Source organism: Triticum dicoccoides, chromosome 2A (assembly GCF_002162155.2).
Source record: "Triticum dicoccoides isolate Atlit2015 ecotype Zavitan chromosome 2A, WEW_v2.0, whole genome shotgun sequence".
Taxonomy (NCBI): Eukaryota; Viridiplantae; Streptophyta; class Magnoliopsida; order Poales; family Poaceae; genus Triticum; species Triticum dicoccoides.
Genome location: NC_041382.1, coordinates 98385481 through 98457569, shown reverse-complemented (window position 1 = coordinate 98457569; position 72089 = coordinate 98385481). Strand labels below are relative to the sequence as shown.

General features: G+C 43.6%; 1 protein-coding gene across 3 annotated transcripts; it reads left to right on the top strand.

The window, feature by feature from the left end:
* The first annotated feature begins 38499 nt into the window (after nucleotides 1–38499).
* LOC119353596 (stomatal closure-related actin-binding protein 1-like) lies at nucleotides 38500–44279 on the top strand. Of its 3 annotated transcripts, none has more exons than XM_037620220.1 (14): nucleotides 38500–38852; nucleotides 39753–39821; nucleotides 40113–40419; nucleotides 40509–40637; nucleotides 40840–40932; nucleotides 41479–41619; nucleotides 42274–42342; nucleotides 42454–42537; nucleotides 42627–42801; nucleotides 42887–43003; nucleotides 43095–43153; nucleotides 43476–43610; nucleotides 43692–43841; nucleotides 43922–44279. In XM_037620220.1, exons 3-14 carry the CDS (start codon nucleotides 40132–40134, stop codon nucleotides 43958–43960), a joined length of 1479 nt encoding a protein of 492 aa, XP_037476117.1. In that variant the 5' UTR covers nucleotides 38500–38852; nucleotides 39753–39821; nucleotides 40113–40131; the 3' UTR covers nucleotides 43961–44279. The 3 variants fall into 3 exon arrangements, with proteins under 3 accessions (XP_037476117.1, XP_037476115.1, XP_037476116.1); XM_037620218.1 differs by having other exon boundaries at nucleotides 39753–39857; XM_037620219.1 differs by lacking the exon at nucleotides 39753–39821.
* Nucleotides 44280–72089: the final 27810 nt, after the last annotated feature.

Genomic DNA, 72089 nt, shown 5'->3' with positions numbered 1-72089 from the left:
CTTTAGTACTTTGCTAGTGTGTACTCCTATAATGCATAGATAGTAATCTTATGATATTTTGGCTATCACTATGATGTGCTTCCTATTTTCTTCCGTTGCAAATTCTAATACATAAGGAAGCAATGTTTGATGCACAATCTTTCTATGTAAGAAGCAATCTTGCACAATGTCATGAGCAATAGTAGAGGTGGCGACATTCGCTTCGTTTAGGGCTTCTCTGCGGCCATAGAGGGTCGACATTTAGATTAGGACGATAACAACGAGGTGGATGCTAGGGTCAATAGAGGCAATGGCGAGGATGTCAGACCAACAACAAGGACAAGGGACACAATGGGAGGTGTCTTATTCATCTTCCTCAAGTAACGGTTCTCTCCTTCAACGCCCCCGCCAACGTCAGCGGCTTCTTCAACACCTTCGCCGGGTTCACCCTCCAACAACGACATCCCCCTCTCCCATCAATGACTACACCCTCAATGCTAATCCCGAACTAATGTTGTAGCAATACAATCAGGAAGCAAATAACATGAATATGTGCATATGTGTTGATCTAATATTGAAGCATGCAATGAAACTAAAGGAAACATTATTTTTGTTGATGGAGCATTGAACGATAACCTATGAAGTTTTGCAAATTTCTGTAGGAAGGAAGTAACTTTGAGCATAACATATTAAGCATGTACGAAAAAAGAAAAGGAAGCACACAATGACAATGGTTGTGACATAATTCAAAGCATGTAGGCATACGTGATAAACATTGAAATATTACTACTAGAGAATTTGAATCAATTGTGAAATATGACCTCTCTAAAACACAAAAATAAAACTATTATTAATTAAATCATGGAAATATGATTTGTTGATTTTGTTGGTACCGAAGCAGTACAATGATAAATTATGAGGATTTATTAAATTATGTATGAAATAACTGAATTGCTAGTAATACATGGAAGCATGTTAAACAAAAAAATAAAGGAAGACCACCACATGGTAGTGTGGGGAGAATTTCTTTTACTAGTACAAATTACGAGGTGGGTTGTAGCATTGGAAGCATGACTTCCTATAATGGAAATAAGGATGCATTTATGAAGCATGGTTTGCTACTCCCTCCGTCACGTTTTAGAAAACGCGCTTGGAAATTCTTTGGAACCTAGGTGGTTATCTATTGGTTGTGAGATGGGCTAAAAATAGCATTCACACTACGCATGCATATCGAAATAGTATATCGGAGTACTAATTAGCTACTAGAAATAAATGCAATGCGTCCTAAACCTTGTCTATTGTGGAAATGCACGCAAATTTAACTGTGTCTTCTAAACTGTGATGGAGGGAGTATATTGGAAGCAGAAATACCAACGGTTTATTGAGGGAAATCAATGGTATGCATCACTGGACGGAAATTGCTAAGATATGGAAGCTGGTGCATGCAAAGTACTCATCGTGGATGCTTCATGGAGCAGTTTTTTAAGCTGTTAGAGCAAGTACAATAAAGTGACATAAGCGGGCTATAATAGATGACACATCAGATCTTTGCCTAGATGAAAGAGAGGAGAGAGGAGGGAGAGGAGAAGCGGGGTACAAGCTTCCATACGGCCGTGGCACACGCTCCAATAATCATTGTGACAGAACAAGATATGTTATATTAATACCATAACATACTAGTATGACTAACTATTATATATTAGGTGAGCTATTAAGTTGACTATAAGTGACATGACAACTTTATATAACTGACTTTTGGCTGTACTATTAACCCTGTTCTTACTACTAAAAAGCTAGCGTTGATGCATGAAAACTACGGAAGCCCACTTTACTACTCAAGTCCCACGTTCAGCTATTACTCTCGTTGTTCATAAATATAAGATGTTCTAACGTTTTTATAAATCAAATGTATATAAATATATTCTAGTGTGTTTATTCGCTGTTAATATTAAAATATTTAAGACATTTTATATTTATGAACGGATGGAATAGATCAGAAGCTCAAATCAGTTCTAACAACACGGTGGACTAGTCTAACTAATTGCTAGGGACCAGTAGTATGATCTCTGGTGGTTTCTATATAGAGTTGCTGACTCTGTTAGGGTAGCTCCGACGCCGACATTCAAATCTTCCACATGTGCTTGGATCATACTATCTCGACCGCGGAAGCCATCCAACACGGTTTGGATGTATTTTCTTCCGTAAACCGGAGACAAATGTGGGTGGCTTTGTGGGAGTCCGGATCGCTCCCAAGCCCCTTCTAACCGCGCTGGCCCACCCAAACCTTTCCTCTCTTGCCCTCGTGTGTTCCCACCCAATGCCAGCTACCTGCATTCATGTCGTTGTAGAGCACGCCGCTCCATATTAAAGACGGTTCAGGACATACGCGACCTCTCACCGCCTCCGCCACTGAAGCGGCACGCCGGTCGAGGGCACCGCCCGGCTGAACACGTCTCCTCGCTGCATTCAAAGGCCTTCATTAAACCCGCGTGGAAGCCGAGAAACCTACTTCGGCCACACATCCGTTCATGACTGGGCCGACATTAGACACAACGCCGGGCAAGCTCCTCCGGTCCGCTTGAAGGAAATATGCCCTAGAGGCAATAATAAAGTTGTTATTTATATTTCCTTATATCATGATAAATGTGTATTATTCATGCTAGAATTGTATTAACCGGAAACTTAGTATATGTGTGAATACATAAACAAACAGAGTGTCCCTAGTATGCCTCTACTTGACTAGCTCGTTAATCAAAGATGGTTAAGTTTCCTAGCCATAGACATGTGTTGTCATTTGATGAACGGGATCACATCATTAGAGAATGATGTGATGGACTAGATCCATCCGTTAGCTTAGCACTATGATCGTTTAGTTTATTGCTATTGCTTTCTTCATGACTTATACATGTTCCTGTGACTATGAGATTATGCAACTCCCAAATATCGGAGGAACACTTAGTGTATTATCAAATGTCACAACATAACCGGATGATTATAAAGATGCTCTACAGGTGTCTCCGATGGTGTTTGTTGATTTGGCATAGATCGAGATTACGATTTGTCACTCTGATTGTTGGAGAGGTATCTCTGAGCCCTCTCGGTAATGCACATCACTATAAGCCTTGCAAGCAATGTGACCAATGAGTTAGTTGCGGGATGATGCATTACGGAACGAGTAAAGAGACTTGTCGGTAACGAGATTGAACTAGGTATGAGGATACCTACGATCGAATCTCGGGCAAGTAACATACCGATGACAAAGGGAACAACGTATGTTGTTATGCGTTTTGACCGATAAAGATCTTCGTAGAATATGTAGGAGCCAATATGAGCATCCAGGTTCCGCTATTGGTTATTGACTGGAGATGTGTCTCGGTCATGTCTACATAGTTCTTGAACCTGTAGGGTCCGCACGCTTAATGTTCGATGACGATTTGTATTATGAGTTATGTGATTTGATGACCGAAGTTTGTTCGGAGTCCGGAATAAGATCACGGACATGACGAGGAGTCTCGAAATGGTCAAGACGTAAAGATTGATATATTGGAAGGCTATATTTGGACATCGGAAAGGTTCTGAGTGGTTCGGGTATTTTTCGGAGTACCGGAGAGTTACGGGAATTCGCCGAGGGAAGTATTGGGCCTTCATGGGCCTTAGTGGAAATGAGAGAAGGGCCACAAAGGGAGGCCCCACCATGGGCTGGTCCGAATTGGACTAGAGAGGGGGCGGCGCCCCCCTCTTTCCTTCTCCCTCTCCTATCCTTCCTTCTTCTCCTACATGGACTAGGAAAGGGGGAAACCTACTCGTACTAGGAGTAGGAATGCCCCCCTTGGGCGCGCCCCTTGAGGCCGGCCCTCCTCCTCCTCCACTCCTTTATATACGGGGGAGGGGCCACCCCATAGACACACAAGTTGATCTTTTAGCCGTGTGCGGTGTCCCCTCCACAGTTACACACCTCGGTCATATCGTTGTAGTGCTTAGGCAAAGCCCTGCGTCGGTAACTTCATCATCACCGTCACCACGATGTCGTGTTGACGGAACTCTCCCTCGGCCTCAACTGGGTCAAGAGTTCGAGGGACGTCATCGAGCTGAATGTGTGCTGGTCGTGGAGGTGTCGTGCGTTCGGTACTTGGATCGGTTGGATCGCGAAGACATTCGACTACACCAACCGTGTTACTAAACGCTTCCGCTTTCGGTCTACAAGGGTACGTAGACACACTCTCCCCTCTCGTTACTATGCATCTCCTAGATAGATCTTGCGTGATCGTAGGAATTTTTTTGAAATACTGCGTTCCCCAACAATGGCATCCGAGCCAGGTCTATGCGTAGATGTTATATGCATGAGTAGAACACAAATGAGTTGTGGGCGTGGGTATATACATATTGCTTGCCGTCACTAGTTGTTTCTTGATTCGGCGGTATTGTTGGATGAAGCGGCCAGGACCGACATTACATGACCGCGTTCATGAGACTGGTTCTATAGACGTGCTTTGCACACAGGTGGCTGGCGGGTGTCAGTTTCTCCAACTTTAGTTGAATCGGATTCAATGAACATGATTCTTTCTGAAGATCAAAAAGCAATCACTATACCACGTTGTGGTTTTGATGCGTAGGTAAGATCGGTTCTTGCTAAGCCCATAGCAGCCACATAAAACTTGCAACAACAAAGTAGATGACGTCTAACTTGTTTTTGCAGGGCTTGCTGTGATGTGATATGGTCAAGAAGTGATGATATATAAATTGTTGTATGAGATTATCATATTTTGTAGAAGTTATCGGCAACTGGCAGGAGCCTTATGGTTGTCGCTTTATTGTATGAAATGCAATCAACATGTAATTGCTTTACTTTATCACTAAGTGGTAGCGATAGTCGTAGAAGCAATGGCGAGACGACAACGATGCTTCGATGGAGATCAAGGTGTCAAGCTGGTGACAATGGTGATCATGAGGCACAAGATGATGATGGCCATATCATATCACTTATTTGATTGCATGTGATGTTTATCCTTTATGCATCTTATTTTGCTTAGTACATCGGTGGCATTATAAGATGATCTCTCACTAAATTTCAAGGTACAAGTGTTCTCCCTGAGTATGCACCATTGCTACAGTTTGTCGTGCCGAGACACCACGTGATGATCGGGTGTGATAAGCTCTATGTTCACATACAATGGGTGCAAGCCAGTTTTGTACACGCAGAATACTCGGGTTAAACTTGATGAGCCTAGCATATGCAGATATGGCCTCGGAACACTGAGACCGAAAGGTCGAGCGTGAATCATATAGTAGATATGATCAACATAGTAATGTTCACCATTGAAAACTACCCCATCTCACGTGACCACTTAGATGATTAGACATGGTTTAGTTGATAAGGATCAATTGCTCGCGTGACCACTTATTTGATATGGATCACGTGACCGGACATGGTTTAGTTGATATGGATCACATGACCGCTTAGATGATTAGAGCGACGTCTATCTAAGTGGGAGTTCTTAAGTAATATGATTAATTGAACTTTAAATTTATCATGAACTTAGTCCTGATAGTATTTGCATATCTATGTTGTAGATCAATTGCTCGCGTATAGCTTCTCTGTTTTATTTATGATTTGTTCCTAGAGAAAACTATGTTGAAAGATGTTAGTAGCAATGATGCGGACTAGCTCCGTGATCTGGGGATTATCCTCATTGCTGCACAGAAGAATTATGTCCTTGATGCACCGCTAGGTGACGGACCTTTTGCAGGAGCAGATGCAGACGTTATGAATGTTTGACAAGCTCGGTATGGCGACTACTTGATAGTTTAGTGCGCCATACTTTAAGGCTTAGAACCAGGACTTCAAAAACGTTTTGAACGCCACAGAGCATATGAGATGTTCCAAGAGCTGAAATTGGCATTTCAGACTCAAGCCCGTGTTAAGAGGTATGAAACCTCTGACAAGTACTTTGCCTACAAGACGGAGGAGAATAGCTCAGCTAGTGAGCATGTGCTCGGAATGTCTGAGTACTACAATCACTTGAATCAAGTGGGAGTCAATCTTTCAGATAAGATAGTGATTGACAAAGTTCTCTAGTCACTATCACCAAGTTACTAGAACTTCGTATGAACTATAATATGCAAGGGATAATGGAAACGATTCCCAAGCTCTTCGCCATGCTGAAATTGGCGAAGGTAGAAATCAAGAAAAAGCATCAAGTGTTGATGGTTGACAAGACCACTAGTTTCAAGTAAAAGGGCAAAGGAAAGAAGGGGAACTTCAAGAAGAATGGCAAGCAAGTTTCCACTCCCGTGAAGAAGCCCAAAGCTAGACCAAAGTCTGAAACTGAGTGTTTCTACTGCAAAGGGAATGGTCACTGGAAGCGGAACTACCCCAAATACTTGGTGGATAAGAAGGATGGCAAAGTGAACAAAAGTATATTTGATATACATGTTATTGATGTGTGCTTTACTAGTGTTCATAGTAACCCCAGGGTATTTGATATCGGTTCAGTTGCTAAGATGAGTAACTCGAAACAGGAGTTGCAAAATGAACAGAGACTAGTTAAGGGCAAGGTGACAATGTGTGTTGGAAATGATTCCAAGGTTGATAAGATCACCATCGCACACTCCTTTTACCTTTGGGATTAGTGTTGAACCTAAAATAAATGTTATTTGGTGTTTGTGTTGAGAATGAATATGATTGGATCATGTTTATTGCAATACGGTTATTCATTTAAGTCAAAGAATAATTGTTGTTCTGTTTACATGAATAAAACCTTCTATGGTCATACACTTAATATAAATGGTTTATTGAATCTCGATCATAGTGATACACATATTCATAATATTGATGCCAAAAGATGCAAAGTTGATAATGATAGTGCAACATACTTGTGGCACTGTCGTTTAGGTCATATTGGTATAAAGCGCGTGAAGAAACTCCATGCAGATGGACTTTTGGAATCACTTGATTATGAATCATTTGATGCTTGTGAACCATGTCTCATGGGCAAGATGACTAAGACTCGGTTCTCCGGAACAATGGAGCGAGCCACTGACTTATTGGAAATAATACATACCGATGTATGCGGTCCAATGAGTGTTGAGGCTCGCGGCGGGCATCGTTATTTTCTGACCTTCACAGATGATTTGAGCAGATATGAGTATATCTACTTAATGAAACACAAGTCTGAAACGTTTGAAAAGTTCAAAGAAGTTCAGAGTTAAATGGAGAATCATTGTAACAAGAAAATAAAGTTTCTATGATCTGATCGTGGAGACGAAATATTTGAATTACGAGTTTGGCCTTCAGTTGAAATAATGTCGAATAGTTTCGCAACTCATGCCACCTGGAACACCGCAGCGTAATGGTGTGTCCGAACATCATAACTGTACTTTATTAGATATGGTGCGACCTATGATGTCTCTTACTGATTTACCGCTATCGCTTTGGGGTTATGCTTTAGAGACGGCTGCATTCACGTTAAATAGGGCACCATCGAAATCCGTTGAGACGACACCATATGAACTGTGGTTTGGCAAGAAACCCAAGTTGTCGTTTCTTAAAGTTTGGGGCTGCGATGCATATATGAAAATGCTTCAACCTGATAAGCTCGAACCCAAATCGGAGAAATGTGTCTTCATAGGATACCCAAAGGATACTGTTGGATACACCTTCTATCACAGATCCGAAGGCAACATATTTGTTGCTAAGAATGGATCCTTTCTAGAGAAGGAGTTTCTCTCGAAAGAATTGAGTGGGAGGAAAGTAGAACTTGATGAGGTAATTGTACTTTCTCCTGAATTGGAAAGTAGTTCATCACAGAAATCAGTTCTAGTGATGCCTACACCAATTAGTGAGGAAGTTAATGATGAAGATCATGTAACTTCAGATCAAGTTACTACCGAATCTCGTAGGTCAACCAGAGTAAGTTCCGCACCAGAGTGGTATGGTAATACTCTTTTGGAAGTCATGTTACTAGACCATGACGAACCTACGAACTACGAGGAAGCGATGATGAGCCGAGATTCCGCGAAATGGCTTAAGGCCATGAAATCTGATATGGTATCCATGTATGAGAACAAAGTATTGACTTTGATTAACTTGCCCGATGATCGGTGAGCCATTCAGAATAAATGGTTCTTTAAGAGGATGACGGACACTGATAGTAGTGTTACTATCTACAAAGCTTGAATTGTCACAAAAGGTTTTCGACAAGTTCAAGGTGTTGACTACGATGAGATTTCTCACTCGTATCAATGCTTAAAAATCTGTCTGAATCATGTTGGCAGTTGCCGCATTTTATGAAATCTGGCAAATGGATATCAAAACTACATTCCTTAATGGATTTATTAAAAAAGAGTTGTATATGATGCAACCAGAAGGTTTTTTCAATCCTAAAGGTGTTAACAAAGTGTGCAAGCTCTAGCGATCCATCTATGGACTGGTGCAAGCATCTCGGAGTTGGAATATACGCTTTGATAAGTTGATCAAAGCATATCGTTTTATACAGACTTGTGGTGAAGTCTGTATTTACAAGAAAGTGAGTGAGAGCACTACAGCCTTTCTGATAAGTATATGTGAATGACATATTATTGATCGGAAATGATGTAAAATTTTCTAGAAAGCACAAAGGAGTGTTTGAAAGGAGTTTTTCAAAGAAATACCTCGGTGAAGGTGCTTACATATTAAGCATCAAGATCTATAGATATAGATCAAGACGCTTGATAAGATTTTTCAAATGAGTACATACCTTGAAAAGTTTTTGAAGTAGTTCAAAATAGAACAGTCAAAGAAGGAGTTCTTGCCTGTGTTGCAAGGTGTTAAGTTGAGTAAATACCCAAAACCCGACCACGGCAGAAAATAGAAAGAGAATGAAAAGTCATTCCCTATGCCTCAGTCATAGGTTCTATAAAGTATGTTATGCTGTGTACAAGACCTATTGTGTACCTCACCATGAGCTTGGCAAGAGGGTACAATAGTGATCCAGGAGTAGATCACTATACAGCGGTCAAAATTATCCTTAGTGGAATAAGGAAATGTTTCTCAGTTATGAAGGTGATAAAAGAGTTCGTCGTAAAGACTTACATCGATGCAAGCTTTTTACACCGATCTAGATGACTCTAAGTCTCGATCTAGATACATATTGAAATTGGGAGCAATTAGCTAGAGTAGCTCCATGCAGAGTATTGTATACATAGAAATTTGTAAAATACATATGGATCTGAATGTTGCAGACCCGTAGACTAAACTTCTCTCATAGGCAAAACATGATCACTCTTTGGGTGTTAATCACATAGCGATGTGAACTAGATTATTGACTCTAGTAAACCCTTTGGGTATTAGTCACATGAAGATGTGAACTAATCACATACATATGTGAACTATTGGTGTGAAATCACATGACGATGTGAACTAGATTATTGACTCTAGTGCAAGTGGGAGACTGAAGGAAATATGCCCTAGAGGCAATAATAAAGTTGTTATTTATTTTTCCTTATATAATGATAAATGTTTATTATTCATGCTAGAATTATATTAACCAGAAACTTAGTACATGTGTGAATACATAGACAAACAAAGTGTCCCTAGTATGCCTCTACTTGACTGGCTTGTTAATCGAAGATGGTTAAGTTTCCTAGCCATAGACATGTGTTGTCATTTGATGAACGGGATCACATCATTAGAGAATGATGTGATGGACTAGACCCATCCGTTAGCTTAGCATTATGATCTTTTAGTTTATTGCTATTGCTTTTTTCATGACTTATACATGTTCCTATGACTATGAGATATGCACCTCCCGAATACCGAGGAACACTTAGTGTACTATCAAATGTTACAACGTAACCGGATGATTATAAAGATGCTCTACAGGTGTCTCCGATGGTGTTTGTTGAGTTGGCATAGATCGAGATTAGGATTTGTCACTTCGATTGTCGGAGAGGTATCTCTGAGCCCTCTCGGTAATGCACATCACTATAAGCCTTGCAAGCAATGTGACTAATGAGTTAGTTGTGGGATGATGTATTATGGAACGAGTAAAGAGACTTGTCGGTAACGAGATTGAACTAGGTATGAGGATACCAACGATCGAATCTCGGGAAAGTAACATACCGATGACAAAGGGAACAACGTATGTTGTTATGCGGTTTGACCGATAAAGATCTTCGTAGAATATGTAGGAGCCAATATGAGCATCCAGGTTCCGCTATTGGTTATTGACCGGAGATGTGTCTCGGTCATGTCTACATAGTTCTCGAACCCGTAGGGTCCGCACGCTTAACGTTCGATGACGATTTGTATTATGAGTTATGTGATTTGATGACCGAAGTTTGTTCGGAGTGCCGGATGAGATCACGGACATGACGAGGAGTCTCTAAATGGTCGACATGTAAAGATCGATATATTGGAAGGCTATATTCGCACATCGGAAAGGTTCTGAGTGGTTCGGATATTTTTCGTAGTACCGGAGAGTTACAGGAATTCGCCGGGGGGAATATTGGGCCTTCATGGGCCTTAGTGGAAAGGAGAGAAGGGCAACAAGGGGAATCCCCCCCCCATGGGCTGGTCCGAATTGGACTAGGGAGGGGGCAGCGCCCCCCTCTTTCCTTCTCCCTCTCCTCTCCTTCCTTCTTCTCCTACATGGACTAGGAAAGGGGGAAACCTACTCCTACTAGGAGTAGGAATCCCCCCCTTAGGCGCGCCCCTTGAGGCCGGCCCTCCTCCTCCTCCACTCCTTTATATACGGGGGAGAGGGCACCCCATAGACACACAAGTTGATCTTTTAGCCGCGTGCGGTGCCCCCTCCACAGTTAGACACCTCGGTCATATCGTTGTAGTGCTTAGGCAAAGCCCTACGTCGATAACTTCATCATCATTGTCACCACGCCGTCGTGCTGACGGAACTCTCCCTAAGCCTCAACTGGATCAAGACTTCGAGGGGCGTCATCGAGCTGAATGTGTGTTGATCACGGAGGTGCCGTGCATTCGGTACTTGGATCGGTTGGATCGCGAAGACATTCGACTACACAAACCGCGTTACTAAACGCTTCCGCTTTCGGTCTACGAGGGTATGTAGACACACTCTCCCCTCTCGTTACTATGCATCTACTTGTTGGGGAACGTAGTAATTTCAAAAAAATTCCTACGCACACGCAAGATCGTGGTGATGCATAGCAACGAGAGGGGAGAGTGTTGTCTACGTACCCTCGTAGACTGAAGCGGAAGCGTTGACGCAACGTAGAGGAAGTAGTCGTACGTCTTCCCGGTCCAACCGATCCAAGCACCGTTACTCCGGCACCTCCGAGTTCTTCACACACGTACAGCTCGATGACGCACCCCGGGCTCCGATCCAGCAAAGCTTCGGGGAGGAGTTTCGTCAGCACGACGGCGTGGTGACGATCTTGATGTTTAACCGTCGTAGGGCTTCGCCTAAGCACCGCTACAATATGATCGAGGTGTAATATCGTGGAGGGGGGCACCGCACACGGCTAAGGAACGATCACGAAGATCAACTTGTGTGTTCTAGGGTGCCCCCTTGCCCCCGTATATAAAGGAGCCAAGGGGAGGGGCGGCCGGCCAAGGAGAGGCGCGCCAGGGGGGAGTCCTACTCCCACCGGGAGTAGGACTCCCTTCTTTCCTAGTTGGAGAAGGAGAAGGGGGAAAGAGGAGGAAGAGGGGAAGGAAAAAGGGGGGGCGCCGCCCCCCTTCCCTTGTCCTATTCGGACTAGGAAGGGGAGGGGCGCGCGGCCACCTCCTGCCTCCTTCTCTCTTCTCCCTCAAGGCCCATGTAGGCCCAATAACCCCTCGGGGGGGTTCCGGTAACCCCCGGTACTCCGGTAAAATGCCGATTTCACCCGGAACGATTCCGATGTCCAAATATAGGCTTCCAATATATCGATCTTTATGTCTCGACCATTTCGAGACTCCTCGTCATGTCCGTGATCACATCTGGGACTCCGAACAACCTTTGGTACATCAAAATACATAAACTCATAATGAAACTGTCATCGTAACTTTAAGCGTGCGGACCCTACGGTTCGAGAACAATGTAGACATGACCGAGACACGTCTCCGGTCAATAACCAATAGCGGGACCTAGATGCCCATATTGGCTCCTACATATTCTACGAAGATCTTTATCGGTCAGACCGCATAACTACATACGTTGTTCCCTTTGTCATCGGTATGTTATTTGCCCGAGATTCAATCGTCGGTATCCAATACCTAGTTCAATCTCGTTACCGGCAAGTCTCTTTACTCGTTCCGTAATACATCATCTCGCAACTAACTCATTAGTTGCAATGCTTGCAAGGCTTATGTGATGTGCATTACCGAGAGGGTCCAGAGATACCTCTCCGACAATTGGAGTGACAAATCCTAATCTCAAAATACGCCAACCCAACATGTACCTTTGGAGACACCTGTAGAGCACCTTTATAATCACCCAGTTACATTGTGACTTTTGGTAGCACACAAAGTGTTCCTCCGGCAAATGGGAGTTGCATAATCTCATAGTCATAGGAACATGTATAAGTCATGAAGAAAGCAATAGCAACATACTAAACGATCGGGTGCTAAGCTAATGGAATGGGTCATGTCAATCAGATCATTCACCTAATGATGTGATCCCGTTAATCAAATAACAACTCTTTGTCCATGGTTAGGAAACATAACCATCTTTGATTTACGAGCTAGTCAAGTAGAGGCATACTAGTGACACTCTGTTTGTCTATGTATTCGCACATGTATTATGTTTCCGGTTAATACAATTCTAGCATGAATAATAAACATTTATCATGAAATAAGGAAATAAATAATAACTTTATTATTGCCTCTAGGGCATATTTCCTTTAGTCTCCTACTTGCACTAGAGTCAATAATCTAGATCACATCACCATGTGATTAACATCGATAGTTCACATCATCATGTGATTAACACCCATAGTTCACATCGCCATGTGACCAACACCCAAAGGGTTTACTAGATTCAGTAATCTAGTTCACATCGCTTATGTGATTAACACCCAAAGAGTACTAAGGTGTGATCATGTTTTGCTTGTGAGAGAAGTTTAGTCAACGGGTCTTCCATATTCAGATCCGTATGTATTTTGCAAATTTCTATGTCAACAATGCTCTGCCCGGAGCTACTCTTAGCTAATTGCTCCCACTTTCAATATGTATCCAGATTGAGACTTAGAGTCATCTAGATCAGTGTCAAAATTTGCATCGACGTAACCCTTTACGACGAACCCTTTTTGTCACGTCCATAATTGAGTAACATATCCTTATTCCACTAAGGATAATTTTGACCGCTTTCCAGTGATCTACTCCTAGATCACTATTGTACTCCCTTGCCAAAATCAGTGTAGGGTATAAAATAGATCTGGTACACAGCATGGCATACTTTATAGAACCTATGGCCAAGGCATAGGGAATGAGTTTCATTCTCTTTCTATCTTCTGTCGTGGTCGTGTTTTGAGTCTTACTCAATTTCACACCTTGTAACACAGGCAAGAACTCTTTCTTTGACTGTTCCATTTTGAACTACTTCAAAATCTTGTCAAGGTATGTACTCATTGAAAAAACTTATCAAGCGTTTTGATCTATCTCTATAGATCTTGATGCTCAATATGTAAGTAGCTTCGCCGAGGTCTTTCTTTGAAAAACTCCTTTCAAATACTCCTTTATGCTTTGCAGAATAATTCTACATTATTTCTGATCAACAATATGTCATTCACATATACTTATCAGAAATGATGTAGTGCTCCCACTCACTTTCTTGTAAATACAGGCTTCACCGCAAGTCTGTATAAAACTATATGCTTTGATCAACTTATCAAAGCGTGTATTCCAACTCCGAGATGCTTGCACCAGTCCATAGATGAATCGCTGGAGCTTGCATATTTTGTTAGCACCTTTAGGATTGACAAAACCTACTAGGTGCATCATATACAACTCTTCTTTAAGAAATCCATTAAGGAATGCAGTTTTGTTTATCCATTTGCCAGATTTCATAAAATGCGGCAATTGCTAACATGATTTGGACAGACTTAAGCATAGATACGAGTGAGAAACTCTCATCGTAGTCAACACTTTGAACTTGTCGAAAACCTTTTGCGAGAATTCTAGCTTTGTAGATAGTAACACTACTATCAACGTTCGTTTTCCTCTTGAAGATCCATTTATTTTCTATGGCTTGCCGATCATCGGGCAACTCAACCAAAGTCCATACTTTGTTCTCATACATGGATCCCATCTCAGATTTCATGGCCTCAAGCCATTTTGCGGAATCTGGGCTCATCATCGCTTCCTCATAGTTTGTAGGTTCATCATGATCTAGTAGCATAATTTCCAGAACAGGATTACTGTACCACTCTGGTGCGGATCTCACTCTGGTTTACCTACGAGATTCGGTAGTAACTTGATCTGAAGTTTTATGATCATCATCATTAGCTTCCTCACTAATTGGTGTAGTAGTCACAGGAACAGATTTCTGTGATGAACTACTTTCCAATAAGGGAGAAGGTACAATTACCTTATCAAGTTCTACTTTCCTCCCACTCACTTCTTTTGAGAGAAACTTCTTCTCTAGAAAGTATCCATTCTCAGCAATGAATGTCTTGCCTTTGGATCTGTGATCGAAGGTGTATCCAACAGTCTCCTTTGGATATCCTATGAAGACATATTTCTCCGATCTGGGTTTGAGCTTATCAGGATGAAACTTTTTCATATAAGCATCACAACTCCAAACTTTAAGAAACGACAACTTTGGTTTCTTGCCAAACCACGGTTCAGATTGTGTCGTCTCAACGGACTTAGATGGTGCCCCTTTTTAACGTGAATGCAGCTGTCTTTAATGCATAACCTCAAAAACGATAGTGGTAAATCAGTAAGAAACATCATAGATTTGCACTATATCCAATAAAGTACGGCTATGACGTTCGTGAAGGAAATATGCCCTAGAGGCAATAATAAAGTTATTATTTATTTCCTTATAATCATGATAAATATTTATTATTCATGCTAGAATTGTATTTTCCGGAAACATAATACATGTGTGAATACATAGACAAACAGAGTGTCACTAGTATGCCTCTACTTGACTAGCTCGTTAATCAAAGATGGTTATGTTTCCTAACCATGAACAATGAGTTGTTATTTGATTAACGAGGTCACATCATTAGTAGAATGATCTGATTGACATGACCCATTCCATTAGCTTAGCACCTGATCGTTTAGTATGTTGCTATTGCTTTCTTCATGACTTATACATGTTCCTACGACTATGAGATTATGCAACTCCCGTTTACCGGAGGAACACTTTGGGTACTACCAAACGTCACAACGTAAATGGGTGATTATAAAGGAGTACTACAGGTGTCTCCAATGGTCGATGTTGGGTTGGCGTATTTCGAGATTAGGATTTGTCACTCCGATTGTCGGAGAGGTATCTCTGGGCCCTCTCGGTAATACACATCACATAAGCCTTGCAAGCATTACAACTAATATGTTAGTTGTGAGATGATGTATTACTGAACGAGTAAAGAGACTTGCCGTTAACGAGATTGAACTAGGTATTGGATACCGACGATCGAATCTCGGGCAAGTAACATACCGATGACAAAGGGAACAACGTATGTTGTTATGCGGTCTGACCGATAAAGATCTTCGTAGAATATGTAGGAGCCAATATGGGCATCCAGGTCCCGCTATTGGTTATTGACCAGAGACATGTCTCGGTCATGTCTACATTGTTCTCGAACCCGTAGGGTCCGCACGCTTAAGGTTACGATGACAGTTATATTATGAGTTTATGCATTTTGATGTACCGATGGTTGTTCGGAGTCCCGGATGTGATCACGGACATGACGAGGAGTCTCGAAATGGTCGAGACGTAAAGATTGATATATTGGAAGCCTATGTTTGGACATCGGAAGTGTTCCGGGTGAAATCGGGATTTTACCTGGTTACCGGGAGGTTACCGGAACCCCCCGGGAGCCATATGGGCCATCATGGGCCTTAGTGGAAAGGAGAAAGGGGCAGCCCAAGGTGGCTGCGCCTCTTTCCCCTCCCCTAGTCCTATTAGGACTAGGAGAAGGTGGCCGGCCCCCCTCTCTCCCTTCCCCTCCGAGGAATCCTAGTTGGACTAGGATTGGGGGGAGGAATCCTACTCCCAGAGGGAGTAGGACTCTCCTGCGCCTCCCTCTTTGGCCGGCCAGCCTCCCCTCCTCTCCTCCTTTATATACGGAGGCAGGGGCACCTCTAAACACACAAGTTGACACAAGTTGACACAAGTTGATCCACGTGATCGATTCCTTAGCCGTGTGCGGTGCCCCCTGCCACCATATTCCTCGATAATACTGTAGCGGAGTTTAGGCGAAGCCCTGCTGCTGTAGTTCATCAAGATCGTCACCACGCCGTCGTGCTGACGAAACTCTTCCCCGACACTTTGCTGGATCGGAGTCCGGGGATCGTCATCGAGCTGAACGTGTGCTCGAACTCGGAGGTGCCGTAGTTTCGGTGCTTGATCGGTTGGATCGTGAAGACGTACGACTACTTCCTCTACATCGTGTCATTGCTTCCGCAGTCGGTCTGCGTTGGGTACGTAGACAACACTCTCCTCTCGTTGCTATGCATCACATGATCCTGTGTGCGCGTAGGAAATTTTTTGAAATTACTACGAAACCCAACACATGTCGCCTTTTAGTCGGCCAACACTCCGTGCCATACAACATTGCGGGTCGAACCGTCGTCCTGTAGAACTTGCCTTTTAGCTTTTGTGGCACTCTCTTGTCACAGAGAATGCCAGAAGCTTGGCGCCACTTCATCCATCCGGCTTTGATTCGATGGTTCACATCTTCATCAATACTCCCATCCTCCTGCAACATTGACCCCAAATACCGAAAGGTGTCCTTCCGAGGTACCACCTGGCCATCAAGGCTAACCTCCTCCTCCTCACAGCTAGTAGTACTGAAACCGCACATCATGTACTCGGTTTTAGTTCTACTAAGCCTAAACCCTTTCGATTCCAAGGTTTGTCTCCATAACTCTAACTTCCTATTTACCCCCGTCCGACTATCGTCAACTAGCACCACATTATCCGCAAAGAGCATACACCATGGGATATCTCCTTGTATACCCCTTGTGACCTCATCCATCACCAATGCAAAAAGATAAGGGCTCAAAGCTGACCCCTGATGCAGTCCTATCTTAATCGGGAAGTCATCGGTGTCGACATCACTTGTTCGAACACTTGTCACAACATTATTGTACATGTCCTTGATGAGGGTAATGTACTTTGCTGGGACTTTGTGTTTCTCCAAGGCCCACCACATGACATTCCGCGGTATCTTATCATAGGCCTTCTCCAAGTCAATGAACACCATATGCAAGTCCTTCTTATGCTCCCTATATCTCTCCATAAGTTGTCGTACCAAGAAAATGGCTTCCATGGTCGACCTCCCTGAAGGAAATATGCCCTAGAGGCAATAATAAAGTTATTATTTATTTCCTTATAATCATGATAAATGTTTATTATTCATGCTAGAATTGTATTTTCCGGAAACATAATACATGTGTGAATACATAGACAAACAGAGTGTCACTAGTATGCCTCTACTTGACTAGCTCGTTAATCAAAGATGGTTATGTTTCCTAACCATGAACAATGAGTTGTTATTTGATTAACGAGGTTACATCATTAGTAGAATGATCTGATTGACATGACCCATTCCATTAGCTTAGCACCTGATCGTTTAGTATGTTGCTATTGCTTTCTTCATGACTTATACATGTTCCTACGACTATGAGATTATGCAACTCCCGTTTACCGGAGGAACACTTTGGGTACTACCAAACGTCACAACGTAAATGGGTGATTATAAAGGAGTACTACAGGTGTCTCCAATGGTCGATGTTGGGTTGGCGTATTTCGAGATTAGGATTTGTCACTCCGATTGTCGGAGAGGTATCTCTGGGCCCTCTCGGTAATACACATCACATAAGCCTTGCAAGCATTACAACTAATATGTTAGTTGTGAGATGATGTATTACGGAACAAGTAAAGAGACTTGCCGTTAACGAGATTGAACTAGGTATTGGATACCGACGATCGAATCTCGGGCAAGTAACATACCGATGACAAAGGGAACAACGTATGTTGTTATGCGGTGTGACCGATAAAGATCTTCGTAGAATATGTAGGAGCCAATATGGGCATCCAGGTCCCGCTATTGGTTATTGACCAGAGACATGTCTCGGTCATGTCTACATTGTTCTCGAACCCGTAGGGTCCGCACGCTTAAGGTTACGATGACAGTTATATTATGAGTTTATGCATTTTGATGTACCGAAGGTTGTTCGGAGTCCCGGATGTGATCACGGACATGACGAGGAGTCTCGAAATGGTCGAGACGTAAAGATTGATATATTGGAAGCCTATGTTTGGACATCGGAAGTGTTCCGGGTGAAATCGGGATTTTACCGGGTTACCGGGAGGTTACCGGAACCCCCCGGGAGCCATATGGGCCATCATGGGCCTTAGTGGAAAGGAGAAAGGGGCAGCCCAAGGTGGCTGCGCCTATTTCCCCTCCCCTAGTCCTATTAGGACTAGGAGAAGGTGGCCGGCCCCCCTCTCTCCCTTCCCCTCCGAGGAATCCTAGTTGGACTAGGATTGGGGGGAGGAATCCTACTCCCAGAGGGAGTAGGACTCTCCTGCGCCTCCCTCTTTGGCCGGCCAGCCTCCCCTCCTCTCCTCCTTTATATACGGAGGCAGGGGCACCTCTAAACACACAAGTTGACACAAGTTGATCCACGTGATCGATTCCTTAGCCGTGTGCGGTGCCCCCTGCCACCATATTCCTCGATAATACTGTAGCGGAGTTTAGGCGAAGCCCTGCTGCTGTAGTTCATCAAGATCGTCACCACGCCGTCGTGCTGACGAAACTCTTCCCCGACACTTTGCTGGATCGGAGTCCAGGGATCGTCATCGAGCTGAACGTGTGCTCGAACTCGGAGGTGCCGTAGTTTCGGTGCTTGATCGGTTGGATCGTGAAGACGTACGACTACTTCCTCTACGTCGTGTCATTGCTTCCGCAGTCGGTCTGCGTTGGGTACGTAGACAACACTCTCCTCTCGTTGCTATGCATCACATGATCCTGTGTGCGCGTAGGAAAATTTTTGAAATTACTACGAAATCCAACAGTGGCATCCGAGCCTAGGTTAATGATGTTGATGTTATATGCATGAGTAGAACACAAGTGAGTTGTGGACGATACAAGTCATACTGCCTACCAGCATGTCATATTTTGGTTCAGCGGTATTGTTGGACGAGACGACCCGGACCAACCTTACGCGTACGCTTACGCGAGACCGGTTCCCTCGACGTGCTTTGCACAGAGATGGCTTGCGGGCGACTGCCTCTCCAACTTTAGTTGAACCAAGTATGGCTACGCCCGGTCCTTGCGAAGGTTAAAACGGAGTCTATTTGACAAACTATCGTTGTGGTTTTGATGCGTAGGTGAGATTGGTTCTTACTTAAGCCCGTAGCAGCCACGTAAAACATGCAACAACAAAGTAGAGGACGTCTAACTTGTTTTTGCAGGGCATGTTGTGATGTGATATGGTCAAGGCATGATGCTGAATTTTATTGTATGAGATAATCATGTTTTGTAACCAAGTTATCGGCAACTGGCAGGAGCCATATGGTTGTCGCTTTATTGTATGCAATGCAATCGTGATGTAATGCTTTACTTTATTACTAAACGGTAGTGATAGTCGTGGAAGCATAAGATTGGCGAGACGACAACGATGCTACGATGGAGATCAAGGTGTCGCGCCGGTGACGATGGTGATCATGACGGTGCTTCGGAGATGGAGATCACAAGCACAAGATAATGATGGCCATATCATATCACTTATATTGATTGCATGTGATGTTTATCTTTTTATGCATCTTATCTTGCTTTGATTGACGGTAGCATTATAAGATGATCTCTCACTAAATTATCAAGAAGTGTTCTCCCTGAGTATGCACCGTTGCAAAAGTTCTTCGTGCTGAGACACCACGTGATGATCGGGTGTGATAGGCTCTACGTTCAAATACAACGGGTGCAAAACAGTTGCGCACGCAGAATACTCAGGTTAAACTTGACGAGCCTAGCATATGCAGATATGGCCTCGGAACACGGAGACCGAAAGGTCGAGCGTGAATCATATAGTAGATATGATCAACATAATGATGTTCACCGATGAAACTACTCTATCTCACGTGATGATCGGACATGGTTTAGTTGATTTGGATCACGTGATCACTTAGAGGATTAGAGGGATGTCTATCTAAGTGGGAGTTCTTTAATAATATGATTAATTGAACTTAAAATTTATCATGAACTTAGTCCCTGATAGTATCTTGCTTGTTTATGTTGATTGTAGATAGATGGCTCGTGCTGTTGTTCCGTTAAATTTTAATGCGTTCCTTGAGAAAGCAAAGTTGAAAGATGATGGTAGCAATTACACGGACTGGGTCCGTAATTTGAGGATTATCCTCATTGCTGCACAGAAGAATTACGTCCTGGAAGCACCGCTGGGTGCCAGGCCTGCTGCTGGAGCAACGCCAGATGTTATGAACGTCTGGCAGAGCAAAGCTGATGACTACTCGATAGTTCAGTGTGCCATGCTTTACGGCTTAGAATCGGGACTTCAACGACGTTTTGAACGTCATGGAGCATATGAGATGTTCCAGGAGTTGAAGTTAATATTTCAAGCAAATGCCCGGATTGAGAGATATGAAGTCTCCAATAAGTTCTATAGCTGCAAGATGGAAGAGAACAGTTCTGTCAGTGAGCATATACTCAAAATGTCTGGGTATAATAATCACTTGATTCAATTGGGAGTTAATCTTCCAGATGATTGCGTCATTGACAGAATTCTCCAATCACTGCCACCAAGCTACAAGAGCTTCGTGATGAGCTATAATATGCAAGGGATGAACAAGACTATTCCCGAGCTCTTCGCAATGCTAAAAGCTGCGGAGGTAGAAATCAAGAAGGAGCATCAAGTGTTGATGGTTAACAAGACCACTAGTTTCAAGAAAAAGGGCAAAGGGAAGAAAAAGGGGAACTTCAAAAAGAACGGCAAGCAAGTTGCTGCTCAAGAGAAGAAACCCAAGTCTAGACCTAAGCCTGAAACTGAGTGCTTCTACTGCAAGCAGACTGGTCACTGGAAGCGGAACTGCCCCAAGTATTTGGCGGATAAAGAGGATGGCAAGGTGAACAAAGGTATATGTGATATACATGTTATTGATGTGTACCTTACCAATGCTCGCAGTAGCACCTGGGTATTTGATACTGGTTCTGTTGCTAATATTTGCAACTCGAAACAGGGACTACAGAATAAGCGGGCACTGGCAAAGGACGAGGTGACGATGCGCGTGGGAAACGGTTCCAAAGTCGATGTGATCGCGGTCGGCACGCTACCTCTACATCTACCTTCGGGATTAATATTAGACCTAAATAATTGTTATTTGGTGCCAGCGTTGAGCATGAACATTATATCTGGATCTTGTTTAATGCGAGACGGTTATTCATTTAAATCAGAGAATAATGGTTGTTCTATTTATATGAGTAATATCTTTTATGGTCATGCACCCTTGAAAGAGTGGTCTATTCTTACTAAATCTCGATAGTAGTAATACACATATTCATAATGTTGAAACCAAAAGATACAGAGTTGATAATGAAAGTGCAACTTATTTGTGGCACTGTCGTTTAGGTCATATCGGTGTAAAACGCATGAAGAAACTCCATACTAATGGACTTTTGGAACCACTTGATTATGAATCACTTGGTACTTGCGAACCGTGCCTCATGGGCAAGATGACTAAAACACCGTTCTCCGGTACTATGGAGAGAGCAACAGATTTATTGGAAATCATACATACCGATGTATGTGGTCCGATGAATATTGAGGCTCGTGGCGGATATCGTTATTTTCTCACCTTCACAGATGATTTGAGCAGATATGGATATATCTACTTAATGAAGCATAAGTCTGAAACATTTGAAAAGTTCAAAGAATTTCAGAGTGAAGTTGAAAATCATCGTAACAAGAAAATAAAGTTTCTACGATCTGATCGTGGAGGAGAATATTTGAGTTACGAGTTTGGTGTACATTTGAAAAACTGTGGAATAGTTTCGCAACTCACGCCCCCCGGAACACCACAGCGTAATGGTGTGTCCGAACGTCGTAATCGTACTTTACTAGATATGGTGCGATCTATGATGTCTCTTACAGATTTACCGCTATCATTTTGGGGATATGCTTTAGAGACGGCCGCATTCACGTTAAATAGGGCACCATCAAAATCCGTTGAGACGACGCCTTATGAACTATGGTTTGGCAAGAAACTAAAGTTGTCGTTTCTTAAAGTTTGGGGCTGCGATGCTTATGTGAAAAAGCTTCAACCTGATAAGCTCGAGCCCAAATCGGAGAAATGTGTATTCATAGGATACCCAAAGGAAACTGTTGGGTACACCTTCTATCACAGATCCGAAGGCAAAACATTTGTTGCTAAGAATGGATCATTTCTAGAGAAGGAGTTTCTCTCGAAAGAAGTGAGTGGGAGGAAAGTAGAACTTGACGAGGTAACTGTACCTGCTCCCTTACTGGAAAGTAGTTCATCACAGAAAACTGTTTCAGTGACACCTACACCAGTTAGTGAGGAAGCCAATGATAATGATCATGAAACTTCAGATCAAGATACTACTGAACTTCGTAGATCAACCAGAGTAAGATCCGCACCAGAGTGGTACGGTAATCCTGTTCTGGAGGTCATGCTACTAGATCATGATGAACCTACGAACTATGAAGAAGCGATGGTGAGCCCAGATTCCGCAAAGTGGCTAGAAGCCATGAAATCTGAGATGGGATCCATGTATGAGAACAAAGTATGGACTTTGGTTGACTTGCCCGTTGATCGGCAAGCGATTGAGAATAAATGGATCTTTAAGAAGAAGACTGACGCTGATGGTAATGTTACTGTCTACAAAGCTCGACTTGTCGCAAAAAGGTTTTCGGCAAGTTCAAGGAATTGACTACGATGAGACCTTCTCACCCGTAGCGATGCTTAAGTCCGTCCGAATCATGTTAGCAATTGCCGCATTTTATGATTATGAAATTTGGCAAATGGATGTCAAAACTGCATTCCTGAATGGATTCCTGGAAGAAGAGTTGTATATGATGCAACCAGAAGGTTTTGTCGATCCAAAGGGAGCTAACAAAGTGTGCAAGCTCCAGCGATCCATTTATGGACTGGTGCAAAGCCTCTCGAAGTTGGAATAAACGTTTTGATAGTGTGATCAAAGCATTTGGTTTTATACAGACTTTTGGAGAAGCCTGTATTTACAAGAAAGTGAGTGGGAGCTCTGTAGCATTTCTGATATTATATGTGGATGACATATTACTGATTGGAAATGATATAGAATTTCTGGATAGCATAAAGGGATACTTGAATAAAAGTTTTTCAATGAAAGACCTCGGTGAAGCTGCTTACATATTAGGCATTAAGATCTATAGAGACAGATCAAGACGCTTAATTGGACTTTCACAAAGCACATACCTTGACAAAATTTTGAAGAAATTCAAAATGGATCAAGCAAAGAAAGGGTTCTTGCCTGTGTTACAAGGTGTGAAATTGAGTAAGACTCAATGCCCGACCACTGCAGAAGATAGAGAGAATATGAAAGATGTTCCCTATGCATCAGCCATAGGCTCTATCATGTATGCAATGCTGTGTACCAGACCTGATGTGTGCCTTGCTATAAGTTTAGCAGGGAGGTACCAAAGTAATCCAGGAATGGATCACTGGACAGCGGTCAAGAACATCCTGAAATACCTGAAAAGGACGGATATGTTTCTCGTATATGGAAGTGACAAAGAGCTCATCGTAAAAGATTACGTTGATGCAAGCTTTGACACTGATCCGGACGATTCTAAATCGCAAACCGGATACGTGTTTACATTAAACGGTGGAGCTGTCAATTGGTGCAGTTCTAAACAAAGCGTCGTAGCGGGATCTACATGTGAAGCGGAATACATAGCTGCTTCGGAAGCAGCAAATGAAGGAGTCTGGATGAAGGAGTTCATATCCGATCTAGGTGTCATACCTAGTGCATCGGGTCCAATGAAAATCTTTTGTGACAATACTGGTGCAATTGCCTTGGCAAAGGAATCCAGATTTCACAAAAGGACCAAACACATCAAGAGACGCTTCAACTCCATCCGGAATCTAGTCCAGGTGGGAGACATAGAGATTTGCAAGATACATACGGATCTGAATATTGCAGACCCGTTGACTAAGCCTCTTCCACGAGCAAAACATGATCAGCACCAAAGCTCCATGGGTGTTAGATTCATTACAGTGTAATCTAGATTATTGACTCTAGTGCAAGTGGGAGACTGAAGGAAATATGCCCTAGAGGCAATAATAAAGTTATTATTTATTTCCTTATAATCATGATAAATGTTTATTATTCATGCTAGAATTGTATTTTCCGGAAACATAATACATGTGTGAATACATAGACAAACAGAGTGTCACTAGTATGCCTCTACTTGACTAGCTCGTTAATCAAAGATGGTTATGTTTCCTAACCATGAACAATGAGTTGTTATTTGATTAACGAGGTCACATCATTAGTAGAATGATCTGATTGACATGACCCATTCCATTAGCTTAGCACCTGATCGTTTAGTATGTTGCTATTGCTTTCTTCATGACTTATACATGTTCCTACGACTATGAGATTATACAACTCCCGTTTACCGGAGGAACACTTTGGGTACTACCAAATGTCACAACGTAAATGGGTGATTATAAAGGAGTACTACAGGTGTCTCCAATGGTCGATGTTGGGTTGGCGTATTTCGAGATTAGGATTTGTCACTCCGATTGTCGGAGAGGTATCTCTGGGCCCTCACGGTAATACACATCACATAAGCCTTGCAAGCATTACAACTAATATGTTAGTTGTGAGATGATGTATTACGGAACGAGTAAAGAGACTTGCCGTTAACGAGATTGAACTAGGTATTGGATACCGACGATCGAATCTCGGGCAAGTAACATACCGATGACAAAGGGAACAACGTATGTTGTTATGCGGTCTGACCGATAAAGATCTTCGTAGAATATGTAGGAGCCAATATGGGCATCCAGGTCCCGCTATTGGTTATTGACCAGAGACATGTCTCGGTCATGTCTACATTGTTCTCGAACCCGTAGGGTCCGCACGCTTAAGGTTACGATGACAGTTATATTATGAGTTTATGCATTTTGATGTACCGAAGGTTGTTCGGAGTCCCGGATGTGACCACGGACATGACGAGGAGTCTCGAAATGGTCGAGACGTAAAGATTGATATATTGGAAGCCTATGTTTGGACATCGGAAGTGTTCCGGGTGAAATCGGGATTTTACCGGGTTACCGGGAGGTTACCGGAACCCCCCGGGAGCCATATGGGCCATCATGGGCCTTAGTGGAAAGGAGAAAGGGGCAGCCCAAGGTGGCTGCGCCTCTTTCCCCTCCCCTAGTCCTATTAGGACTAGGAGAAGGTGGCCGGCCCCCCTCTCTCCCTTCCCCTCCGAGGAATCCTAGTTGGACTAGGATTGGGGGGAGGAATCCTACTCCCAGAGGGAGTAGGACTCTCCTGCGCCTCCCTCTTTGGCCGGCCAGCCTCCCCTCCTCTCCTCCTTTATATACGGCGGCAGGGGCACCTCTAAACACACAAGTTGACACAAGTTGATCCACGTGATCGATTCCTTAGCCGTGTGCGGTGCCCCCTGCCACCATATTCCTCGATAATACTGTAGCGGAGTTTAGGCGAAGCCCTGCTGCTGTAGTTCATCAAGATCGTCACCACGCCGTCGTGCTGACGAAACTCTTCCCCGACACTTTGCTGGATCGGAGTCCGGGGATCGTCATCGAGCTGAACGTGTGCTCGAACTCGGAGGTGCCGTAGTTTCGGTGCTTGATCGGTTGGATCGTGAAGACGTACGACTACTTCCTCTACGTCGTGTCATTGCTTCCGCAGTCGGTCTGCGTTGGGTACGTAGACAACACTCTCCTCTCGTTGCTATGCATCACATGATCCTGTGTGCGCGTAGGAAATTTTTTGAAATTACTACGAAACCCAACAGTTCGGACACACCATTATGCTGTGGTGTTCCAGGTGGCACGAATTTGTGAAACTATTCCACATTGTTTTAATTGAAGACCAAACTCGTAACTCAAATATTTGTCTCCGCGATCAGATCGTAGAAACCTTATTTTCTTGTCACGATGATTTTCCACTTCACTCTGAAATTCTTTGAACTTTTCAAATGTTTCAGACTTATGTTTCATCAAGCAGATATACCCATATCTGCTCAAATCATCTGTGAAGGTCAGAAAATAATGATACCCGCTGCAAGCCTTGATATTCATCGGACCACATACATCAGTATGTATGATTTCCAACAAATCTGTTGCTTGCTCCATTGTTCCGGAGAACGGTGTTTTAGTCATCTTGCCCAAGAGACATGGTTCACAAGCATCAAGTGATTCATAATCAAGTGATTCCAAAATCCCATCAGCATGGAGTTTCTTCATGCGCTTTACACCAATATGACCTAAACGGCAGTGCCACAAACAAGTTGCACTATCATTATTAACTTTGCATCTTTTGGCTTCAATATTATGAATATGTGTATCATTATAATTGAGATCCAACAAACCATTTTTGTTGGTGTGTATGACCATAGAAGGTTTTATTCATGTAAACAGAACAACAATTGTTCTCTAACTTAAATGAATAACCGTATTGCAATAAATATGATCAAATCATATTTATGCTCAACACAAACACCAAATAACACTTATTTAGGTTCAACATTAATCCCGAAAGTATAGGGAGTGTGCGATGATGATCATATCAATCTTGGAACCACTTCCAATACACATCGTCACTTCACCCTTAACTAGTCTCTGTTTATTCTGCAACTCCCGTTTCGAGTTACTAATCTTAGCAACTGAACTAGTACCAAATACTGAGGGGTTGTTATGAACACTAGTAAAGTACACATCAATAACATGTATATCAAATATACCTTTGTTTACTTTGCCATCCTTTCTTATCCACTAAATACTTGGGGTAGTTCCGCTTCCAGTGACCAATCCCTTTGCAGTAGAAGCACTTTGTCTCAGGCTTAGGACCAGACTTGGGTTTCTACACTTGAGCAGCAACTTGCTTGCCGTTCTTCTTGAAGTTCCCCTTCTTCCTTTTGCCCTTTTCTTGAAACTAGTGGTCTTGTCTACCATCAACACTTGATGTTTTTCTTGATTTCTACCTTCGTCGATTTTAGCATCACGAAGAGCTTGGGAATCGTTTCCGTTATCCCTTGCATACTATAGTTCATCACGAAGTTCTACTAACTTGGTGATGGTGACTAGAGAATTCTGTCAATCACTATCTTATCTGGAAGATTAACTCCCACTTGATTCAAGCGATTGTAGTACCCAGACAATCTGAGTACATGCTCACTGCTTGAGCGATTCTCCTCCATCTTGTAGCTATAGAACTTGTAGGAGACTTCATATCTCTCAACTCGGGTATTTGCTTGAAATATTAACTTCAACTCCTGGAACATCTCATATGGTCCATGACGTTCAAAACGTCTTTGAAGTCCCAATTCTAAGCCGTTAAGCATGGTGCACTAAACTATCAAGTAGTCATCATATTGAGCTAGCCAAACGTTCATAATGTCTGCATCTGCTCCTGCAATAGGTCTGTCACCTAGCGGTGCATCAAGGACATAATTTTTCTGTGCAGCAATGAGGATAAACCTCATATCACGGATCCAATCTGCATCATTGCTACTAACATCTTTCAACATAGTTTTTCTCTAGGAACATATCAAAAACAAACATAGGGAAGCAACAACGTGAGCTATTGATCTACAACATAGATATGCTAATACTACCAGGACTAAGTTCATGATAAATTTAAGTTCAATTAATCATATTACTTAAGAACTCCCACTTAGATAGATATCCCTCTAATCCTCTAAGTGATCACATGATCCAAATCAACTAAACCATAACCGATCATCACGTGAAATGGATTAGTTTTCAATGGTGAACATCATTATGTTGATCATATCTACTATATGATTCACGCTCGACCTTTCGGTCTCCGTGTTCCGAGGCCATATCTGCATATGCTAGGCTCGTCAAGTTTAACCTGAGTATTCTGCGTGTGCAAAACTGGCTTGCACCCATTGTAGATGGACGTAGAGCTTATCACACCCGATCATCACGTGGTGTCTGGGCACGACGAACTTTGGCAACGGTGCATACTCAGGGAGAACACTTCTTGATAATTTAGTGAGAGATCATCTTATAATGCTACCGTCAATCAAAGCAAGATAAGATGCATAAAAGATAAACATCACATGCAATCAATATAAGTGATATGATATGGCCATCATCATCTTGTGCTTGTGATCTCCATCTCCAAAGCACCGTCATGATCACCATCATCACCGGCGCGACACCTTGATCTCCATCGTAGCATCGTTGTCGTCTCGCCAATCTTATGCTTCTACGACTATCGCTACCGCTTAGTGATAAAGTAAAGCATTATAGGGCGATTGCATTGCATACAATAAAGCGACAACTATATGGCTCTTGCCAGTTGCCGATAACTCAGTTACAAAACATGATCATCTCATACAATAAAATTTAGCATCATGTCTTGACCATATCACATCACAACATGCCCTGCAAAAACAAGTTAGATGTCCTCTACTTTGTTTGTTGCAAGTTTTACGTGGCTGCTACGGGCTTAAGCAAGAACCAATCTTACATACGCATCAAAACCACAACGATAGTTTGTCAAGTTGATGCCGTTTTAACCTTCGCAAGGACCGGGCGTAGCCACACTCGGTTCAACTAAAGTTGGAGAAACTGACACCCGCCAGCCACCTGTGTGCAAAGCACGGCGGTAGAACCAGTCTCGCGTAAGCGTACGCGTAATGTCGATCCGGGCCGCTTCATCCAACAATACCGCCAAACCAAAGTATGACATGCTGGTAGGCAGTATGACTTATATCGCCCACAACTCACTTGTGTTCTACTCGTGCATATAACATCAAACCATAAAACCTAGGCTCGGATGCCACTGTTGGGGAACGTAGTAATTTTAAAAAAATTCCTACGCACACGCAAGATCATGGTGATGCATAGCAACGAGAGGGGAGAGTGTTGTCTACGTACCCTCGTAGACTGAAGCGGAAGCGTTGACGCAACGTAGAGGAAGTAGTCGTACGTCTTCCCGGTCCAACCGATCCAAGCACCGTTACTCCGGCACCTCCGAGTTCTTCACACACGTACAACTCGATGACGCACCCCGGGCTCCGATCCAGCAAAGCTTCGGGGAGGAGTTTCGTCAGCACGATGGCGTGGTGACGAATCTTGATGTTTAACCATCGCAGGGCTTCGCCTAAGCACCGCTACAATATGATCGAGGTGTAATATCATGGAGGGGGGCACCGCACATGGCTAAGGAACGATCACGAAGATCAACTTGTGTGTTCTAGGGTGCCCCCTTGCCCCTATATATAAAGGAGCCAAGGGGAGGGGCGGCCGGCCAAGGAGAGGCGCGCCAGGGGGGAGTCCTACTCCCACCGGGAGTAGGACTCCCTTCTTTCCTAGTTGGAGAAGGAGAAGGGGGAAAGAGGAGGAAGAGGGGAAGGAAAAAGGGGGGTGCCGCCCCCTTCCCTTGTCCTATTCGGACTAGGAAGGGGAGGGGCGCGCGGCCACCTCCTGCCTCCTTCTCTCTTCTCCCTCAAGGCCCATGTAGGCCCAATAACCCCTCGGGGGGGGGGGTCCGGTAACCCCCGGTACTCCGGTAAAATGCCGATTTCACCCGGAACGATTCCGATGTCCAAATATAGGCTTCCAATATATTGATCTTTATGTCTCGACCATTTCGAGACTCCTCGTCATGTCCGTGATCACATCCGGGACTCTGAACAACCTTCGGTACATCAAAATACATAAACTCATAATGAAACTGTCATCGTAACTTTAAGCGTGCGGACCCTACGGTTCGAGAACAATGTAGACATGACCGAGACACGTCTCCGGTCAATAACCAATAGCGGGACCTGGATGCCCATATTGACTCCTACATATTCTACGAAGATCTTTATCGGTCAGACCGCATAACTACATACGTTGTTCCCTTTGTCATCGGTATGTTACTTGCCCGAGATTCGATCGTCGGTATCCAATACCTAGTTCAATCTCGTTACCGGCAAGTCTCTTTACTCGTTCTGTAATACATCATCTCGCAAATAACTCATTAGTTGCAATGCTTGCAAGGCTTATGTGATGTGCATTACCGAGAGGGCCCAGAGATACCTCTCCGACAATCGGAGTGACAAATCCTAATCTCGAAATACGCCAACCCAACATGTACCTTTGGAGACACCTGTAGAGCACCTTTATAATCACCCAGTTACGTTGTGACGTTTGGTAGCACACAAAGTGTTCCTCCGGCAAACGGGAGTTGCATAATCCCATAGTCATAGGAACATGTATAAGTCATGAAGAAAGCAATAGCAACATACTAAATGATCGGGTGCTAAGCTAATGGAATGGGTCATGTCAATCAGATCATTCACCTAATGATGTGATCCCGTTAATCAAATAACAACTCTTTGTCCATGGTTAGGAAACATAACCATCTTTGATTAACGAGCTAGTCAAGTAGAGGCATACTAGTGACACTCTGTTTGTCTATGTATTCACACATGTATTATGTTTCCGGTTAATACAATTCTAGCATGAATAATAAACATTTATCATGAAATAAGGAAATAAATAATAACTTTATTATTGCCTCTAGGGCATATTTCCTTCACTACTATATATATCTGAAGGAAATATGCCCTAGAGGCAATAATAAAGTTATTATTTATTTCCTTATATCATGATAAATGTTTATTATTCATGCTAGAATTGTATTAACCGGAAACTTAGTACATGTGTGAATACATAGACAAACTGAGTGTCACTAGTATGCCTCTACTTGACTAGCTCGTTGAATCAAAGATGGTTAAGTTTCCTAGCCATATACATGAGTTGTCATTTGATTAACGGGATCACATCATTGGAGAATGATGTGATTGACTTGACCCATTCCATTAGCTTAGCACGATGATCGTTTAGTTTGTTGCTACTTCTTTCTTCATGACTTATACATGTTCCTCTGACTATGAGGTTATGCAACTCCTGAATACCGGAGGAACACTTTGTGTGCTACCAAATGTCACAACGTAACTGGATGATTATAAAGGTGCTCTACAGGTGTCTCCGATGGTACTTGTTGAGTTGGCGTAGATCGAGATTAGGATTTGTCACTCCGATTGTCGGAGAGGTATCTTTGGGTCCTCTCGGTAATGCACATCACTATAAGCCTTACAAGCAATGCAACCAATGAGTTAGTTGTGGGATGATGTATTACGGAACGAGTAAAGAGACTTGCCGGTAACGAGATTGAACTAGGTATTGAGATACCGACGATCGAATCTCGGGCAAGTAACATACCGATGACAAAGGGAACAACGTATGTTGTTATGTGGTTTGATCGATAAAGATCTTCGTAGAATATGTAGGAACCAATATGAGCATCCAGATTCCGCTATTGGTTATTGACCGGAGACATGTATCGGTCATGTCTACATAGTTCTCGAACCCGTAGGGTCCGCACACTTAAAGTTCTGTGACGATCAGTATTATGAGTTTATGTGATTTGATGTACCGAAGGTAGTTCGGAGTCCCAGATGAGATCGGTGACATGACGAGGAGTCCCGAAATGGTCGAGACATAAAGATCGATATATTGAACGACTATATTCGGACATCGGAAATGTTTCAAGTGATTCGGGTATTTTTCGGGGTACCGGGGAGTTACGGGAATACGAGGAAGAAGTAATGGGCCTCATGGGCCAAGTGGTGGAAGAGAGGAGGCAGGGCGCGTGCCCTCCCTAGCCCAAACCGAATTGGACTAGGGGGTCGGCCCCCCTTTCCTCTTTTTCCTCCCTCTCCTTCCTTCTCCCTCTCCTCCTTCCTTTCCTCCTCCTAGTAGGAGTAGGAAAGGGGAGTCCTACTCCTACTAGGAGGAGGACTCCTCCTCCTGGCGCGCCCTACAGGTGTCGGTCGGCCTCCCCCTTGCTCCTTTATATACGGGGCAGGGGGGCACCCTAGAACACACAAGTTGATCATTGATCCCTTAGCCATGTGCGGTGCCCCCTCCATTATAATCCACCTCGATCATATCGTAGCGGTGCTTAGGCGAAGCCCTGCGTCGGTAGCAACATCAACATGTCAACACGCCGTCGTGCTGACAGAACTCTCCCGTGAAGCTCTGCTGGATCGGAGTTTGTGGGACGTCATCGAGCTGAACGTGTGCTGAACTCGGAGATGCCGTGCATTCGGTACTTGGATCGGTCGGATCGTGAAGATGTTCGACTACATCAACCGCGTTCTCATAACGCTTCCGCTTATGGTCTATGAGGGTACATGGACGATACTCTTCCCTCTCGTTGCTATGCATCACCATGATCTTGTGTGTGCGTAGGAATTTTTTTGAAATTACTATGTTCCCCAACAAGATCTTGCGTGATCGTAGGAATTTTTTTAAAATACCGCGTTCCCCAACACCGCCCTCTATTTAAGCAAGGCTAGACGTCAGACAAAAATCGCACCACTCCGTCGCTCCCCATCTCCTTCTTCCACCATTTTCTCCACCCTTTTCATGGCATCCAACGAGCAGGAAGATCAGTTCTCCGGCATAAAAGCCGGTTGGGTGACCCGCCGAGCCCGCCGGATATGGGTTAGGCAGCTCCCTGCTCCACCTCCCTCGCCTGGCTCGACGAAGCAGGTTGCTGTCTCAAACCGGCGCGTAGTTCAGCAACTCGCCGCTCCAAGCTAGCTCGCGGAGGAGTGGCGAGTTACTCCAAGCCGGCACAACGGGGAGCACGGCGGCATAGGTATCGTCGCTACCGTGGACGACGCCGCGTCGTACCGCTCCTTCAGCAACTCGCCGCTCCAAGCCAGCTCGCGGAGGAATGGCGAGTTACTCCAAGCTGGCACAAAGGGGAGCACGACGACACAGGCATCGTCGCTATCGTGGACGCCGCCACGTCGTACCGCCCCTCCCGTGCCTACGACTGCGCCATCCACCGTCAATGTGCGCGTACCCGTGCCTTGTTGGCAGAGAAAGAAGTCGGCTGCGTAGAGATCGACGAGTCGGTGTGGCCAGTGCGTCCGCCGCCAACATTGAGGAAAAATTGAACACGATAGGCAACCGCCATTTGGATCTCAGGAAGGCCACCACCGAGGCGACCCCGGTGCACGCAGCTGGTGTCTTGCCCGGTTTTTCTTCAGTGTAAAACATCGTTGGCCGCCGTCTGGGCTTCCCGGAAGCGGAGGCGCCCCTTCCCCTCCGGCTGAAGCATCAACCGACGGTTCCACTCCGATAAGCGGTGGGGAAGTGAACCACCCTTGCGCTGAAGCATATACCTTCGGGGCTGTCGGACATAAGGAAGACAAAGGGATCCACCACGGCCCGCCATAACTAATGTAGTGTATCCGTGTCGTGGGAGCGGAGCTCCGCACGACGTACGTACACATAGTTTATCTTTTTTGTTAAAATATGTTCAAAACATCATTGTTTTCATTCGGTTTGTATGAAATCCCTCATGTTTATATAAAATCTGCACGTGTTTGCATAAATTTCACCCAATTTATTGAAAATAGTTTGAAATATATGTAGTTACGGTTGAATAGCGGACTCCCGCATCTGTATATGCGGACTGATCCTTCTGCCGTGGACGGATGCGAAACGAAATTTACGGATTACCATTCCATTGAAGATGCCCTACTCTTGCTCTTGAAGTTTGATGACAACTCTAGACGTGTGAGTGCGTACGAGCTGCAGCGACGTGAGTGTGGGTTAGTGCGTCCATTTCGTAATCAGCGTCCTGATTGATAAAATAACGCAAATTTGAAATGGGCGACGACGGCGCGTGAGGAAGAGAGGCAAAAGGGAAAGAAAACAAGAGGGAAGAGAATGGCGAGTCCCAACGGCTTCCAACGGAGTGTCGCGGTCGGTCACCACCGTTGGGAGGGGCGGGTGGAGGGTCCCCGTTGTCGAGCCCGCCATCAACGGAATGGACGCGGAATTCCTTTTCTGACGCTCCACGAGGCGATCCTCGCCCGTGCGATCGTGATCCGACGGATCACGCTGCAACGCGGAGGGAATCTCGGGAGCGGCGCGCGATCAGGGCCTGGGCTGGTCCGCGGTTCCTGGGTCGTGGCGTCGGCTGCACCTGCTCGGTCCGGATCGCACTACGCGCGCCTGACCTGCTCAGTGCCACGACTCCCGCCGTGGATCTTCTGTGCCCGGCCGTTGCCTCTGGCTGTTTTTTCTTTTTTCTTTTTATGGTACAATTGAGGTTGCTCCCATACATTTACCCCTATGAGCGTTCTTCGCCGTCGTTAGGACTACTCTGCCATGATTTGATGGTGTTAATAATGCATAAAAAAGAGATATGTTTGTGAGTTCGAGCTCACATGTGCCCTTTGTTACAGTTAACAGCCTCTTTGGATTGAAGGATTTTCATAGAAATATTGTAGGATTCCAATCCATTGGATTTTCCTCCTAAGAAAGCCCTCAAAAAAGGAATGACTCCTAATTTTTTTTATGGATTGCATTTGTACACCTCAATCCTATAGGAATTCAACATCAAACTTTAACCTCTTTTTTACACTGATTGTGTAGGATTGAGGCACTTTTTCTGTGTTTTTCCCGAGTTTCATCCAAATGATCATTCCTACAGTTTTTTCTTCGTTTTGCAATCCTCAGTTTTGCACCTGCAATCCCATCAAATTCCCGTGTTTTTGAATTCCTATGTTTTCTAATCCTATGATCCAAAGAAGCCCTAAATCTATTTTCTTTTACTATAAAAATCTGAATTATTTGGTAGTAAAAATTGATGTGTGTTTCAGTGCATGCAAGATGACATTCGTGGAGATCAGAAAAACACCAATGCTTCAAATAGACTGTTTTTTTTGAAGCATTGGTTTCTTTAGAACCCATGAATGTCATTCCATCATAAAAAATTGCACGCGTGTAAAACACACTTCATTGTTTGTTGCAAAAAGAATCAATAAAAATTTCTTTAGTATTTTTTCTAGATTTTACTGCAGCAAAGGGTGCGTGTGACTCACACCATGTTTATACACCGTGAGTGCACTTCTACGCGCTGTTGGCAAAGGCACGAGCAGCTTACACGCCTGTTGAGTCCAAATAACACATTGCTATCGTTTCCTGTGGATTCTTAGCTAGTTTTATAGAAGGACCGACTTAACTTGTTTGAAAGTTTATCTGGATAAGTTAAACTTTTGGTGATTAGATTAAGATTCAACGAAGGCCCTTCTTTCTTCTTCCTTAATTTTCTGCCTCCTCCATCCATTCCTTCTTCCATAAAATCAGTTTATCCAAAAATAATTCAGTAAACTACACATTCCGTCCCATAAAGGGAGTGATATATAGTCATTGTGATGGAAAAAGGATACAACACAAGCTTAAATGGATGAAGCACCTACACGAAGGAGCTGGTTTTAGCGCACTTCACCGGAGGAGCAAACGTAAAGCACCATCAACCGAGATAAAGTACCACCCACATACTCCCTCCGTCCTTTAAAAATTGTACTTTCAACTTTATTGGAAAATCAAACCTTTTTATGTTTGACCGTATTTATATAATAATGCACCAACAATTATGCCATCAAATTAATAACATTAGATTCATGATAAAATATATTTTCATCATATATCTATTTGGTTTCATAAACATTGATATATTTTTACACAAACTCGGTCAAACATTGAGATAGTTTGACCCTCCAACAAAGTTGGAAGTACACTCTTTAAAGGACGGAGGGAGTACATAAATTTGCACCCATATATAGGATCCGAATATCCGGAGACTGATTGCCGGTGCATTCCTCCTATCGAACAATTTCGTTTGCCAGGGGGAGTAGCTCCCAGTGAATGTTTCCTCATCGCTGATCATTCGCTAGGGGGCAGGCCAGGGCAAACCCCCTATTGGACCGAAGGGTCAGTTAAATTTTTTTATTTAAAAGATGCCATGAAGAGAAAAAACTTTTCTGAAAAAAACAGAGAAAACCTAAAATTTCAAATGTCATGCTTTGAATTATGAAAAATGCCATGCTACTTTATAAAACCGCCATTCCTCTAATTTATAAATTTAAAATATGTATGATAGAAAAAGGAAGTGTCATCTAGAAAAGTAAAATTGTCATGCTAAACTTTATATCTGCCATCCTCTAGATAAAAATGGCATGAACAAAAAGAATGCACATTTTTTTATAAAAGAGAAAGAAAACTTAAATTCATAGAATGCCATTCTCTGAAATATGAAAATTGCCATGCCACTTTATAACACAACTATTTTGCTAATTTATAATTTACTATGATGATAAGAAATACCATGCCAATAAAAATGAAATTGCCATCCACTTACTAATAAAACTGGCATCCTCCTGATAATAAAAATGCCAATGCCATGGCAACAATAATAAAAATTCCATGCTCTTGATAAATAAAACTTCCATCATGCTAGTAATAAAACTACAGTCCTCCTAATAATAAAAATGCTACGTTATCAATTACTAAAAATGCCATGCTCTTAATAATAAATCTCTCTTCCTATTGTTAATAAAATGCAATGTTATTAATTATTAAAATACCATGCTATAGTAATAAAAATGCCATGTTTTGGAAGACAAAAATGGCATGGTTTCAATAGAACAATAAATTATCATGCTACTTATAATAAATAAGTGCACATGACAAGCTTAGGGGAAAAAATCCCTCTAAAAGTAGGGATTTCTGTTCTCTCAAAAAATGAAAAAATTTCTGGATTATTGATTTAATAAATAAATAAATAACAAACTAAAAATCAAATTAACTCAAATACATAAAAGGTGTTTGAGTGCAGGTCTTCACAAACTCCGCTTGACCCCAAGCAGTGAGAGCAACTCCAACGGGGTGACCCAAACGGACACAGATTTTGTCCGTTTTTTGTCCGTTTGGGTCGCCTGTCTGCCTAGCGAACATGAGACGGACACACACGGTCCGCGGATGCACCCAACGCGCCACTTGTGGATGACCCAAAACGGACAAGCAAGATGCAAATTTCCTACCGGCGCCGCCGCTTTCCTCCGTCGCCACAGCCTGCACTGGGAGCATACGAGATCGAGGTGGGCGGGCGGAGTTGCCACAGCCCACCCCTGCTTCCACGCGCCGCCGTTCACGTCATCGAATTGGATCCGGTGTAGAGGTCCCTGGCGGCGACGGCGGCCGCGGCGGAGGGCCGGCTTGCGGGGTGAGGCGAGCGCGAGGGCCGGCGGGGGACGGCGCGGTGGACTGGGAGGAGGGGAAGTTTAGGCGGAGGAAGGCGATGAGGAAGAAGAAGCAGGCGGCGGTGAGCTAGAGGACTCGGCGGGAGGAGGAGGAGGCGGAGGCGGGGTGGGGGTCGCGGCCGCCGCCGCCCGAGAAGAGATGCATCGCCGCCGACAGGGAGTTGCTGCTGGTACGGCTGTGGGAGGAGGCGGATGTGGGGTGGGGGTCGCGGCTGTGGTGGTTTTCTCGCTCGGTCACTGATATGTGGGTCCAGGGACGGACACGAGAGGGAGGCAACAGACGAGAGCGCTCGCTTTTGTCCGCACGAACCATTTGTGGCCCATTTTTGTGTTCAGTTTGGGTCGGGAGGGATGATAAATGGACAGCAGGCAGACACCCGCGTCCGTTTAGATCGTCCCGTTGGGCCAACTTTTGTGTTCGAATGACCCAAACGAACAAAATGGATCGCTCCATTGAAGTTACTATGAGTGTGCATAGCCCTCGTGTAAGAGGGCGCAAGTTCGAGTCTCCCAAGCGCGCTCGATTTGCGCCAAGATCCGTTCTGCCAGATCGAACGGCGGGAAGGGCGTCCGCCAGGATTGGTTCCCTGACAAACGGACTGTATAGCATTTCTTGTGTAAGCAGGATCTTTTTGTATACAATTTTCTTTAAAAGATGTTTACACGGACGATCAAGTTTAAGCAGGATTTTTTCATCTGAAACTGCCAAACTAGAATGGTGTCAGCAGCAAACTACTTCCTCCGTTCCAAATTACTCCCTCTGTAAACTAATATAAGAGTGTTTAGACCACTAAATCAGTGATCTAAACGCTTTTATATTAATTTACAGAGAGAGTACTTGTCGTGGTTTTAGCTCCGTACTACTGCCATAGCACCTGGCACGTGTCAAACCCGCATAGTTTTCGTCCATGTGCATAGGAGGCAACGTGCACAGAAGCAGAAAGGATCCCCCCACCCCCCTCGAAAGAGGGCATTCAATTCAAAGCTCGCACCCGCTCTCCTCCCTTCCCTTCCTTCCCTGTTTGCCAGCCGAGGAGACAGGGAGCACGAGGAGAGCGAAGACCGCGCAGAGCAGAGAGACCAGAGAGAGAGAGAGATAAACCTCCCTCCCATTTTTATTGCACCAAAAACCCACCGCGAAAGTCTCTCCAGATTCGCTCCACGTTCCCCGCGACGCTCCCCCCTCGCCGAATCGAGCCCCCAATGCGCGCGCCAGCAGCGCGGGCGGGTGCTGCGAGTGCGAGATCCGGGAGCGCCGTTTGACCTGGGCAGAGCAGACGGCTCCGACTCCGACTCCGAGCGCCGCCGCATTCGGGCGAGGGTTGGCGCTCTGGTAAGCAGCTCCCCTTTCTCTGTCTGGAGCGTGTTCCTGGTGTTTCTCGTTTGATTTCCCGTCGTTTTTGAACCGCCGCCTGCTTGGGACGGGAGGTTGAAAGTTTTGTCTTTGTTCTTTTTGCTCTGTTTCTTTTTTCGCTGTGGTGCCTTTTCCTATTTTTTTTTCTTATTTTCAACCAAAGTCAGTATAATTTTGTCCGTGCTCCGTTGGAGGCGTAGCTGCCGAAATCTTTAAGCAAATGTTGTTCCATTGGGTCTTGGAGTAGTAGCAAATTACAGTCTCGCTTTTCCGTGGAGTGGGTGGGTGGGTGGTTAGCAATACAACCTAGTAGTACTAGTAGCACAAGAAAGAGGCGCAAATTAAGAGCCAAGGCGCGCTTAGATTTCAATTTTCTTACACTACAGTCTACAGGTGTCCTATGAAGTCGATAATGCATTTTTAGTTTGAGAAACTGAGTGTGGATTTTATACCCAGGAGAAATTAACTGGACTAACTATTGCAAAAACTTAACGCACTATGTGTTTTTCAACAACTAAGAATACTGGATATTAAATCCACACTCAGTTTCTTCTGTTATTGCTGTTGGAAGGTCAGTATTTTTATTCATGTACACGATGCCACAATTAAACTGACACCGAATAATTTTTCCTTGATTTAGCTGTTTGAACAGAATGTAACCAGAATCAGCCTTGTACTCCTGCGTATTAACAACATTAGCCTCCACTCCAGGCATCTTTAGCTGTCCTTTTTGGTTAACTAACCTTATGATTCCCGTTGACCATTGCAAGTGTACAGGGGAGTTGTACTATCTGCCATCTCGCTGTCCTGTCTAGTGCAATTTAAGACATTCATGCAAAAGTTAGTTGCTTCTCCTGATCCCAGTTGCTTCTAATGCAGGTCTGTAGTCCTGAGTTTAGTGGGTGATCCTGTACGATCTTGCGATGATTATAACTGCAACACTTGAGGGTTGGTAGTAGCACATGCACAAGGCTTGATGAACTTGTATGGCTTTTGTTCTCTTTCTTTTGGAGGGGAGAACTCTTCCACTTGCTTCTGCCTTTTCATCAGCTTCCATGCTGCAGTTTGACAATTTTTATTTCGGCGTTATTTTTTGTGTTCCTTTTTTCCATCTTTTATGTTTGTTGACGGCTCAGTAAAACAGAAAACGGTGATGTATGGATCATTTTCACCAATGATGTAATTGTGTCAAACAGTGATCTTTTGATATACTGACGCTTGTTTTTTTTTTGGAATTAGGGGTGAGAATTACTTATCGATGACTCGGGCATCAACTCTTGATTTTCGGCGGAAGACGCAGGGTCAGAACAACTGGTCTGGGCCGTTGCGCCCAGTAAATGTCATCAGAAATAAATTTCCTACCTACAAGAATGGTTCGAATGGGATAGTCATCAAATTTGCAGATGAGCCAGAAACGCCATCACTTAAGGAGTCTGTTGCCAAAGAGACAGCAGATCTGCTTGATCGGCGTCAGCGTCTTTCAGTCCGCGAGCTCGCAATGAAATTTGAGAAGGGCCTCAGTACTGCCACATTATTGTCTAATGAGGTATGGGTCTTCCTGATTCCTGAACACTCATTTAGCAATTGGTTCAGTTAGTTCAGACCTTAAATTATTGCAGTGGCTTTAACTCTCAGGTTAAATGTAAACAAGTGGCTTTATTGGAGCGAGACGTCCTTCTGAAGAATCTAAAGAGTGTATTGGAGTCACTGAGAGGTCAAGTAGCTGGCAAATATAAGGATGAAATTGAGGAATCAGTATCTATGGTTGGTTTTTCTTCTTTTGAACCATATTTACAGCCTCGTGAAGGATTATTGTTCCTCGGTGTGTTTTTAGAGTATCTTTAATGACGTTGCAAATGTTCTAAACTTACCATTATGGTTTCTTAAAAGAAGTCTCCAGCTAAATATATATGCCTAAATGATCCCTTTGTTTGTGAGCACTTTAATAGTTTGATACTTTCTATAGGTGGATATTTTAGCAGTTCAGCTGTCCAAAAGAGAAAATGAGTTGCTTCAGCAGAAAACCGAGGTCACGAGAATAGCGACTTCACTGAAACTGGTGAGTTAATCCTTGTACTTTGGAAGTATCTTTATTCTATGAACCTTTGTAAGCACATTTTAGTACCATGAGCCATTCTGCGTTCTCTGTTTACAATGTACTATCAAATGACATGTGCATTTTCCCTGCTTGCTACTGGCTTTGAAGGAAAACTTAGTTCCTTCTTTTAAATGTAAATTATCTGCCATGATTAAGCAAGCCAAGCTGAAGTTTTGCCTTTGTTGGGACTTCAGAAACAGACTATCACACAGTACTACAAATTTGAAATGGTGTTCTTTTCTTCCAAATGCACAATAAAATTTCAGGGGCCTGCCGATGGTTTGTTGAACAGCAAATTTTTAGGAGTTCTGCCTGATTTTCTTACCATGGTTCAGAAAATAACATGATGGCAATGATTTGTGCGTAAAGCATGTCCCAATTCCTCTTGGATTGGCGCGTCGTTTTAGTATTTTTTATAAACATCATTTATCCATATCAAGTATGCTTAATCTTGGTATATTCCCATTTCTTCATTTCCACACATCACTCTTTCTGTATCGTTCGTAGGCTTCTGAAGATGCTAGGAGAATTGTTGACGAAGAACGAACTAATGCCCGCATGGAGATTGAAAATGCTAGAGCTGCTGTACAAAGAGTTCAAAAAGTACTTAAAGAGAAAGAGAACAGTTCACAAAGAATTGGGAAGCAGGTAAATTGTATATAATTATATGAGCACCATATTATCTTGTTTTCTGTACTTTAGTACCATGCTTACCTGGAACTTATGCCTGAATCTGTATTCCTTATATATTCTTTTATTTATGTCATATACAATTCCTCCCGTTGACTTCTGTACAGTTTTTCTGTTCAAAACCAGTGGTAGTTTATTTTTTTAATTTGACTATGCAACCTTCTACGTACTGCATCATACAGCAACAGATCTTCCTGCCTAACTTTGCTTTTATTGCTTGCTTGTCCAGATGCTGTACTTTGACACTTTCCTCAATTTTTAATATCTTCCTGCCCAACTGTTTGTACAGATATAAGCATTCTCTATACACAGACAGAACTGCTGTGGTTCAGCAGCATGATGTTTCTAAAATGCAATGTCCATCACTTAATTCACTGAATCTTGTCTGAACCATAACTCATTTATCTCGGGGCATTACTTCTCTGTTCTGTTTTTGTTGCCGTGTTTCTCATTCTATTAGTTGGTGCTTTTGGCCTTGAACCGCTCCCAGTTTCCTGTCTGTCATACCTTCCATGTATGTTAAGAGATTGATGCGTTTTCTTATGTAAAGTTCCTTCTATTTCCAGCTGAACTGTGCACATTTACATATTTTTTCTGTTTGAAATATGTAAGGATGTGGATGAACTTAGGGAAAAAGTTCAAGAAGCACGGAGAGTCAAGATGCTGCATTGCCCCAGCAAGGTAGACTTCATAGGCTAATTGTGTTGTGTTGTGTATATATGGCATACTTATGTGATTATATGGATTTTATACAACGTCAAATATATTTAGAGCCTTTTAATACCTTTGTAGGCAATGGACATAAAAAGTGAGATCTATGTTCTACGTGATCAATATGCTGAGATATCTTCAAGTTCTGCTCATCTTTTAAAAGAGGTATGGCTTACATGTTCTGCATTTGGTGACTTCAGTTTGTGTCTTTCTCATTGCACTTATATAGAGTTATCTTGATCTGTTATCTTTAGTTGGAGTTGCACCAAAGTTTTAAGGAAAATGGCGTGCCCTCATGTGAGTTGGAGGGTCTCGAAAGCTTAGGCTCAATGCTGCGGGTAGTTGTCCGGAATGATGTGGGTTTATCAAATAGTTCAGTACAATGGTTCCGTATACAGCCCAAGGGACACAAGAAGGAAATCATTTCCGGTAGGACTATCTTCATCCTACAAAAACTCTAGTTTCTACAGATAACATTCTTTCTAAAATATTTGTTGCCACTGGAAATTTTTAGGTGCCACAAAGCTAGTATATGCTCCAGAACCTCATGACGTAGGGCGGTACCTGCAAGCTGAGGTTAACCTTGGTGGTGAAACCTCTGTGGCAAAGACTGCTGGCCCACTAGACCCTGGTTTGTTCGTTTGTTTGCATATGGTTATCTGACAAAGTTAAGCTGCTTTCATGGTTATGACATGGCTAACATTACCTTGGTCATGGAACAGCGCCAGGTTTGGTTGATTATGTAGAGACCCTTGTAAGGAATCCCGAAACCGACTACAATGTATGATCACCTCTTCCTTAGCCATTACTATTTCTGTGTGATGTGCTTGCCATCTTCCATACAATGTATGATCTTTACTTATCTTATATACTCAACTGTTTTGATGCCCATGGCACAACTTACCTATTGGCATGTCATCTACTGATTTTATGTCGACAAACCATATTCCTGTAGAACAAGGAAAACAGAATAGTGCTATCTATCCTATCTTGACAAGGCCTTTGTACTTGTACTCCTCAGCTCACCATAGCAGCTTTATCCACTGAATTACTGCCTTCAAGTCATGTTTTTGAACTTGCCGTTGTTCTGCTCCTTATGCTAGGTTGTTGTCCTTCAACTGAACGGAATCGACCAACCTGCTGACTCCATCCACGTCCTATGCATCGGGAAACTGCGGATGCGACTTGCCAAAGGAACGACAGTCATAGCCAGGGAATTCTACTCGTCCTCGATGCAGGTATCCTATAGCAACACTTTCAGCATCACAAGACTGGTCGTGTTACTGGCTATGGCACACAATCTAATCCTTCTGCTTCAGCTATGCGGCGTTAGGGGTGGCGGAGACGCTGCGCCACAAGCGATGTTCTGGCGGCCAAGGGAAGGCCTCAGCTTGGTCCTGGGCTTCGAGACGGCCAGGGAGCGCAACTCGGCGATCATGCTCGCCCGGAGATTCGCCATCGATTGCAATGTAAGCTCAGATCATTCGTATTTTTCGACCATGTTGTGGCATCTCGCGCACGCCTTGACTTTTCTCCTTCCGGAATGCAGATTATCCTTGCCGGTCCAGGGGACAAAACTCCGTGGTGACACGACCAAGCACACCAGCTAACTTAGTTCTGACCCTTGACGGAATCAGTGCACATCTATCTCTGTGCAGTGGACGGCGGCGTCTGTTTAGTAGTACTAGCTCAGTGCCTGCTTGGCATCGGTTCATTGTTTTCTTGCCTAGGTTTGTTCATCTTCTTTCACGTCATCACTGTATCCTGCTAGTATCTTGCTAGGTAGAGCATGTTTTTATTTTTTATTTTCCTGACACCCTGGTGCGAGATCTATAGCTGTGTGCCAGTTCCATTGTAATTTTGTATTGGAACAATAAAAAATGTGATGCTGATGTACACCTTCATACCCAAGTTGCTTTTTTTTTTTGTGAGGAAAAAGAGAGCTTATATTAACTTAGGGTGGGATGTCGCTCATACACAACTTCAGTCTCCTCCGTACCCGAGCCTAGCCACACCGCCGTACGTGGTGTACTACGTCCATAAGCCGCAAGGCTATGACTAACTTTATTCTGTGAGCGACTAGCTAAGCTTAATACAACCTCTCTTTCAGACATCAGGGACTGAATCTCACGCACTACAGCCATATATCTTGAACGATCACCTTGCTGCGACCGGATCATCGCAATTGCCTCGGAGCAGTCCATCTCCAAAACAGCAGTCCATCTCCAAAACAACAGGTAGCTGGGACCTATGGAGCGCCAGGTCCAGGCCTTCTTTGCATGCAGACAATTCAGCTTCTAGAGCGCTGGTGCAAGCGTCGGAGAATATAATCTTGCCCTCTTGATTGCGTAGGATCATGCCACACCCCGTCTGGCCATTGGCTTCGATGAAACTCCCATCCGAATTTAGCTTGACCCAACCTGCTGGTGGTTTGCACCAGCGCCGTTCCTCCCTGGAACTCACCCGCTGTGTATGCAATATAGGCTGCACATGAGCTGCTTGTGTACTAATTACCATCTTGCCTTCAGTCATATCTCCTTGCGGGTGCTCCCTAATACTCCCTCCGTTCCAAAATAGATGACCCAAAGTTTAGTACAAAGTTGAGTCATCTATTTTGAAACGGAGGGAGTACACAACAAAGAGGAGGTGTAACTTTGCAAGAATCTGAAGGAGGCTTCCGTGGGTGGCGGCTCTTTATCATGTGTGATCTTATTACGAACATGCCAAGCTCGCCAAAAGGCCATGAGCACCACCATGCGGACAGTATCTTACAGGGGTTCCAGCACATCGAACAACCATTCTGGCTCCGTGTTCTTGACGGCGTCAATGTTCGGTAGCGGCCACTCTCTGGCCATAGCTCGCCATAGCTCCTTGGCGCGTGGGCATCTGCACATCGCATGGAGTCCATCCTCACATTCCATACCCATATGGTCTTCTGATAACTAACAAGTATAGGAGATTAATTGTAGCCTTTTTTGATAAGTAAGAGTGTCGAACCCAACGAGGAGCTAAAGGTAAAACAAATATTCCCTCAAGTTCTATCGACTACCGATACAACTCTACTCACGCTTAACGTTCGCTTTACCTAGAACAAGTATGAAACTAGAAGTACTTTGTCGTGTTTTTGGATAGGTTTGCAAGATAATAAAGAGTGCGTAAATAAAAAGTAGGGGCTGTTTAGATAAAGACACAACTAAGTTAGTTTTAGTAGAGAGCTTGTTGTCACACAAGAAAGTTATTTGTCCCTAGGCAATCGATAACTAGACCGGTAATCATTATTGCAATTTTATTTGAGGGAGAGGCATAAGCTAACATACTTTCTCTTCTTGGATCATATGCACTTATGATTGGAACTCTATCAAGCATCCGCAACTACTAAAGATCATTAAGGTAAAACCCAACCATAGCATTATAAGGCATCAAGTCCTCTTTATTCCCATACGCAAACAACCTACTTACTTGGGTCTGTGTTTCTATCACTCACGCCACCCATCATAAGCAAATCATGAACATATTGTAAACCCTACAGTGGGGATCCCTCATGCTTGCGTGACACAGAGAGCATCATAGGACAACACCAATAATAAAACATGCAACTCAAACCAATCATAATCATCAATTAACCCATAGGACAAAACGGATCTACTCAAACATCATAGGATAGCCATACATAATTGGGAAATAATATATAGTATTGAGCACCATGTTTAAGTAGAGATTAAAGTGGGTAAAAGAGGGGTTACACCGCTGCATAGAGGGGGAAGAGTTGGTGATGATGGCGGTGAAGTTGTTGGTGTAGATTGCGGTGATGATGATGGCCCCGGCGGCGTTCCGGCGCCACCGGAAGAGAGGGGGAGAGAGCCCCCTTCTTCTTCTTCTTCTTCTTCTTCTTCTTCTTCTTCTTCTTCTTCTTCTTCTTCTCCCTAGATTGGGGAAAGGGTTTCCCCTCTGGTCTATGGCCTCCATGGCATGGGAGGGGCGAGAGCCCCTCCGAGATTGGATCCGTCTCTCTGTCTCTCTCTGTTTCTGCATTCCCAAATTCTGTCCTTTCACCATTTCTTAAATTCCCGGAGATCCGTAACTCCGATTGGGCTAAATTTTGGACAAGATTTTTATCCTGATATTAGCTTTCTTGCGGCGAAAGAAGGGCACCAACCGCCTTACGGGGTGGCCACGAGGTCCCAGGGCGCGCCTGGGCCTCCTGGCGTGCCCTGGTGGGTTGTGCCTCCCTCGGGGCACCCCCAGGCACAGCTAGGGCCCGTTGTGTTCCTTCTGGCCCATAAAAATTCTTTGTAAAGTTTCATGGCATTTGGACTCCGTTTGATATTGATTTTCTGCGATGTAAAAAACATGGAAAAAACAACAACTTGCACTTGGCACTATGTCAATAGGTTAGTACCAAAGAATGATATAAAATGATTATAAAACATCCAAGATTGATAATAAAACAACATGGAATAATAAAAAATTATAGATACATCGGAGACGTATCATGGACCCCCCTCTCCGAAGCCCCGAACGGACTCCAGATCAGCCCTCCCGATGAAGAACAGGAGGCGGCGGCTCCGTATCGTGAAACGCGATGAATCCTTCTCTTTGATGTTTTTCTTCGCGGATGTGAATATATGGAGTGGAAGTTAGGGTTGGAGGAGGTCCAGGGGACCCACAATGCAAGGGGACGCGCCCTCCACCCTTATGGTCTCCTGGTGGGTTCCCTCTGGTTGATTCTTTCGCCAGTATTTTTTATATATTCCAAAAATATTCCCCGTAAATTTTCAGGTCATTCCGAGAACTTTTATTTCTGCACAAAAATAACACCAAGGCAATTCTGCTGAAAACAACATCAGTCTGGGTTAGTTCCATTCAAATCATGCAAATTAGAGTCCAAAACAAGGGCAAAAGAGTTTGGAAAAGTAGATAGGATGGAGATATATCACTGCGTAGTACGGCTACCGCTACAGCCGCGTCCGCTCGCTGCTAGCGCCGCTCCCGTGCGCCGCCACCGCAAGCGCGTGGCGGCGTCCCTGTGCCGCTCGCACGCTCCCACCCTGCGCGCCTCCCCTGACTTGCTGGCTCCAATCGCCGCCGACCCCCTTTGCCCGTGTATGGCCTGGCTAGAAGAGATATGGCTAGAGCCACTGACTGTGGGGCCTGACCGTTTAATTAGAGGGCCCTAATCCTAATAAGCTATAAACTCTCACTAACCCTGAATGACACGTGGCCCCCCTGCTAAGTAAATCATTTTAGTTAAAAGAAATACTTGGCAGTCAATGACATGTGGGACCCCCCTGCACTTTTGACTGTTGACTAGTAAACTATTGACATGCGAGTCAACAGTTGACCAGGCCCACAAGTCAACCCCTGTGGCTAGCACACAGTGGCTATAAACATATTTTCTGTTTAAATTCAAAATATTAAATAAATCCAAAAATTCTAGAAATTGTTTAAATCTTTGAAAAATCATATAAATAATTTATAACTCTGATGAAAATTATTTATATATGAAAGTTGCTCAGAAAAATGTAACGAATCCGAATACACCAACCATATATCTTCGACACCCCCCAACATAACAAACATGGAACCTTTGCCTCCGGTTCGTCCGTCTGATAAATGTCTAGAGTCAGGAAAAATTTCCCTAATATTTCCCCGCTCCGTCTATAACACCTAGCACTGCGTTAGGTCACCCTAGCATAGCCTACTGTCATGTCATGCTTTCTGTTGCATTTGTATGCCTGTTATTTATTGTTTCTTTCCCCTCCTTCTTCTTCGGTAGACCCTGAGACCGCTATTAATCTGGTGATCGACTACTACACCGTCTAGGGTCTGAGTCTGTTTGTAGAGCTTCTAGGCAAGCAAACCCCCTTGATCATTCCTATATCGCCTATTCCATTCTCTCTCATGCTTGCATTAGATTTTGCTACTATAATTGATTGCTCCTATTCTGATGCATATCCTGCTTTTGTAACCTGCTATTGTACCTTACCTGCTTATCGTATATGCACAATATAGGTTGGTTAGTGATCCACCAGTTGGCCCTCACCTTGTCCTAGTTACCCCCGCTTTACCTCCGATGACTCAATCAATGTGATCGACGTCCAGATCCTGACACATCACCTCACACCCCCTTAGTTGTATGACTCAGTAGAGTTACTATCAAGTGCTAACGGTGATACCTCGTATAACACTTCTGATGAGATCTCTGTAGTGTAGCTAATTGGTCGTGGTCTACGGAGGGTGATTCCTCCATCACCACTCCTGATAACGACTCTATCATGCAACACCTCAAGTGTGAACCCCCGATGTGTTGGGGAACGTAGCATGCAATTTCAAAAAAAAATTCCCACGATCACGCAAGATCTATCTAGGAGATGCATAGCAACGAGAGGCAGAGAGTGTGTCCACGTACCCTCATAGACCGAAAGCGGAAGCGTTAGGATAACGCGATTGATGTAGTCAAACGTCTTCACGATCCAACCAATCTAGTACCGAATGTACGACACCTCCGGGTTCAGCACACGTTCAACTCAATGACATCCCTTGAACTCTTGATCCAGCAGAGGGCCGAGGGAGAGTTTCCTCAGCACGACGGCATGGTGATGGTTATGGTGATGTGATCCGTGCAGGGCTTCGCCTAAGCACTACGACGCTATGACCGGAGGAGTAAACTATGGAGGGGGCACCGCACACGGCTAAGAGAACAACTGTTGTGCCTTGGGGTGCCCCTTGCCCCCGTATATAAATGAGGAGGGGAGTAGGCGGCCTGCCCTAGGGGCGCGCCATGGGGGGGGAACTAAATAGGACTCCAAGTCCTATTCGCCCCCTTGCTTTCTTATGAAGGGGAAAGGGGAAGAGAGAGGGAGGAGGAGAATGAAAGGGGGCGCGCCCCCACTACTGCAGGATGCTGCTAACGCGACACTATGATCAGAGACCCTTCGATGAAACTGTGTGCGATACAATAATCGCAAACGGTGGTGTAAAAAACCATCAAAAAGGTGCAAAATGTTTGCGATGACAGATGCATCAAACACAGTTCGGATTTTAGTTGCGTGTGCGATGCAGGGCATACGGTTCAGGTCAATTAACTGTTTGCGATAAGGAGGAACAAAAGAAACGGGCAACCAGATGAAGGTGTGTGCGATATACAGCATACGGTTCACTCGGATGAACTATTTGTGACTAGTCAACACAAAATAAACGGGCAGCCAGGTGAAGGTGTGTGCGATGTACAACATACGGTTCACTCGGATGAACTGTTTGTGATTAGGCAACACAAAAGAAATGGGCAGCCAGATGAAGGTGTGTGCGATGTACAGCATACGGTTCACTCGGATGAACTGTTTGTGATTAGGCAACACAAAAGAAACGGCCAGCCATATGAAGGTGTGTGCAATGTACAACATATAGTTCACTCGGATGAACTATTTGTGATTAGGCAACACAAAAGAAATGGTCAGCCAGATCAAGATGTGTGCGATATACGGCATGCAGTTCACTCGGCCTTGTCATCAGTGTGTGACCTCTATGGCAACCGTTCGCTCCCCACTAGCATCTTCTTGTACCGTGGCAACCGTCCATCGCCTCTTCGCCTTTCCCTCTCGATTTGGAACTGCTGTCGCACGCTCTTCCTCTCTCCATTTGCCTTCACCCTTCCTTCTGCCATTGTTCGATCATCTTCTCCATGGAGGGGACAGGCCGAAAACGACCCCGTTATTCTTGCCCCGATCTAAAAGATGACATGGTGGAGGAACTCATTGATCGATGCGACGTCATCACCTCGGCTAGCATGGCAGGTTCGTTCAAGACCATTCTCGACTCAACTAATAACATCATTACAAGCAACCCAAGGGTCCATGAGCGGTTTGATCTCCCCTATCTTCTTCGCCGTGACCCTGCTGACTGGCGCGGGGACGACGGAAGCCTCGCCTTGTGCAAGTTGATGCCGCTTGATAATGATACGTGTGATGTTAAGATGCCATCGCTTGAGGGCAAGGCTTGGGCAGGCGCAAATGGAGATTAGGTTGTTTATATTGGGTACAACTACGAGTGGGAACTTGTGAATGTGTACACTCGTCACCGGGTTCCACTTCCAAAATTCTCAGACTGCCCAGAGGTTGAGTACACCGGTATTCTACATGAGTTCAAATATGATCCTGGTGACTATCGTCTATGGAAGATAGCAATTTGTCGAGTTGCCGACCGCTCTTGGGATTACACGAACTATGAAGTTGTTGCTATCTTAGACAAGCTTGTTGCCGTCCTTACTTCCACGCCTCAATGGATATTGCTCAAAAATCAATTTATGTACACGGATGAGTACTATGATGCAATTCAATACGAGGGTCTTGTGTTTGCTGCCACCACTCGTGGCATTGTTTTCGCATGGAATCATGATGCTTTCGGTATGTTTGTTTTCCATCATAATTATAATTGTTTCATCCACATGCATGCGGGTTAGCTAGTTTCCCTTTACTAATTAACCTTCTTGTGTTTCCAAAGTCATGTGAACATTCCACCACCTATACTTGAAATTTTTTATAACCAAGGGGGAGATGACGATGGTGATGATCACAAGCATGCGGACGAGAAGGACCCATATACTCATTGGCGCCTGGCAAATTATTCCGATGGATCACCTCTTCTTGTCTGTATACATGACACTGCTGATGTTACTAAGGAAGTAGGTGTTGTCTCACATGGTCGCACTCTCTGGACCTATTCCAACATCCGTTGCAGGGTATTCAGGATGGATACTAGTGTACTAGCACTAACACCTTCTCCCTGGTTCTGTATTGAAAGTCTTGGAGGAAACTCGCTCTTCCTTGGACAAAACTATCCAATGATGGTGGAAGGCGATCCAACTACTGTTGACACAATGTTAGTACCATTTATGAGAAGCAATTGTATCTATACCTCGGACATTGCTATGCTTCCCTACCATCCCAATATGGGTCCTGACATAGTCCGCTTCAGCCTGGATGATCAGTCATGCGTTGGTCTCGAGATTGACAGTAGTTGGCCCTTCCCAGAGAATCACTTCTAGTTCAAAGCAAGCGTTCCCGACGCCGACGAGTGGTTGAGCTGAAGTTCATTTCATCGATTTGTTATTTTTTGTGTGAGAAAAACTTTACTTTACTAGAATGTTTTGTTGGAAATGATCTAAAATCCAACATGTATCCTCGTTGTCGTTATGGGTTGATGACTTGTTGTATGTAATCAATGGTACATTTGCATATGCGTCCATCAACTCACGCGTGCTAGTGGTGTTCATATGAATAGTGCTAGTCATTTTAGTTGCAAAAATTAGATAGTGCTGGTGATTTTTAGCTGCATATTTTGACAAATCGCAGTAATGTCACTAGATAAAGAAATGTCAATCTTTCTAGTTTGACAAATGGCAACATACCCAAAATGACAGATGCAAATCTCACCCAATTGTTTCTATGTGGTTGCACAAGGGTCATGCAAAACAACCGTTTGCATTGAAGGGATGCACAAATCCTGCACTGCGAGGGAAGACCATAGCTCTCACTTTGCATACGGGTGTTCTATCTAAAACATTTGTGATCAAGAGCTGCAGAAATCCTGCTCGGCACATTTTCCCTTGGCTTCCTGGGGAAGCTGTCGGTTTGCATACGGGTGTTCTAACTAAAACGTTTGCGATCAGTGTTTTATATTTAAATACCATTGACGTTTTTCTCAAAAGAAAATCGTTTGATAAGTCTGTACATTAAGTGAGAAAAACGCAAGTTCATTCAAACCGTATCTTTCATTCAGTCACACTGCGAATTTATATTCACATGATCGAGAATTCGAGGTGCAATATTAAACCCCAAAAAAACTATTTCCGACGATGGCGGAGGCGGCGTGCCGCGCCGTCGTTGTCGTTGTCGTCCTTCGGGACGCCGTTGTTGAAGTCTTCAAGGCAGCACAAAATGTTCTTCACTTGTAAATCAAACATCATGGCATCGCGCGATCGACGGGCGGGGCGCGGGAGGATGACAACTGGCCCGCTGAGAGGTAGCGGTCAACGGCAGCGTCCCATGTCGCTGAGGGAGGCGCGCGCACGGGCATGGGCGCGGCGGGTGCAGCCAAATGGACGGGGACTGGCGCCGCGGTGGGTGGAGGGGCGTGTACGGGAAGGGGCACGGGCGCGGCGGGTGCAGCCAAACGCACGGGGCCGGCGCCACGGTGGGTGGAGGGGTGCGCATGGGCACGGGCGCTGGCGCCGGCATGTACGCGAGCTCGCGCGGGTCCGTGGAGACCTCACTGACACCCGCGGCTTCAGCTCTGCGATAGTGCTCGACGACCGGCCCCTCAATGCTACGGGGATGGTCGCTGGCGCGGGCGCGGGGATGGGAGCTAAGACGGGAGCGGGGGCAGCAACTGCCGCATCCAGCTCGTTTGGGGCCATGTCCATGAGGCCCATTCCTCCTTATTTTCTATCTCCTCTGGCTCGGAGTCAACTTCACCAAACTTGAAGACTAGTGGCAGATGATCATTCTGCACAATGGTGTTGGTGGAGGTCTGCGGGAGGGAGGGGAATGGGAGGCGAACAGTAAGGCCGCCCATATTAAAAAGCGGCTCGGGCGCCATTAATGGAGAGGAAGGCGGCCGGCCATGGAAGTCAAAGGGCTCGCTTCCCAGTGAGCCTGCACAGCTTACAGCTCGTAGCTTCCCGGTGAGCCTGCACATTGGTGGACAACTTGCACACCCCTCAGTCAGCCTACGCACCGGACTCCGCTCGCATGCCTCTCGTTCAGCCATGGTCAAGCAGCTGTCCACACGACACCTCCTATAGCCATTAAAACAAAGACACGAGGCGTCACGTGAATGGTTAACATAACACACACGATTTGAATTACACAACCGCTTGAGATATTAAAGTGGCAGCTATTTTTTCAAAATGCCTTTGTTGGCTGTTATTTGAGTGCGCCTTCTCTCAAAATGGACAAGAAAAATACCACAATATGTCGGGTGCCATTCCATGAAAGCATGCCAAGTTTCATGGATTTCAGATGAGTTTTGGATTTACTAGAATTTAGAAACAAAGTATCTCAATATTTTGCCGGCAATCAACGGTGCCCTGGTGTTTTAAATTCATTCTCATTTCTTGCACGAGACCTAAGCATGCACCCAAGGACACAAATTTTATTTTTCAACCAATTTATATGCATTAGAGCATGTGCATGTAGTTCAAATTTGAATTATGCACATAAATGCATTGAAAACTCAATTAATGCATAAAAATGTCCAAACAAACCCCGAGAAATCCCAAAAATTGGCACAACACTCCTGTTGTTCTATGTTGACACGAGAAATTTTTTGACAGCAATAAGAGGCAATGGATATCATTTTGTCCCCAAAGGTGGGACGTTTCCTACCGAAACCATCAGGCTTGTTGTGAGAAGCTCTGGTTTGTGAGAAGCATATCGCCAAACCTGCCCCAAATGGGACAAAAAATTTACCACGACATGTTGATGCCGCTCCATGATAGCATGCCAAGTTCCATGAATTTCAGACGAGCTTTGGATTTACTAGAATTTAAAAACTAGGTACCTTAATGTTTGCGGCCGAGTGACCGTGGCAGGGTGTTTGACATTCATTCCCATTTCTTGCATGGGACCTAAGCATGCAACCAAGGGAACAAATTTGAATTTTCAACCAATTTTTATGCATTAGAGCATGTGCATGTAGTTCAAATTTGAATTATGCACATAAATGCATTGAAAAATCAATTAATGCATAAAAATGTCCAAACGAACCCTGAAAATTTCCCAAAAATTGACACAACACTCCTGTTCTTCTATGTTGACACGAGATTTTTTTTGAAAGCAATAAGAGGCAATGGATATCGTTTCGTCCCCAAAGGTGGGATGTTCCCTACCGAAACCATGAGGCTTGTTGTGAGAAGCTCTGGTTTGTGTGATGCATATCCCCAAACCTGCCCCAAATGGGACAAAAAAATTACCACGGCATGTTGATGCCGCTCCATGATAGCATGCCAAGTTTCATGAATTTCAGACGAGCTTTGGATTTACTAGAATTTAAAAACCAGGTATCTCAATGTTTGCGGCCGAGTGACCATGGCAGGGTGTTTGACATTCATTCTCATTCCTTGCATGGGACCTAAGCATGCGACCAAGGGCACAAATTTGAATTTTCAACCAATTTATATGCATTGGAGCATGTGCATGTAGTTCAAATTTGAATTATGCACATAAATGCATTGAAAACTAAATCAATGCATAAAAATGTCCAAATGAACCCCAAAAAATCCCAAAAATTGATACAACACTCCCGTTGTTCTATGTTCACACGAGAATTTTTTTGAAAGCAATAAGAGGCAATGGATATCGTTTCGTCCCCAAAGGTGGGACGTTCCCTACTGAAACCATCAGGCTTGTTGTGAGAAGCTCTGGTTTGTGAGAAGCATATCCCCAAACCTGCCCCAAATGAGACAAAAAAATTACCACGACATGTTGATGCTGCTCCATGATAGCATGCCAAGTTTCATGAATTGTAGACGAGCTTTGGATTTACTAGAATTTAAAAACTAGGTATCTCCATGTTTGCAGCCGTGTGACCATGGCAGAGTGTTTGGCATTCATTTCCCATTTCTTGCATGGGACCTAAGAATGCAACCGAGGGCACAAATTTGAATTTTCAACCAATTTATATGCATTAGAGCATGTGCATGTAGTTCAAATTTGAATTATGCACATAAATGCATTGAAAACTCAATTAGTGCATAAAAATGTCCAAACGAAGCACACAATCGTTCAAAGTGAATGGTCCGGCGGCACCGCGCGCAAAGTTTCCCTCCACATTTCCAAAATTTTGGCCTACCGCCAAAATATCTACCCCCGCACTCCTCCTCCCTTCCCCACCCCCTTTTCTCCCCGACCACAAGTCACATTTCCCCTATTTCCTCCTTCCTTCCTTCCTTCCTTCCTAAGCTATAGCCGCTTCCTCTCTCTCGCCTTCTCGTATCCTACCGCCGGGGTCGCCATGGTCTTCTTCAAAGACCTCTCCAGCGGTTCCTCCTCCGGCGACGACTCCTTCACCACCCGGGTATGCCTCTCTTCTATCTCTCGGGCTATGACTTGGAATGAAGGATTTTTACCCGGAAATCGATTTGAGTCATTTCTTCCTCTTGTAGCTCCCTAGGACCATCAGTGGCAACGAATGGAGTGGGGTGGCTGAAGATCTATCTACTTGTTGTCACCATCAATCTCCATGCGTGAAGCGAGTTGCGTTTGAATCTGTGGACAGTGGGAGGAAGTTTCTGGCATGTGCAGAGAAGGTTAGACCCTCTTTCGTTGTTACAAATCATTTGTTAGATGTGATTCAGACACTGTCATGGTCCCAACCCATTCATACCACACCTTCAACCAAACGCATCCTAAGACAGTGTCACAGTTTGTACCTAGTATCTTAAATTGTTGCCATCTCATTAGCGGTGCCATTAGAAAACTATTTGGCACCGCTTCAGCATTTTGCGCAGCCAACTTTGGTCCACACATCCGAGCAGCCAATCAGTAAAATACTAAATCTTTATGGCACGAAGGAACTGGGCATCGGAGCAACTACGTGCTCCGGAGTCCGGGTCCCTGTTTTTTTCTGCTGCATCGGCTCGCCAGTGCAAGGCACCGGTGCGAGACGTAGCAACAGTTGTCTTTACCCCAGTTTTGGCATACATAGTGGACGGCCTTAGTGCTATTAGTTTTATGTTACTAAATTTTTGCATGTACACACCTGTTAGTATCAATTTGCTGTCATCCAAACACTGTTGCTATGCTGCTGCAGTTATATTTACCTTACTCATAAAATGTATAAAATGTATAAAATGTTCAATTTGTTATTTATTGTACATGAGTAAGAACTTGTAGCGTTGTTGTAGTTAATTGTAGCTTCTGATGTTCCAGAATTTGGTTGTTGTCTCAGTAGCAATTAATTCAATTGCACATTGATATTTTTGAGAAGATATGTCATAATTAACATGTTTCTTCAGTTTTTCAAAATAAGCATTGGTGAGTTTCTATGTTGCTATAAACCCATTTCCCCTACAATTGTTACTGATCTAGTTTTAAATATTATTGGATGAATGGAAGTGTTCTTACTTGGAGTGGGTTGATCAAGAGTGGCCACAGTCTTTGAAGATGTGCCTAGCGAAGCTCTGGAGGATGTATGAGGAAGAGAACAGACGTAGGCTTAGAGAAATTGTTGTCAATGCTGAAGAATATTTGAAGATGCAGGATAAAAAGAGGAAGGTGGAGAATGAGCTTAGATTTTTTAAATCAGACTTTGCTAAGATGATGTTGGCAAAGGAGGAGGCACTTTCCAGTTGGCCAGTGCAAAACAGGTTCTTACTGAACAGAAAGCATAGGTGGATAAGATGAGCCTGGATGATCTCGATTAGGGAAATGAATATATTATTCTTATGAAGTTGAACTAGCTATATGTTGTACTGTGTTGTTTTCATGTAGCTATCGTACTGTGATGTTATAATATATTTATGTGCCTGATATGAAATTGGCAAACAGCTATTCGATATGAAATGTTAATTTGCGTAATACTAGAATTATTAATTGTAAACTAATAAACCTTCTAAATGTGTCATGGACCTTTGCAAACAGTTCTAGCAGTAAAAGCGCTTGCGATGGATAGCCCAATGCCACGCAGTTTTCTTCATCAAATCGTGTGTGATGTAGTTGATAAAAGCAGACAGTTAAGCAAGGCAGACCGTGTGTTATAGTTACACCTTTCACACACGAGCCTACACATAAAACTGTGTGGGATGTACATATGAACGGAAACATTTCCCTTGGATTGACTGTGTGGGATCTACATAAGAACGGAAACACATTCCTTGGATTGACTGTGTGTGATATACATACTTATGGAAATGTTTTTCTGGGATTCACCGTGTGGGATGTACATACCTACGGAAATGTTTTTCTAGGATTCACCGTGTGGGATGTACATACCTACGGAAATGTTTTTCTGGGATTCACCATGTGGGATGTACATACCTACGGAAATGATTGGGTTTCGATGCCTCGCCCGATCGCACACGGCCCCAGCCTGTGTCCCAGGAGGGCCTATCCCCGACGATTTCTGGGTCGTGTGGGAAGGATCCCCCTATCGCCCACACTCACTTGGCGACGGTTCCAAATGCCGTCGCAGAAAGGGGTTAAAAACCGTTTGTATAGCACCGACGCGTACTAGCGCCCCTCCCCTAGTTCAATTCGGACTCTCCATGGGAGGGGGACGCGGCCACTCCTTGTGGGCTGCCTCCTCTCTCCCCTATGGCCCATGTAGGCCCATTACGTCCCTGGGGGGGGAGGGGGTCCGGTAACCTCCCACTATTGCAGGATACTGCTAATGTGACACTATGGTCAGAGACCCTTTGCCGAAAATGTGTGCGATGCAATAATCGCAAACAGTGGTGTTAAAAAACCATCAAAAAGGTGCAAAACATATGCGATGGAGGATGCATCAAATAAGGTTCAGATTTTATTTGTGTGTGCGATGCAGGACACACGATTAATCCATTCAAATTGTCTGCGATGAGGCAAAACAATAGAAACAGGCAACCATAACAATGTGTGTGAAATGCAGGACACACGGTTAATCCGTTCGAACTGTTTGCGATGAGGTAGCACTACAAAAAAATACACTTCCGTGATGATACATGTTTGTCATAGTAGGTCGCGTTTTTTGTCATGCATGTACATCCATGACGATTTTATGACAGAATCAAGATAGTCATACCTGTGCTGTCGTAGAAGTGTTCCATGACATTACCAAAATTATCATCACGGAAGTGTCCACTTCCATGATGATAAATCGCGCGTCACAGAAGTGCTTTCATCAAGGGTGACCGACACGTGGCATCCACCGTAACGGAACACCATTAAGCTATCGGGTCCGGTTTTGGATCCGATAACCCGCTAATAGCCCCGACAAATGGGGATTTAACACGTGTAAAATCATCATTGGCTGGAGGAAACTCGTGTCGGCTCACCGTTGGGACAGATGTCATCCACTCATTGGACCAAAGGCGCCTATGATATGTCGACATGTGGCACGACCGAACAGAGGCCCATTCCTGTGAAAAGGCCGGCCCGTTGGACTTGGTCAAAAGGTGGCGGGCCGGCCCACGGAAAGCCTATTAATGGCTTGTTCGCATATAGCCCATTTACAACCCGCTAACCCAGGGCCCGTTACGACCTATCCGAATTAGGCCCAGTAGCGTCATTTGGACCATCCAACATGATTCCAGCCCATTTTAAGTTCTGGCCCATGTATGGCCCATGATGTCTTTCGGCCCATATGAGGCCCTTTGTAATTCTTGGCCCATTAACGACCCGTGGTGAAACTGGCCTGTAATGAACATTGTATCACTTTATACCCATTAACGGCCCATTAATCCATTGAGCCGTTTGCATCCCATGTTGTCTTTCGGCCTTCTTAGGGCCCATTTATTTTTGGGCTCATTTCCAGCATTCGGTTACTTACGGCCCGTTACTGCCATTTTCTGCTTGTGGGCCAAATTCAGCCCGTGGTTACAGTCGGCCCGTTTGTGGCCCGTTAATACGTTGGGCTTTCATAACGTCATCAAATACGGCCTATTAATGATGACCCATTATGGTCGGCCCATGAACGGACGACTCGAACTCTAGCCCGTTTACGGCCATAATGCGGTCTGTTTTTGGCCCATGTTTGGCCAATCGGTCATACGACCCGTATAAGGCCCATTGATGATACGACCCGTAGAAGGCTCATTGTTTCTATGGCCCATTGTTTCTACAGACCATAGAAGGCCCATTGTTTCTACGGCTCATAGGAGGCCCAGTGTCACTACAGTAAATATGTAGCCATGGCCTGTTAAAGGCGGGAAACTACTATAGGTTTAGACCCGCTAATGGCCCAAGATGATTATAGCCCCACGTTTTGGCCCATATGAGTAACGGGCCGGCCTGAAGACCGACAATGATAACCCACAAGTATAGGGGATCGCAACAGTTTTCGATAAGTAAGAGTGTTGAACCCAACGAGGAGCTAAAGGTAGAATAAATATTCCCTCAAGTTCTATCGACCACCGATACAACTCTACGACCGCTTGACGGTCGCTTTACCTAGAACAAGTATGGAACAAGAAGTACTTTGTAGGTGTTGTTGGATAGGTTTGCAAGATAATAAAGAGCAAGTAAATAAAAGGTAGGGGCTGTAGATTAAGAAACAATAAAGTAAATATAGCGAGTGTGGAAAAGTTGTGGTAGGAGTTGCGAAATTGTCCCTAAGCAATTGACTACTTTACTAGAGCGATAGCAAGTATTATGTGGGAGAGGCCACTTCTAGCATGTCATCCCTGACTTGGAATTCTATGCACTTATGATTGGAACTATTAGCAAGCATCTGCAACTACTAATGTTCATTAAGGTAAAACCCAACCATATCATTAAGGTATATTGGTCCCCCTTTAATCTCGTATGCATCAATTTCTATGCTAGGTTGAAGCTTCTGTCACTCTTGCCCTCCAATACATAGTCCTATCAACATACACCTAACCCTAGGGTGTGATCCACGCGCGCAATCATATGATGGGCACCAAAGGACAACAACATAACCACACGTAAATTAAATCAATCATAGCAATTCATCAACCACCGATAGGACAACGAAAATCTACTCAGACATCATAGGATGGCAACACATCATTGGATAATAATATGAAGCATAAAGCACCATGTTCAAGTAGAGGGTACATCGGGTTGCGGGACAGTGGACCGCTGTAGATAGAGGGGGGAAGGTGATGGATATGTTGGTGAAGATGGCGGAGGTGTTGGTGTAGATCGCGGTGATGATGATGATGGCCACAGCAGCGTTCCGGCGCCACCGGAAGAGAAGGGGAGAGGGGGCCCCTTCATCTTCTTCTTCCTTGACCTCCTCCCTAGATGGGAGTAGGGTTTCCCCTCTAGTCCTTGGCCTCCATGGCATGGGAGGGGCGAGAGCCCCTCCGAGATTGGTTCTGTCTCTCCGTCTCTCTCTCTCTCTCTCTCTCTCTCTATTTCTGCGTTCTGTTCTGCTGCCCTTTCACCGTTTCGGGTATATATGGAGATCCGTAACTCCGATTGGATCGAAACCTTCGCCATGATTTCCCCCCCGAAAATTAGCTTTCTTGCGGCCGAAGAAGGGCATCAACCGTCTTACGGGTGGCCCACGAGGGTCAGGGGCGCGCCCAGGGGGGCAGGCGCGCCCCCCTGCCTCGTGGCCACCTCGGGCACCATCTCACGTGGATTTTTCTTCCAGAATTTTCCAAATATTCCAAAAATAAGCTCTGTTCGTTTTTATCCCGTTTGGATTCAGTTTGATATGGATATTATGCGAAACATAAAACATGCAACAGACATGAACTGGCACTAGGCACTGGATCAATATGTTTGTCCAAAAAATAGTATAAAAAGTTGCCAAAAGTATATGAAACTTGTATAATATTGGCATGGAACAATAAAAAATTATAGATACGACGGAGACGTATCAGCATCCCCAAGCTTAATTCCTGCTCGTCCTCGAGTAGGTAAATGATAGAAAAGATAATTTTTGATGTGGAATGCCACCTAGCATAATCTTGATCACATATCTAATCATGGCATGAATATCAAGATACGAGTGATTCAAAGAATAGTCTATCATTTGACATAAAAACAAGAATACTTCAAGCCCACTAATAAATCAATCATGTCTTTTCAAAATAACAAGGCCAAAGAAAGTTATCCCTACAAAATCATATAGTCTAGCTATGCTCCATCTTCACCACACAAAATACTCACATCATGCACAACCCCGATGACAAGTTGAGCAATTGGTTCATACTTTTTAACGCGCTTCAGCACTTTCAACCCTCACGCAATACATGAGCGTGAGCCATGTATATAGCACTATAGGTGGAATAGAATGGTGGTTGTGGAGAAGACAAAAAGGAGAAGATAGCCTCACATCAACTAGGCGTATCAACGGGCTATGGAGATGCCCATCAATACATATCAATGTGAGTGAGTAGGGATTGCCATGCAACGGATGCACTAGAGCTATAAGTATATGAAAGCTCAAACTGAAACTAAGTGGGTGTGCATCCAACTTGCTTGCTCATGAATACCTAGGGCATTTGAGGAAGACCATCGTTGGAATATACAAGCCAAGTTCTATAATGAAAATTCCCACTAGTATATGAAAGTGATAACTCAAGAGACTCTCTATATGAAGAACATGGTGCTACTTTGAAGCACAAGTGTGGAAAAATGATAGTAACATTGCCCCTCCTCTCTTTTTCTCTCATTTTTTTTTGTTTTTTTATTTTTTATTTTTATTTTTGGTGGGCTTCTTTGGCCTCTTTTTTTATTTGGGCTTCTTTGGCCTCTTTTATTTATTTTTAAAGTCCGGATTCTCATCCCGACTTGTGGGGGAATCATAGTCTCCATCATCCTTTCCTCACTGGGGCAATGCTCTAATAATGATGATCATCACACTTTTATTTACTTACAACTCAATATTACAACTCAATACGAGAACATAGACATGACTCTATATGAATGCCTCCGGCAGTGTACCGGGATGTGCAATGATCTAGCGTAGCAATGACATAAAAAAACGGACAAGCCATGAAAACATCATGCTAGCTATCTTACGATCATGCAAAGCAATATGACAATGAATGCTCAAGTCATGTATATGATGATGATGGAAGTTGCATGGCAATATATGTCGGAATGGCTATGGAAATGCCATGATAGGTAGGTATGGTGGCTGTTTTGAGGAAGGTGTATGGTGGGTTTATGGTACCGGCGAAAGTTGCGCAATACTAGAGAGGCTAGCAACGATCGAAGGGTGAGAGTGCGTATAATCCATGGACTCAACATTAGTCATAAAGAACTCACATACTTATTGCAAAAGTTTATTAGCCCTCGAAGCAAAGTACTACTACGCATGCCCCTAGGGGGATATATTGGTAGGAAAAGACCATCGCTCGTCCCCGACCGCCACTCATAAGGAAGACAATCAATAAATACCTCATGCTCTAACTTCGTTACATAACGGTTCACCATACGTGCATGCTACGGGAATCACAAACCTCAACACAAGTATTTCTAGTAATCCACAACTACCCACTATCATGACTCTAATATCACCATCTTTATATCGCAAAACTATTGCAAGGAATCAAACATATCATATTCAGTGATCTACAAGTTTTATGTAGGATTTTATGACTAACCATGTGAATGACCAATTCCTGTCATCTCTCTAAATAGATATAAGTGAAGCAAGAGAGTTTAATTCTTTCTACAAAATATATGCCCATGCTCTAACAAATATAAGTGAAGCAAAAGAGCATTCTACAAATGGCGGTTGTCTATGTAAAGAGAAACAGGCAATCCAAACTTCAAATGATATAAGTGAAGCACATGAAACATTCTATAAAGCCATACTCAAAAGATATAAGTGAAGTGCAAAGAGCATTCTATAAATCAACCAAGGACTATCTCATACCAGCATGGTGCATAAAATAAAAATGAAAAATAAATGCAAAAGACGCTCCAAGATTGCACATATCTCATGAACGAAACGAATCCGAAAACATACCGATACTTGTTGAAGAAAGAGGGGATGCCTTCCGGGGCATCCCCAAGCTTAGACGCTTGAGTCTCCTTGAATATTTACTTGAGGTGCCTCGGGCATCCCCAATCTTGAGCTCTTGCCTCTCTTCCTTCTTCTCACATTGAGACCTTCTCGATCATCGAACACTTCATCCACACAAAACTTCAACAGAAAACTCGGTAAGATCCGTTAGTATAATAAAGCAAATCACTACTCTAAGTACTGTTTAAAACCAATTCATATTTTGTTTTTGCATTTCGTCTACTATAGTATAACTTTTTCATGGCTTAATCCACTAATATAAATTGATAGTTTCATCAAAACAAGCAAACTATGCATAAAAAACAGAATCTGTCTAAAACAGAACAATCTGTAATAATCTGAACATTCACCATAATTCTGATACTTGAAAAATTCTACCAAAATTAGGAAAAATAAAAAATTTGTATAGGAAGACAGTGCAAAAAGAATCATAACCATTTGACGTTCCAGCAAAAAAATGTAAAATCGCACACTACAGCCAAAGTTTCTGTCCTGCACCGTACAAACCATCAAGCAAATGTAAACATCCTAAAGGCAAACCTTGGCACCTTATTTTTATAATACAATGAAATTGTACAAGGGGGTAATTATTTTTATTGAAAAGTTTCTGTAATCAAGATTCACAAAGTTTCCGTGAGCATGAACAAAGTTCAAGGCTAGCTCCCACTTCAACAATGCTTGTCTTTCTCACTTTCGCTTTCCTTTTTGAAAAAGTTTTGGGTTACCCTATTTATTTTTGTTGTTTTTAAACTATATAAAAGCACTCAACATAAATAAATGACTCTCTAAAACTTCCGGGTTGTCTCCTTGGCAGCGCTTTCTTTAAAGCCATTAAGCTAGGCATATAGTGCTCAAGTAATGGATCCACCCGGATCCCAAGGTATATCAAAGTCAATTTTAATTAGCAATGATTTGTAATTTAGTAGTGAGCACAAAGTAACATATATCATGCAACAACCAAGTCTAACTCTCTTCCTATGCATAGGCATGTCATAAAAGAACAATTCATGCACACAAAGTAAAGGCCAATGCATAGTATAAACAGTTTCTTGCAATTTTATCGTATTGGAAACATAGAGAGGTGGAGATATAGTTACTCTCTCATAATAATTGCAAGTAGGAGCAGCAAGCACATGCATATTATATTCATCACAATCATCATGTGTAATAGTAATACACAACCCATCAATATAATCCTTAATAAGTGCAAACTTCTCCGATATAGTGTAGTTTGGAGAATTCAAAAATATAATAGGACTATCATGTGTGGGTGCAATAGAAACAATTTCATGTTTAACATAAGGAACTATAGCAAGTTCATCTCCATAAGCATAATTCGTATTGGCATCTTGGCCACAAGCATAGCAAGCATCATCAAAAAGGGATATTTCAAAAGAATCAACGGGATCATAACAATCATCATAGCAATCATCCTCCGGTAAGCACGAAGGGAAATTAAACAATGTATGAGTTGAAGAGTTACTCTCATTAGAAGGTGGGCACGGGTAGCTAATCCACTCTTCCTCCTTTCGTTCTTCGCTCCCCTCCTCATCTTTTTCATCCAATGAGCTCACAGTTTCATCAATTTCTTCTTCCATAGACTCCTGCAAAATAATAGTCTCTTCTTGGACAGCGGAGACTTTCTCAATAAGCGCCTTAATATAGGAATTATATTCATGATTATCATATCAATATTTTAAGATAGCTATATTTTCAGGCCTATAAACACCATCATCAGAAGCTTCATGCTTTTCAAACAAAGATTCAATTTCATAAGCACCCTTAAAAGCAACAAATTCTTCTATTTGTTCCACATCATAGTAATCATATATACCATTAGCATAAGAAGCTAAGGTTTCATTATCATTAAATTCACATGAAAAGGGAAGGTGTGGAGCCTTCACCTTAGAGCAACAAGTATAATCATATCTCAAGCATAGTTGCCTAGCATACCAATTCAATATATGAATTTGATCCCATAATAGTTTCCCTTTTTGTGTCAAGTGGTAATCCCTAAAGTATTCAGGTTGATCCAACGTTACTCCCATTACATAATTGAATGGGGTTTTCTCAGGATTATTAAAGTAGTACATAATATTTTTCACATAACCAGCATCGAGGGTTTTAGGAGGTTCCCCATCTCCATGAGTAGCAAGTACACCTAATTTTTTTGGTATTTCATGTTCCATATCCATAACTAAAGATAAAGAACAACTAAAAACAACAAATAAAAATTACTTAGTGATAAAGAAAACAAGCACATACGAGAATATTCACCCCACGCTATTGTTCCCCGGCAATGGCGCCAGAAAAAGGTCTTGATAACCCACAAGTATAGGGGATCGCAACAGTTTTCGATAAGTAAGAGTGTCGAACCCAACGAGTTGCTAAAGGTAGAACAAATATTCCCTTAAGTTCTATCGACCACCGATACAACTCTACACACGCTTGACGTTCGCTTTACCTAGAACAAGTATGGAACTAACTTTGTAGGTGTTGTTGGATAGGTTTACAAGATAATAAAGAGCAAGTAAATAAAAGGTAGGGGCTGTTTAGATTAAGAAACAATAAAGTAAATATAGCGAGTGTGGAAAAGTGGTGGTAGGAGTTGCGAAATTGTCCCTAAGCAATTGACTACTTCACTAGACTGATAGCAAGTATTATGTGGGAGAGGCCACTACTAGCATGTCATCCCTGACTTGGAATTCTATGCACTTATGATTGGAACTATTAGCAAGCATCCGCAACTACTAATGTTCATTAAGGTAAAACCCAACCATAGCATTAAGGTATATTGGTCCCCCTTCAATGCCGTATGCAGCAATTTCTATGCTAGGTTGAAGCTTCTGTCACTCTTGCCCTCCAATACATAGTCCTATCAACATACAACTAACCCTAGGGTGTGATCCACGCGCGCAATCATATGATGGGCACCAAAGCACAGCAACATAACCACAAGCAAATTAAATCAATCATAGCAATTCATCAACCACCGATAGGACAACGAAAATCTACTCAGACATCATAGGATGGCAACGCATCATTGGATAATAATATGAAGCATAAAGCACCATGTTCAAGTAGAGGGTACAGCGGGTTGCGGGAGAGTGGACCGCTGTAGATAGAGGGGGGAAGGTGATGGAGATGTTGGTGAAGATGGCAGAGGTGTTGGTGTAGATCGCGGTGATGATGATGATGGCCACGGCAGCGTTCCGGTGCCACTATAAGAGAAGGGGAGAGGGGGCCCCTTCGTCTTCTTCTTCCTTGACCTCCTCCCTAGATGGGAGAAGGGTTTCCCCTCTGGTCCTTGGCCTCCATGGCATGTGAGGGGCGAGAGCCCCTTCGAGTTTGGATCTGTCTCTCTATCTCTCTCTGTTTCTGCGTTCTGTTCTGCTGCCCTTTCACCGTTTCGGGTATATATGGAGATCCGTAACTCCGGTTGGATCGAAACCTTCGCCGTGATTTTTTTCTCCGAAAATTAGCTTTCTTGCGGCCAAAGAAGGGCAGCAACCGCCTTATGGGTGGCCCACGAGGGTCAGGGGCGCACCTAGTGGGGCAAGCGTGCCCCTTGCCTCGTGGCCACCTCGGGCACCATCTCACATGGATTTTTCTTCTGGAATTTTCCAAATATTCCAAAAATAAGCTCCGTCCGTTTTTATCCCGTTTGGATTCCATTTGATATGGATATTCTGCGAAACATAAAACATGCAACAGACAGGAACTGGCACTGGGCACTGGATCAATATGTTAGTCCCAAAAATAGTATAAAGAGTTGCCAAAAGTATATGAAAGTTGTAGAATATTGGCATGGAACAATCAAAAATTATAGATACGACGGAGACGTATCAGACAACACTGAGATCGACTGAACCTTCTGGCCTAAATTACATCATACCGACCAAAGAATAAACCTAGACTGTACAATAAAGAAATTACGACATACTACATCCACTAGGAATCAAAGTTCGCTACCGGTGATAATAAAGCGCAACATGACCATGGAATACATACACTGGGCATCAAAGGTCGCCACCAGTGCCTATAAACACGCCGACAAAAGAATATACAAAAGTCAGAGCACTTCAGAAGGCAATAGACCTGGCAAGGTCGGGCCCCGCAAGCAGCCGAACAAGCTGATGAGACCTCAGTTGTGTCAATGATAGATGCTTCATCCCTAGCTGTATGGCACCATAGTGCGCAAGGCAGTCCCCTGACATCTTCATTACATCTTTGACTTCAAGTCGGAGTTGATCTGAAGCAAGCCTTTCCGCTTTAAGTTGAGACTGAAGAAGTCGAACTGATTGAGGCAGCGACTGCACAGAGGTTGTCTCACATCTTCTGGTGAGTAGCTTCAACTCACTGTCTTCATCAAGACAAGACCTTGGGGTCATCTCGCTGTCCTCAGGATGGTTTGGCTCACTATCTTTTCTAAAGTTCTGCCCGGCATAAGAGATACGACTCTGAAAGAGAAACAAGGAGACACGTAACAGGTTTCACAATTATATAAGCAAATAAATGGATCTGTTCTGCATAAGGAACATGTTTTTACAACTACAATTTAAAACTGATAGTTGTTGCAAACATCCAATCAGATGTAAACAGAAGTGGAGGAAATGATGCCTATCCAAATCTATACTAGAACAAAGTTTGAAGGCTTGAGAAGGATGAACTTACATTACATGTTAACACGGGCTGGACAAAGCCCTTCTCCATGTTGATGGAAGGATAATTCTATAAACTCCCCAAAGAAAATTCTTTATAAGCGTTGTTGTTATTCTACATTTTGCAAAGAGTAAATATAGATTAAATAATATTGGAAGAAATAGAGGATAATGAAGCTCAGGTGGAGACTGATGATACATAATCAAATAGCTATTAATTAAGTACAGTGTTACAAGGCAAAAGGTACTGACAAGAGGAATGCAGACATCAACATGTGTAGTGGCATTGGCTTTATTCAACATTTTGGTAAGAGTAAATGTAGATATGATAATTTGGAGAAAGTGGAGGGCAGGGCAGATAAGATGCATAGTAATGCTAGACAATCAACTATCTCGTGATGCATGTATAGTAATACCACCACCGTCCGTTATTACTTGTCGCTCAAATGGATGTATCTAGCACTATTAAGTTCTAAATACATCCAATTGATCAACAATTAATTCGATACAGAGGGAGTACATGACAACAGGTACTTACATGAGCAATCCAAAACTTCATAACCATTGTGTTAATTCTACATTTATCTAAGAGTAAATATAGATCTTATAATTTCAAGCAAAGTGAGGATAAAGAAGCGAACATTTACAGTGATGCTACATAATCAAACAGCAATGAGTGTAAGTATGCTGACAAAGGGCAAGAGGTACTGACAAGAGCAATGCAGAGCCCAGTATTGTCGTGAGATCCTATGATCCTTTGAGCAAGGACATTCATCTGAAATTAGTTTTCATACAAGAGAGAAGGTAAGGCGCATGCAGAAATTTAGGAGTTCAAATTTTGAATTGATATGATAGACAGTATCTGACGCTGGGCTCTCAGCAGTTCTAATAGGGGTTTGGCCATTGGAGTAGGGGTAAACTCTGGTACAGTTGGGCCTGTGTTTTCTGTGGCTGCTGATCTATCTGATTTAACAGGTATCACTACCTTTTCCAAATACCTAGTTTGTACTCCTTGATGATCTGCACTCACCCTCTTCCTTTTGGACATCTATTACAAAAGAACAACGTTTGACTGGAAAAACATAGTATGACGACACATGGGATAGCTACAGAAAATGGATAGGTATGGCATATACTCATATATGATGCTTAAACTAAGCAGATGGTGTAACAAAGTAGAAGTAATGCAAGAGGTCAGATGCAAAATATGTGCGACCAATACAACCTTGCCAAGTTAGAGCATGCACCTTGATGGGTGAATAAGATAGGCCATCCTCCACCATGCCAAGTTTGTTAGCCAGTGGATTGTTCCACAATATTCCTCTCGTGCGCCCATTCTCATATTCATTTTGATAATGTTCAATACCTGACATGCATGAAAACATAAAAACAAGTGAGATTATCTTTGTAATGTAGAAGTGATTCTAATTAAATACTTCCTCCCTGTAAACCCCTTTGTGCTATCTCTGTAATTCTTCTAAGAGGTGCCATGCATCCTGTAATTTGGTGTGTGCATTAATATAATGTGGCCTACTACTAAAAATATGAGAGCTCCATAAGTGATGATACTTCGCAAATGACAGCTTCAACATATAGTAAAGAAGAACAAGTTAACCTGACCTGACAGATTCAAAATATACTAAGGGAGAATAACTCGACCTGACCAGTCGACCGCAAGAGAAGAGGATCATCTTAAAGAAGAGCAGAAGAGCAAGTAGATTGAAGATATTACAAGTCTTTCTATACAATGTCGGTTGGCCACCCATGATGAACTAGAGCGCACAGAGAAATACTATTCCTTCCGGTCTCTCCATATGTGGCTCACATGCATTTCGAAACTAAAGTAGGAACATTTATCTGACCAATTAAACATCTCTCAGTTTGACTAATATCAGCATAATATCAGATTTGAATTTGTACAACTAAGCTTGTTTAGCTCGAAGGGTGGAGCAGTGCTATTATGACACGAACCATGTAGGCTGATCGTGGTCATCATAAAATGGGGAAACCATAAGCATGATGAGTATAGTGTTGACTGTGGCAGTGGGATGGCAGATCTGAAGCTGCAAACCGTGCAAAGGATAGTTAGCAACTGATGTTTGCTTTGAAATAACAACTAAGATTTGGCATGGACAATAAAGTACAGTCAACAAGTGACAAAGAGATGCAATTCTGCTGTCTCTCTATATGTCGCGACATGCATTTGGAAACTCAAGTGGGACCTTTAGCTAACCAACTAAATGTGTCTGTTAACTAATATCAGTATCATATCACAATCATATTTTAACAACTAAGCTTTGGAATTTTGAGTGTTGTGTTGTTTAGCTTGAAGGGTGGAGTAATGCTAGTACGACAGAAAGCACCTACGCAGATCATAGTAGAGTAGATAAAAGGGAAAAACCCTAAGCATCAAGAGTAAAATCAGGAAAGTGGAACTAGCTGGACCAGTGGGTGGCGCACATGCTTTTCAAAACGAATATAGGAACATTAGGTGACCAATTAAACGTTCTTTGTTTTAGTAATATGAGCATCATATCATATTCGTATTTAAACATGTAAACTTTGGAATTATGAGTGGCATGTTGTTTTGCTTGATGGGTTGAGATCTTGAGGAGCAGTGCTAGCACGGCACGAAGAAGTCAAGCACCTACGATGATGGTAGTGAATATAAAGGGGGGAAACCATAAGCTTTACGAGTATAGTGACCGTGACATGGCGGATCTAAAAGTGCAAACCGGACAAAGCTACTTCGCAACCAATGTTTGCATTCAGCTAGCCACTACGATTTGGTACGGACAAGAAAAGTACATTAAACAATTTAAGATCTATTTTTCGGGTGAGATCAATAACTTAAGCACATATGGAAGAGTACCACCTCTCTTGTGACACCGTGTAGGCCCCTACTGATACGTTGAGGGTGCTGCGGGTGCGATGGCCGGCGGGGAAGAAGACTTTAGATGGCAGACGACTGGGTCGGGGGATAAATCCTGTTGCCGTGGACGAGGCGGTCGTAGGAGTGGCAACGGCAAGGTGGACGACGACGCTGATGAAGCGAGACGACGCGATGAAAGGATCCTGGTCCAACGTCGTGGATGAGAGACATCCATCTCTTGCAGTGGACGACGGGGTAGGGGTAGCGGCTCCGGCAAGGTGGAGGATGGGGTGGCGGACGGAGGAGGCTGGCCGCAGTGGGGAGGTTGTCGTGGTGCCGACGGTGTATGAATGGGGAAATGGAGGGGGGATCTCAAACTTTGGGATGCGCTTGTCTGAAATGTGGGAAAGTTACGAACATATCACCCGTTTAAAATTTCGGACATCACGTCAGTTGGGGATAGGCCGGTAATCTCGTATCTCCCAAATATTTGCCGGTAACGATTTTGGGCGAGGAGAGGGTGTTTTGCCGCCCACGGTTGGCGCCCACGATGTATGAACGAGACTGACAGGTAGGGCGGTTGTGTCACGTTTGAGGGAAGTTACACATCTGCCCTATTTAAAATATTAGCCTACATCGATTTCGGATGAGGCGAGTTTGTTTTGCCGCCCACCGTGGATGAATGGGGAAATGGAGGGAGAGACACATGTCTGAGACACATGTCTTTCAGACGAGCTTGAATCAAATGTGTTTTGCCGCCCACGTTTGGCGCCCACCGTGTCTGAATGGGCTCAAAGGCCGTCGTCTCACGTCTGATTGAAGTTACTAGTCTACCCCTATTGACAACAGTGTAAATCCGGTCGATAAGGATGTCAAGTGTCAGGGGTAGACAGTAATGTCCATCTCGCAAACAGTTTCTTCGGGCAGCCCACAAATGATAGTGGGTGTTTAGCCGCTTCGTTCGGAACTTGGGAGAATTAGCATTCACGTTTGCCCTGGGCCCTGGCAACTAAATCCAAATCCAATTTTTATTCGATTACGTATATCCACAGATAATTCTATGTTTTGTTATTTATTTCTTCAAAACCACAACAAAGATTTATTCCACCTTTATATATGATTATGATTTAGAAATGCCATGAGCTTCAAATTCAGTAGGTTGGATACACTTTGAGTCAAACAGTTATTCATCCAATACAATATGCTCACACAAAAAATAGTTCACCTTATGTCAATCATACAAATACTGAGGATTACCTCGCCTAAAAAATTGGATCATTACAACACATGGACAACATAGGGTGTCTTACAACATAATCCATTCAGAGACATGACACAACATGCAAGTACAATAATCTAATGACAATTTCAACTTCTATCTAAAGAAGAACTTGGATTACCCTGGGCTTTAGATAGCAAAAGAAGAAGGACCTCCTCCGTCTTCAAATGCAACATTCTTACTTCCTCCAATTCTTGGG

Excerpts from the sequence above, each read along its gene's own strand:
- LOC119353596 (XM_037620218.1), top strand. Across the intron at positions 40,638-40,839 it reads TTGAGGAATCAGTATCTATG|GTGGATATTTTAGCAGTTCA; the intron begins GTTGGTTTTTCT and ends TACTTTCTATAG. Across the intron at positions 43,154-43,475 it reads ATCCCGAAACCGACTACAAT|GTTGTTGTCCTTCAACTGAA; the intron begins GTATGATCACCT and ends TCCTTATGCTAG.